This window comes from Chiroxiphia lanceolata, chromosome 9, assembly GCF_009829145.1.
Source record: "Chiroxiphia lanceolata isolate bChiLan1 chromosome 9, bChiLan1.pri, whole genome shotgun sequence".
NCBI classification, from domain to species: Eukaryota; Metazoa; Chordata; class Aves; order Passeriformes; family Pipridae; genus Chiroxiphia; species Chiroxiphia lanceolata.
This window is the reverse complement of record NC_045645.1, coordinates 13,430,759-13,501,424: the sequence shown is the minus strand read 5'-3', so window position 1 is coordinate 13,501,424 and position 70,666 is coordinate 13,430,759. Positions and strand designations below refer to the sequence as shown.

At 44.7% G+C, this 70,666-nt stretch overlaps 2 protein-coding genes and 2 long non-coding RNA genes across 8 annotated transcripts; 3 read left to right on the top strand and 1 right to left on the bottom strand.

The window, feature by feature from the left end:
• Nucleotides 1-25,007: 25,007 nt before the first annotated feature.
• Nucleotides 25,008-45,773, top strand: LOC116790895 (retinoid isomerohydrolase). 5 transcript variants are annotated; one of them, XM_032696403.1, is made up of 25 exons: nt 25,008-25,087; nt 25,603-25,868; nt 26,577-26,721; nt 27,328-27,446; nt 27,836-27,966; nt 28,588-28,635; nt 28,767-28,907; nt 29,400-30,266; nt 30,863-31,035; nt 31,775-31,951; nt 32,167-32,352; nt 34,049-34,182; nt 38,545-38,627; nt 38,980-39,130; nt 39,423-39,530; nt 39,620-39,761; nt 40,419-40,566; nt 40,838-40,919; nt 41,115-41,247; nt 41,370-41,509; nt 42,401-42,530; nt 43,378-43,492; nt 43,589-43,683; nt 43,772-43,883; nt 44,582-45,526. In XM_032696403.1, the coding sequence occupies exons 2-25, from the start codon at nt 25,636-25,638 to the stop codon at nt 44,731-44,733; spliced, it is 3,945 nt and encodes a 1,314-aa protein (XP_032552294.1). In that variant the 5' UTR covers nt 25,008-25,087; nt 25,603-25,635; the 3' UTR covers nt 44,734-45,526. The 5 variants fall into 5 exon arrangements, with proteins under 5 accessions (XP_032552294.1, XP_032552293.1, XP_032552292.1 ...); XM_032696402.1 differs by having other exon boundaries at nt 29,427-30,266; nt 43,378-43,683; XM_032696401.1 differs by having other exon boundaries at nt 43,378-43,683.
• LOC116790896 (methylcrotonoyl-CoA carboxylase beta chain, mitochondrial-like) lies at nt 45,533-57,083 on the bottom strand. Its single transcript, XM_032696406.1, has 13 exons — nt 56,870-57,083; nt 56,024-56,303; nt 53,812-54,008; nt 52,747-52,925; nt 51,951-52,031; nt 50,823-51,001; nt 49,904-50,096; nt 48,820-48,911; nt 48,476-48,632; nt 47,601-47,723; nt 47,052-47,197; nt 46,673-46,754; nt 45,533-45,738 (listed from the first exon to the last, which is right to left on the bottom strand). Exons 1-13 carry the CDS (start codon nt 57,042-57,044, stop codon nt 45,655-45,657), a joined length of 1,968 nt encoding a protein of 655 aa, XP_032552297.1. The 5' UTR covers nt 57,045-57,083; the 3' UTR covers nt 45,533-45,654.
• LOC116790897 lies at nt 56,202-61,122 on the top strand. The gene is made up of 3 exons (XR_004358528.1): nt 56,202-56,589; nt 60,362-60,453; nt 61,036-61,122. It is a non-coding gene; the product is annotated as an uncharacterized LOC116790897 (long non-coding RNA).
• Nucleotides 61,123-62,118: 996 nt separating this feature from the next.
• On the top strand, nt 62,119-67,231 carry LOC116790898. Its single transcript, XR_004358529.1, has 3 exons — nt 62,119-62,356; nt 65,183-65,445; nt 66,877-67,231. It is a non-coding gene; the product is annotated as an uncharacterized LOC116790898 (long non-coding RNA).
• Nucleotides 67,232-70,666: the final 3,435 nt, after the last annotated feature.

Genomic DNA, 70,666 nt, shown 5'->3' with positions numbered 1-70,666 from the left:
TTTATACATCAAAATCTGTTTGTTTCAGTCCTCACTGTAAGACAGGAAGGTGCAGCTCTGATGGCATCTTCAATTCCCAAATATTTCCCCTGGACACATCATCTCTCAGGCTCAACCCTTATTCAGCCAAAAACTCTTGCCCCAGCTTACTCTCTGCCCCTGCTCCACCATCTCTGGGCTTCCCTTTATATTTTCTCATAACCTGGGGGGTTTAAATGATTTTCTCCCACCCCCGAGTTCCTCGTCCAAGCCCAGGCAGCCTCTGATAACCCCCAATCATCTCTGGGAGAAGGTGGTGCTGGGGATGATACACTTCAGTTTAAGCACATCATCAGTCCAGAGGTTCTTTAATTACATCTCTCTAAATATTCTTCTGCAGCACACAAAGAACCACTCCCAAGGAAGTTCATCAGGATTAGGTATGAAAGCAGCAGCAACAGCTCTTTGCTAAAGGGGCTCTTGCAGCCTACCCTGCCCTGGGGTGGAAAAGGGTCTCTCCAGTGGCTCAGGCTCTGCCAAGCATCAGGAAAGCAAAACCTAAACACTGAGACATTAAGCTGGGAACCTTGAACAGGCACAGCAGAGTATTTTTCCTTTAATTAGATTTTCTACAGCTCCAAGGACACTGGGGAGCCATTACCATCTCTGCTACAACACAAGAAAAACAAAGGTTGCAGTTTCATACTCACATCTCAATAATATAAGTGTAACAGCTTACAAACAGCAATTCACCCAAACACCGTCCACAGTCTGTGTGATACACTGGAGAAACGGACTGTTAAGCAGGAAGGGATATTGGCAATCCTAAACTGCCCCAATTCCAGATGCTCTAAAGCTTCATGGAAATTCCACACTGTACAAGCACCCAGGCACTGGCTTTTCATCACAGAAGTATTTAAAGGACACTTCAAATGGGTGCTGCTGATGTCTGAGCGAAAAAAAACTAGGTATCACAGAATCCTTGAGGTTGGAAAAGTCCTCCCAGACCATCGAGTCCAGCCTGTGCCCAATCCCCACCTTGTCACCCAGCCCAGAGCACTGAGTGCCACATTCAGTCATTCCTTGGACACCTCCAGGATGGGGACTCCACCACCCCCTGGGCAGCCCCTTCCAATGCCTGAACACCCTTTCCACAGAGAAATTCTTCCTGCAGCCACCAGGGAAACAAAACACCAAACACCTGGAAGAGATGGAAATGAGGCCTTCCAGGGGGCTCAGGTGCCCATGGGTGCCTAAAGGGAATCATAGAACTGAGTTGGAAGGGACCTTTTAAAGGTCATCTAGCCCAGTCTCCCTGCAATGAGCAGGGACACCTTCCACTATCCCAGGTTGCTCCAAGCGCCATCCAGCCTGGCCATGAACACTTCCAGGGATGGGGCAGCCACAGCTGCTCTGGGCAAGAGTAGCTCCCACCAGACCCCATTTGATGGCTGTGGGGGTGAGCACAGGGGTCTGAGAAGGTGCCACAGGCAGGGCCCCCTCAGGTGCTTCCTGAGCTCTGCTGTATCCAACAGCACCAAGTCCTTCAGGATGGCCCTTCAATTCCCAGAGCAATGTGGTGCCTTCAGATGGAGCTAAAGCCTCTGAGAAGGGAAGTGGTGAAGGTTGTCGCTATGAGAACGTTATTTATTCTGCTGCTCATTGCTAAGCAACCCTGTCTCTCACAGCCACAATGATGTTACAAGTGCTGGCAGCACTTCCCTTCTCCATTCCCTGGGCTGCCTCTTTGGAATGCTGCAGGTTAACTCCTGCAGGTCCAGCTCCCTGTTTTTCTTCTTCCACTACTTCCTGACCCTCACTGTGGAGCTCCTCTCAGGGGACTCCCTGGAGCTGAAATCCTCATGGCATTGTCTGGATTCTTTAGGGGTAGGGGTGGATGATTGTTTGTTAAGCTGAATCCATCTGTTGTGCCACTTGGTTTGGGGTCAGGGAAGCACAGGAACAAGCAGGGAAGGGCCAGGAGTGCCCAAGCCCAACACTCTGCAGCAACAGCCCTGGGCTCAAGAAAACCCCCAAGGATGACACACAGCATCACCTGCCATTTCAAACACCAACCAGGCCCCCTCAATGCCCTGTGCTCCTTCCAGAGAGCTTCCATGTTCCTGCAGAGCTGTTGACAGAGTGGATGTGGAAAGCCCTTTGATGCTGCTCCTCTTCACTGCCTTTTATCTGAATCTGCCCTCAAGTTCTCTTTTGATGCTAAACCTAAAACCATTTCAGTCCAGATGACCTACAGTCTCCTCATCCAAGTGCTTCACAGCTTCATTTCCCTGGGCTGGCAAAAGTGTCTGTAGTGCTTGAGTCAGACTTCCAACACTTCATTTCCTTATCAGTGTCCTCCTCCTCACTCACTACACTCTAAATTCAACTATAGGAAAAGGGATCACAGAATCCCAGAATAGTTTGGGTTGGGAGGGACCTCAAAGCCTGCCACAGGCAGGGACACCTTCCACTATTCCAGGTTGTTCCAAGCCCCATCCAACCTGGTCTTGGACACTTCCAGGGATGGGGCAGCCACAGCTCCTCTGGGCAACCTGTGCCAGGACCTCACCACGCTCTTGGCCAAGAACTCCTTCCCAATATCCCACCTAATGCTGCCCTCTGGCAGTGGGAAGCCATTCCCCCTGTGTCCTGTCCCTTCAGGCCCTTGTCCAAAGTCTCTCTTCATCTCTATAGGTTCCCTCCAGGTCCTGGAAGGCCACAATTATGTCACCCCAAAGCTTCTCTTCTCCAACACCAACCCTCCCAGCAGTATGCATCTCCTCACACCACACACCATACGGGCCTTTCCCAAGGAATGCAGCAGTTTGGAAGGCAGCAGCTCTCCCCTGCACTCAAACAGCTTCCAAAAATCATTCTGGCTCTTGCATTTTTGCCTCTCGTCATGCTGGGAGTCCCATCACATTTCATTTCTGTCTTTCTACTGCATATTTTCTTCTGGTTGAATTTCACCCTGAAGTTTGGATGTTCATGAACTCTTGTATCTTTTCAAAACACACTTTTTCCTCTGAGAAGTGATTTTGTACAGAGGCTGTACCTGACTCAGCAGGTCTGCTCCCTGCACACCTTCAAAGTGCTCTCTGCTGACACCAGTGACAAAAATAAGTTCCACTGAGTTTTATTTCCCCAAACTCTGTGGTTTTCACAGAGTCAAGGCTGAAAGGTCTGCTCTGCCTAGAGGTCACCACAAAACCACTGCTGCTGAATTAAACAGCGCCACAGGTTTTATTAATGGCTCGAGGCAGAGTTTGCTCCCAGACCTCAGGGGGGTATTCCGAGAGATAGCAGTAAGGAAAATATTCCTGCTGAAAGCCACTGATACACCACCTCAAACCCCACTCAATTTTAAAAATACAACTTAAACACAGTGAATTCCCAATATTCCCCTAACCTAGAACTAGCTCACTCTGCACTTGTACATGTTATTGACCACTTGATACTTTTTCTTCTCATGAAGTGATTTGTCTTTAAGACAAAATCATGACTATTTATGGCATGATGCCTTTTTTATGGCACTGCCGTAAATCTTATATTAGCAAGTGTTTCTTCTTGAGACTTTCCTTTTCTGTTCTCCTAATTATTTTTGTCTTCTTACATATTCTTACCTTCTCAATTGTCTCTCATTTTCACCTAGTCCTAATTACAATCGTAACAATGTCAAAATGGTTTGCAAAGCATTCAAATACAATAATATCAATGCAATAATGTTGGTTGTAAGAAAAATAACTTTCCCTACTACAGACTTCAGAGACTGTTTTGATTCCCACCATCAACAGGTTTACGCATTTAAAGCATTAATAGTGGGTTGGATTACACCAACTCAGGGTCAAGCATGGACAGGTGATCACACGAGGCATCACAGTGCAGCCTTTCTGCACAAACATGACAGGAAATATTTCACTGACACAGAAGGGGGTCACCACCTCTGGCTTCACCTTTGTGGGGAGCTTCCAGACACTGAGGACCTGGTGAAAATGCTTGAGATCCAAGTCTTGAGACTCCAGTTACCCAAATCTTTCCAGGGAAGTGGCCACAGCACCAAGTCTGAGCTTAAGAAGCATTTGGACAACACTCTCAGGGACACGATGGGATTGTTGGGGTGTCCCGTGCAGGGCCAGGAGTTGGACTTGATGATCCTTGTGGGTCCCTCCTACCTCAAGGTATTACATGATTCTGTGAGTAAATGTCTCAACTTAAAGAAACCTAAGCCTTAGAAATACAGAGGAAACTGAAAGGCTACAGAGAACCTTGTGTTTCTCCACAGCCAGCAAGAAAACCTCCCTGTTCCTCCAGGGATTCCTCAGCCAAGCGTGTGTTTTACTAAAAGATATAGGAAATTCTACAAAAACACATTTCCTGATCTGGTTACGGGGAGGAGGCAACAGGATTTGGCTTTTCCTGTCCTTGACCTCCTGGGCTGTCAGAGCATCCCTGTGGATCCCAAACCAAGGCTCACTATGTGCATCCCCTGCCCAGCACATGCAGTCTCCCAAATCCCTCCCAGAGCCTGTTCAGACACAGAGCTGCTTCTCACATCCCAACAGCACCACATCCAGCAGCACTTGCCTATACAGGAGGGAAGAAATCTAGGAAGAACAGGAAGGGGAGGCAACAAGCTGCCCTACTTTAATGCTATTTTTGAGAGCTTTCTCTAAAATCTGAGACTATGACACAGCACATCAGGCTCCCCCACATCCAACATACCACTAGCAGAGTTAGTGACCCTCAATAGTGCTGTCTTGCTTTTAAAACTACAAAAAACTACCTAATTTTAATATATTCAATGAGATACACAACTAAATTTCCAGAGCTCCCACATACAAATATGCCAATTGAAGTGATACAAAAAGTTTTGCAATTCAAAAAGCATTTCTTCCCCAAATTCACTCTGGATATATTAACTATAAAACACAGCGGCCTCATCTATACAACACTGCATTTCAGTGGATGAAGACAGTCCATTTTGAGTTAAATCAGTTACACGCTAAGTCTTGATATTTTATCAACACATCCATTGAAAGGCAGCATCCAAATTAAACAAATTTGCTTCAGAATCATTATGAACAAACTCAAAGTGTGGTAAGGTTTGTTTCCTTTCAGGAGGCAGCATATCCAGTCAGTACCTGAATGGCAAACGAAGAGCATAACCTTGTTTCAGCAGGCTCCTTCTGCAGGTTTTAAATAGCCTGGCAGGAATGCAGCCCTGCAGCTCCTGCATACCAATGTACAGCTCTGTGCTCTTCCTCAGAGCTGGGGAAACACTCAGGACCTCAACTTCTCATCAAAACTAAAATCAGATTTAAAGGAAAAGTCACAGACCACTCAGATTTACCCATATTAATAAAATTTTTTGCCCGTTTTCTATCAGGTTTCAAAATTAAAGAAATCTATAGTTGCCCATAGTGATCCCAAGGAAGAGGCAGCCATACAGCAGAGCAACCACCTCTTTGTAGCATATTTGCTTTCCCAGTGTTACTATTTTCCTTGGTATAACTGAAAGATGGAATCCTGAAATGGTTTGGGTTGGGAGGGACCTTAAGGTTCATCCCATTCCACTCTCTGCCATGGGCAGGGACACCTTCCACAAGACCAGGTTGCTCCAAGCCCCATCCAATCTGGCCTTGGTCCCTTCCAATTCAGAATATTCTGCAAATTCTGAACTTCCAGGGATGGGACAGCCACAGCTTCTCTGTGAAAGCTGCTTTGAACAGAGGTGTGTTAGTGCTTGGGTTTGATTGATGCAGAACAAGACAACCCTTTACTGGGCAATTACAATTCAGTGTCCCTCTTTGTTCTGGGTTTTATTTTAAAGATTTCCTTTTACTCCATGATTTTTCTCTGAAAAATAAGAAAACCACAACTTTGTTATAGATGTCCAGATGTCCTCATCAATCCAGCCTCCAAGAGTACACTCTGCTCACTCTGCCAGGGAGAGCAGGAGTGGGAGCTCAGCACCCAAACCCCACTACTGGGGTCCCTGAACAACAACTGTAGCACTTCTGGCAAGGAAAGAAACTAAGGATCTTGAAATCCAGGAGTAAAGCAGAGAAACATCCTTCCAGGATGCAAATTCCTCTACTTCAGGAACCAGCCACCCACAACAGACTTTCAGGTGCATACAGTGTTCCTGGACCAAGGCCAGGGACATGATCGCTTCTTTTTGTGCTGATAAATAACATCTTGATGTATTTCGCATGATTCAGGTGTGCTTAATACCTGCTTCTTAAATAAATGAAGCCTTTCAGTTCTAAGTAAACACCACAGCCCCGCAAACACATTCAAACACACCTGTAAATACAGCCCGGAGGAAATAAATCTTGTTCCTTTTAGCAGCGTCACAAAGTTTTAAAAATACAATTTATAATCTCCTTGAAAGCCCAGCAGCATTTAGGAGACACTGACCAACACCCACCATGTTAATCAAATAAAACCACACCATTTTACCAGTGAAAAATGGTCAGACTCAGAATGGGAAAACCCCTAGCCAGCCAAACCCTCCAGATCTATTGCTTGGGAGATAAACAAAATAATAATAATAATCTAAAGCAACAATTCAATTTTACATTTAATCTGCCCAGTCTTGCTCGCTCCAAGCCAGCCCTCAGTGCCTCCCCAGACAAACCATACTTTTAATGGATGCTTAATATGTCAAAAGCATGGATTTTTAATTAAAACACAGAGTTTGACATCATGGGGAATTCGCAACCCCCACATCTGACTAATACACTGTCTCCAGACCAGCTGAAGAGATAAAACTCACAAAAATAATAAAAGCAGCTTGGTTTTTTTAAATCCACACACAAAAGAGCTTTAGATAAAGCTGGACACTAAGCACCCATTATTGGTGTCTCCCACTGGGGCTTTTCTCATTAGCAAGGTGGCCTTTCCCAACCACAGATTGGAGAATAAAGAGATTTACAGAAACCAAGAGCATTAGAGTTGCCAGGCAGGGAAATCAGAGTTTGTGCTTCTCTCAGTACCTTCATGGCATAGGCACCACTTGAAATACAACATCGACCTTCTGCCTGTAAAACTGGGGGAACTCAAGCCCAGTTTGTTTTCTCTTCTCACAGTCTGAGCTTTTCAAACCAGAATATAAGGCACAGATTAGGTGAGAAGATTCCTATTGAACCACCAAACCCACCCCTTCTGACCCAGCAAGAGCCACACAGTTTGTGTTAAGTTTTGCTCCTGTCTCAGGGCTACACTTTGGAATCTGGAGAAATATAACTTGGTCCCATTTTTCCTCTGTATGTGCACAGGGAGAAGCTTCAGTACTTCCTCCAACACATTCATGAGCTACAGAAAATGAAACCTGTGGCCAGGGGTAGGACAAAGGTGGGCAGGGAGCACCAAGGCTGTGGTGGGGCTCTTCCCACAGGAGACCCTCTGGCTGGGCCATTTACCATGTTCCCACTGGAAGTCTCCACAGAGCTGAGGTCAAGGAGAATGAAGGCCTGGGTTTTGCTAAAGCAAAAAAAAGAGTGTAATGAGTTAATTTTTTGTGGGGCTGGAGACAGGCATGGGCTGTAGGGCTGGTTTGCTAGGAGGGCAGAGGTTTGGATGCAGGCATTCAGAGCAGGAGCATCCAAACCCACAGAGGATGGAGGTCTAACCCTAGAGGGATAAAAGGCACAACAAATTTAGATCCAAACTGGGAGGGATGAGAGAAGGAAGATAGACAGATACATAGGAGAATTTCCATTGAAAGCATGACAAGGAAGGCTTAATAATCCATTTTTCTCAATTAATCAATGAGGTGGGCTGGACCTCTCAGCCAGCAGGACAGTCTATGCTCCATTTCATCTGTAAAGTATTACCTGTGTTGTATTTACATCATAATATATGGCAGTTCAGATTGTTTCCCTGACCTCTTTGATGTTCTATTCAATATCGTATTACACTGTCCTGCATATACAGGCAAAAATACACCCTAGACCAGCAGGAAAAAGGAATATATGCTCTTTAAACAGGTTTTTCTTTATTCAAATTCTGTTAAGGGCTATGAATTGAACTTAAACATCTGCGTAAGTAATTCTGTAAACACAGAATTCTGTAAATACAGAATTAATACACCTAATTAAGAGCCAGGAGAGTATGTTAATGGATGAGCCTGGGCACAACAGAAGCAGTGAAAATAAAACCAGAGAAATACAAGATGCAAAAGGTCTAGTGGGAATTGCAAAGGACATGAGATGTGGCTGCTCATTCCCACCACCCCTTGGTACTGAAGAAACTTAGGGAAGGAACCCATGGGCTGGAGACACACCCAGGGCAGGACTGTCAGTGGGCAGCATTAGCAAGAGGAGGACACTTTATATCATCTGATTCCACACATTGCAAACATCTTTAAAGATCACAGAATCACTGAGGTTGGAAAAGCCCTCCCAGACCACTGAGTCCAACCTGTGCCCAATCCCCACCTTGTCACCCAGCCCAGAGCACTGAGTGCCACGTCCAGTCATTCCTTGGACACCTCCAGGGATGGGGACTCCACCACCTCCCTGGGCAGCCCCTTCCAATGCCTGAACACCCTTTCCCGGAAGAAATTCTTCCTGACATCCAACCTGAACCTCTCCTGGTACAGCTTGAGGTTGTTTCCTCTTGTCCTGATGCATCAGTTTACTCCAAAATTGTCTTTAAACTATCCCAAAGAGCTCATGATGGGTTTGAAGGCTTCCAGCTCTTACTCAAGAGTTGTAGCCCCATTCCATGCCTGAACAGAAGCACAGAGGGAAGGAAAACCATAGCTACAAATGCAAAAAGCCCAGAGAGCAGTCACCCCTTCCAGGGCAAGGGTTGGTGGGCACAGCCAGACTGTGCCCTGCAGGAGCCTCTCTCCTTCACAGACATCCCATTGCAGGGAGTACTGGTGTGATACATCAGAAATTATTTACTAACAGAAAAGAAGTCAGGGACAGATTTCTGCCAAAAGCTGCTGGGGAGGACATTTAAAACAAATTCTGCTCAGTACAAATGCATGGAGACAAAACACTCCCATCCCCACCAGGTGAGGTGAGGTGAGGTTCACCCTAACTTCACTGCAGTGAGCAGGAGAGGCTCCAGAGATAACAAGAAGCAACATATAAATATTAAATGCAGGCTTCCTGTTCCAATCCTATTAACTGAGAGACACTGTGGGAGCCTCACACAAGTAGGTGGCCTTTGGATGTGACCCATGGCTTCTCCATGATGAGGCAGCAAAAGGAGACAGATGGAGTGAGGAAACAGAAGCAAAGCAGAAAAATAGCACAGAAAGGGCTGAATGGTTGAAATCCAGAGAGTATTTGGGTTAAGTGGGGTCAGGACATCAGGAATGATCCCAGACTCAGCACTGCTTTTAGGAGTTCATTTGAACTTTACAAAAAGACACTCAATTCCGCTCTTTCCTTAGGAGTGGATTAGTGGGGAAAACAAAACTCAAAGCCATAGGTGAGTTCCTATGGCTAAGCCAGCACACACAGCTTTCAATATAAAGTCCTTTATCCATCAGTGATTTCACCATCAGAACCACAGGTAATCCTCATCTTGGTATTCCAGCTGCACCATGGCCTCCAAGAGCTTGGCCAAGACAGAGGCTCCTCCAAAGCCAGGTTTCCCTCTGTGCACCCCCACACCCTGGCCAAGCAGCACAGAGCTACAGCAGGAGCAAAAAAAAAAAAAAAAAGAGGTTTTCCCTTGGCAGAAAGAGAAGGCAAAATTAAAATGTCTGTAAAGAAAGCTGGAAGCCAGAAATAGAGGACCAAAAATCATACTTTGACAACTAGGAAACAGAATTTTTCCCTCAATAGAAAATTGAGGGAATAGAAAAATGCCTTTTGTTTCAGCAGCAAAATACTTTTCAAACCCCATCTGGAAAAATATCGGGAGATACAATAAGAAGCAAAAAGACATGCCCAGAAGATGGAAATCCAGAACACACTCATGGATCTCTGTGCTGTCACAAGCAAAATTAATTTAGTGTCACTTTAGAAGTTCACTCCCAGCTGCCACATTAACATATGAGTGAAAGTTTGAAAGGTCTTAGGGGTGAAATACCTTATTGGCTAAAAGGGAAAAACATTCTGCAGATAAGTGGTGATAAATGATTTCTGAAGAGTTTCACATAAATAAGGTTCAAGTGGCAATTTTTCAGCAGTGCTGTCCATCTCATACCAAAGGATGCCACTGGATGTGGGATTTGTCTTCTGCAGGATTTTCATTGGAGATTTGTTTTGTTTTAGCAGCGAGACACAATGCAAAAAATAACTCTTGGGAAGATTACAGTGCCCAACTTAACAAAAAAATGTTCTCACTAAAGCAAGGAAAGTGGGAAAACCATTAGTTAATTTTTTTCGAGACAATTCCTTTAGTCATTAAACAAAATAACTACTATTTCTGTGTCATACCACAAGAAAATAAATAAAGACTGATAAATTATCTAGAAAGATTTTTACTGATGACTAAACCAAGCAAATGTGATCTGGACAACAACAGAGTAGCTGATTTTTCTGCTGAAAACCATTTTAGCACCATGAAGATGCTCCAAGGGCTGGAGCCCCTCTGCTCTGGAGACAGGCTGGGAGAGGTGGGGGGTGTTCACCTGGAGAAGAGAAGGCTCCAGGGAGATCTTAGAGCCCCTTCCAATGCCTAAAGGGGCTCCAAGAGAGTTGGAGAAGGACTTGGGGCAAGGGCCTGGAGGGACAGGACACAGGGGGAATGGCTTCCCACTGCCAGAGGGTAGGGTTAGATGGGATATTGGGAAGGAATTGTTCCCTGTGAGGGTGGTGAGGCCCTGGCACAGGTTGCCCAGAGAAGCTGTGGCTGCCCCATCCCTGGAAGTGTCCAAGGCCAGATTGGACAAGCCCAAGCACCAGAAAGCTGGTTTCTTTTCCTAAATCAGACTTGGAGATGGTAGATTGCCCTCAGTAATTCCCAGATCCAAGGCCCAGGTTCTGCTCTGAGCCTGACCAATTTCATTCCATCTTCTGCCTGCAGACCTGCACCCACCACATCCTGGTTTTTGTAGTCACCAGCTCATTGCAAAGGGACAAACTGTGGGTTCAGATGCAATAAGCTGAAGTTTAACATAGTCCGTGTATTAAAGAATTCACTACTTTGAGCTGCCACTATTGTGTGCAGCAACTTGTGTGACCAGCAACGGGGGAAGTCACTCCATAAATAACTGAATGGACCAACTACCCAGGACATCTCATTCAGAAAAATAAGGGAAAAGGACTGAAAGATGAGCTGTTAAGCCTTTTAAAAACACTTTTGCCTGAATCTGTTTCTTTATGTGGGGTTGAAAGACTGTCTAGAATGGCTTTGCTTGATTTGTTCTTTGTTTTGACCTTAAAATATTTGGAATGCCAATATTAGCTTGTTTTTTGAGACTATTCTTGAATTCCTTTTAAGGCAAGCCTTAAGGAAAGATGTTGGATTTTTAGCAAAGACTTCCTTTCTCTGAAATGTTAATTAGCATCTGAAGTGGAAAAATTAGGAAAAAAGGCAAAAAGCAGAAAACCTTGATATTCCTCTCAACTTTTCCCTTTCAAGCAGAGTTTTCACTCCCTTTCTTCTTGAAACTTTATCTGCACATATTTTCTCAGGTTTTTGTAGATCAGACACCTAAGAAGTTTAAAATAAATACAGATCAGCCAGCCCCTTAAAGCCTTTTTCCAGCTGCCAATATCTAATCCATTACCTGGTCTAACTTAAGGGGGCAAACGGAGCCCTATTTAGGATATTTAGAAATTGAGCAAGAGACTATAATTCTCAATTTTCCTATGATTTGTCAGGATAAACATCCATTCTCACAACCCTTTGCTTGTGTTAGAAATCTCATCAACTCTTGGAAAACCACCTTGGACTGACAACATTTCGGGCTGTGATCTGTCCTTTCTAGTGCAAGGCAAGTGATAAGCTATTCAGCTAATTGGACAATTGGATTCTAAGAACTCGTTGTGTGACTGTCCCTTCACAACTTCCAGCCCTTCTCCCTTCCCAACAACAACATGAACAACAAAAACCAGCATCATGTTATAAAGAAGAGATGAAAGGAAGACAGAGGGGCTGACACAGCCCTTTCATCTGGAGGTCTTAAAAATATCTCTAGGACAAATAATTCTGATTCCTCCCAAAGCCTCCATAGCAGCTCCAGGCTGCAGCAGAGACCTGAAGGTACTTTAGGCTGAAGCTGGGAACAAGTTGCATCACCCTTGAAGACCTTTCTCTAGAGAAAGTTTTCTTCTGAAAAGCTTAAGTCAGGATGGGATTTACTTTGAGAGAGAAGATGCTGCTCTGGCGTAACTAACTCCAGCTAATCCAGGTTTATCCCAACTGTTCCTGCACATCGTGCTGCCTGCCGAAAGGAAATGGCAAAGTGACAACTGGGCAGGCAGGACCCACCCAGAAATGAGAAAATAAAAGCCTGGCTGGAGCCCTCCCCATCCCCTAGCTCTGGACTCAGCTCTGCAGGGCTCATCCCTGGTTGTATCCCACAGGAATTTGAAACCACGATTTCACTACAACTTTGTGTCACAGAATCACAGAGTAGTAAGGGTTGGAAGTGGCCTCTGGAAATCATCTGTCCACATGGGAACAGCTGGCAGGCCCCCAACCCTATATGAGTGTCAAGTCCATAATTAGAAGACACTACTACCAGACATAACTTCTCCCTGTGCCCTTAGTAAAGTCCATTGGGCATTCCCAAGCATCAGGAAATGTTTCTTTTAACTTCAAGCACAAGTCCAGCAAACAGGCAAGTGGAGAGGATTGTGCTGCGTGGGATGAGCACTGGTGCTGATGGAGGAGGCATAGCTTCCCCCACAATCCACTCTGCAACACACAATTCCTTGCAACAGACACAGAGACCAGTTCCATTTGGGATCTACCTGTCCTCCTTCAGCTTCAGTGTCAGGATAAGAGGGAATGGCTTCCCACTGCCAGAGGGCAGCGTTAGATGGGATATTGGGAAAGAATTCCTCCCTGTGAGGGTGGTGAGGGACTGGGATGGAATTCCAGGAGAAGCTCTAACTGCCCCACCCCAGAAGTGTTCAAAGGCCAGGTTGAATGGGGCTTGGAGCAACCTGGGATAGTGGAAGGTGTCCCTGTCCATGGCAGCAGGTAGAACTGGATGAGCTTCGAGGTCCCTTCAAACCCAAACCCTTCCACAATTTCTACGATTCCACGATCTCAGAGCCATGGATCAAGTTCATCATTCTCTGCTTGATGCAGCATTTCAAACTCCCTTTTCTTCTGGACTTCATCTCCAAGTTATGCTTGGTAGTAACATCTTCTAACTACAGTCTTAACATTCCTGTGGGGTTTGGGGAACTGTCAGCTATTGCTTGTGGGCAGATGATCTGCAGAGGTCCCTTCCAACCCTGACTAACCTTAAAACCTGAGCTTTCCACACTCACCTGGGCTGGAGCTGCTCAGCCTGAGTCATGCCCCAGCAGCCACAAAATCTGCACTGCTCACATAAAACCACCACTTTCACATCCCCACCCTAATTCCCCAATAAATAGGCCCTTTTTTGCAAATAAAGTCATTGCCAAGTAGGATCCTATCTGGCTCTGCTCTGTTTAACTGAATAATTTGCTGGGACTGAATTACTAGAGCCTGTATTAAATGTTGAGATTATTGAACATGTGCTTGTACTGAATTAATATTTCATGGCTCCTGGGGCCCGTGTGGGCTGGCTGTTCTCCTGGAGTGCTTCAGCACCATGGAAACCTTGGGAGATATTTTCTCTTAATTGCATGAATGGTTGACAGATACCAGTACAGTACCATGGAATTAAGCCCTGAGTGCTGAGGAATTCGGATGAGCTGCTGCACTGCTGCTGTTGTTTTAATTTTATTTTTAAACCTGGCAACATCTGCCCTTGTCCATTTTAATTTCAGAAGACTTTAATGTCAGCAGGTAATGTATCTGTGTGACAGGTAGTATAAATTACCATAACTACAATTCCCAAGGGGAATCCTTTAAACTTAGGGAGAATTTAGGGAGTCAAGAAAGAAAATAAGAAATAAAAAAAAAAAAACAACTCGAGTGATCAAAAACTAATGAAGTGTTTCTTTTAATTTAATTTGTACTTTTATGCCAAGTTTAATTCTCTAAATAACCACCCCTTGGCTTTAGAATTGTCAAGAAAAGTGTGTTTGAGCACTATTATCTAAAACTGTCAGCAAATACAGGCTGCTCATTATAAATCAGCTTTTTGTATTTCTCAAGTTAAAATTGTTCAATATCTTGTAGGACAGGGCCCTAGGAATCCCTGAGCATTATTAGATAATGAAGCAGGTTTGCAGAATGCCCTTTTTTAAGCCTGGTTTGTGCTGCATGATTCACCCCACGGTAAGTGATTATGGGATGCAGATTATACCTGTTCCTTGAGACATCAGAAATCACGTCATGAATTTCACTGAACTGCAAAATGTTTTTCCCATTTTATAAGAGCAGAGAATTAAATGTTATATCCCCAAAGCTGTAGCTGAGTCTTAGCCCCAAATTAAACACCAGCTTAAACCCATACTCTGAATCTAATCCGTACCCACAGCTCCTCTAAAATTTTCTGGACACTTTAAACATCAGTAAAATACTGTCAAAATACTTCCCTGATTTTAATTAGAGAACATATGGAGAAACTGAACTCTGTCTATAGGCGACAGACAGGTAAGTCTGGCAGGGACCCATGGATTTTTTATTCATCCTGTCCATATCAGAGCAGAGAAATAGCACAGATGATAAAGGAGCAGGTTGGAGAGCTGGGAGTGCCCAGCACAGGGACAGGCACTGCCCTGGGCCTGTGCCCACACTATGGCTGATCCAAGCCAGGTGCCATTGGCTTCTTGCCCACCTGGGCTCACATTCAGTCACTGTCACCAGCACTCCCAAGGCCTTTTTCAGCCCCTCTGGTCTAGCCTGGAGCATCCCATGGGGTTGTTGTGACCCAAGTGCAAGACCCAGCACTTGGCCTTGTTGATCCTCACCCTGTTGGTCTCAGCCCATGGATCCAGCCTGCAGAGCTTTCTGCCCTCCAGCAGACCAACATTCCCACCCAAAACATGACCAAACTGCTGCCCAAATTGAGAACTGGCCCCATTGGGTGAAAGCAGAGCTCAGTGCCATGAGCAGCCCCTGGACACCTGTGACAGACATAGGGGCTGAAAATCCACCTAACTGGCAGTGCCAACCCACCACTCCCCCAGATTTCGCTGCGGCTCTCCAAGTGTGGGTAGTTGGGCATGTTTCCATCAGCATCAGTCACGTTTCCATCAAATCAGTCCTCAGCACATTACTACACTCTTGGCACTCCTCAATCTCCATACACAGACCCAGTCTAAAATTAGAGGTGTTGGAAGTGTGGTATTGAGGGGGGGTGGAAACTGGCTGAAAAGAATGGATGCCAAGCTAATTACAGATGGGGCTGGTTGGATTTCCTCTTGGTGAGATTGCTCAGCACTGGCTCTTTCGGAGGAGTCTCTCAGGAGAAAACCTTTGGTATTTCATTACTTCCCATTCTACTACAGGTAGAAAAGAGATTGCCTATAATTCTTAAATACAAGCCCAGAGGGGGAAAAAAAAAGCTTCACTTTCCTGAAGCAGCATTTAACCTGGAGTTCAGGCACTTGGATGAGATGGCTGAGAGCTCCTGGGTAGAGCGAGGACATGACCTCCCTCTACCATGATCCCTCTGCTATTAGCTATTCTGGACAGGATGTTTTATTGCTCATAAATATTCACCAGCCCAGAAACAGAAGCTGAAGAGAAGCCAGGGCATGAATCTCTCAGCCTGGATGAACACAGAGGGTGAACAACAGAATTGTGAAAGGAAAAGATGCATTTGAGGCACATATCTAAGGTGAGAGGAACCAGACTTCAGAGACAGACACAAAGGTTGGTATTAGGAAACACCATCAGGTGTGGTCCAACACAAGAGTATGAGTTCTCTTGTTCTCTGGAGCAGTTCCCAGCTCCATCATTTTGGTCACTTTGATCTCTCCTTCTTCCATCCTTCCCTGGCTCTCTACTTACTCACAAGATTCTCCCCAACCCAATTATTCACACAGAAAGGACCAAGCCCTTTGCCTCCTTCTTGGCTGCCCCAACAAATGGCACTAAACCTGGAGCAGTCCTGGAATTCCTTCCTGTTCCCAAGCTCACCAGCTCAGTAAATGGTCAAGTGATTCTCTCAGTCTCTCAAAATCTGCTCTGCTGAAATGAAGAACTTATTTTTAAGCCTTCTATTTAAATAAAATAACCTACTATTGCACGAAGGTCATTTTTAACAACAAGCTCTAACAATTTTAGAATATCATCCCTTTCTCACTCGGTGAATATTTATTTTAAAAAACTGTTGGGTAGAAACTGAATTGTTGCAATCTGATAGAAAGGAGACCAGCTCATAATAGTGTATGGTGACCTAGAAAAAAAATTAAAGTTATGACATTTTTGTCCATACCTTACAAAAAAAAATTAAGTACGAAAACTGGAGAAAGTTTAACTCCACACAATGAATTCAAAGCCTATTCATAGTAAAATCCACTGTAGCATTGCTATGAGCCTGTGGTAAATACGCAAGAGTTGCACTGACAGAAGGCTCATGGAAAAGTAGTGTCAGAAGTAGAGTGTGCACTGAAAGCAGTGCTGCCCCTGACCCCAAACACTGAAGTTCCACAGAATGGCCCTTTTTTTAATGCATATTGAAATTAAATTTCACATTAATGTCACAGAGTGCACATCAACAGCAGCATCAATTGCACAGTGCTTCATTCCAGCACAACAACTAGCACATATGTCAGGAAGATCATGGAATGGGTTGGGATGGGAGGGACCTTAAAGGTCCTCCAGTCCCATACCCTGCCATGGGCAGAGACACCTTCCTCTAGACTACATTACAGGAAAATTCTGGGGAAAATATTAGCTGCAATGCCTAGGAAGCTGGCAACAGTAGCCTTGCTGCTCTACACAAATATTGATGCCATGATATCATTACATCCTGACATGAAAATTGCATGAACATTTATCACAATCAACATGTTGTCATTCAGCTGCATTTAACAAATCAAGCTGTTCTTGTTTCTCCAGCTGGTCCTGGAAATAACTTCTCGGGATAACTTCTAGGAAAAAAGCAACACCGCCATCGCGTGGAGGGATCAGCCACATGGCAGGGAGGGGAAACAAGAGGTCAGAACTTGAATCCAGGAAAGCAAAGGCCTGTTTTTTATGACATCCTGCAGTGGATTCCCAAATTCCCCCTTGTCCTGTCACTGTCTGCCTGTACAAAAAGTCCCTTTCCCTCCTTTTTATAAGCCCCCAGGTGGTTTTGATATTGATCCCATTATTCCAAGCAGCCAGGTAGAAACAGGCTATTTTTAAAGCTTTCCTTCAAACAACATTCCATGAACAGGGTGGAAGCCACAGCTCCCACCCAGGGAATAAGGAAACAGTTAGGAAATTACCTTCCCAGAAACCTTTGCAGAAACTTGTAGTATTTGAAAAGACCACGGACTATTCCCAACAATTTGTGCTTTGTATTTTCTTGATATATATTTCTCTTACTGTTTTTTTTTTTAAGCTGTTTGGGTCTTCCAAGCCTTTTTAGTAGGTCAGGAGAGAACTGTATTTAACATTTTTAGTTTAAACAGTGCAGCCTCAGCTGAAGGAAGCAGGACAGCAAACAGCAGCAATAACAACCAGAACATGCAAAACCTGCTCAGTCTGGCTGGAGTCATTTAGGCAATACAGAATATCCAGGAAAATCCTGGAACTATATCTTTGTAAATGTTTAGTTGTATTTCCTAGTGAAAAAAAATCAGCTTTTTCCTTGGTTCCTGCAAACATTCCCAGTTTCCCAGGCCTACAGCTGCCACCTTCTATTGGAGGACCATCTGCATTTCAGAGACTTTCAGAGAACAAGTGAAGCACCAAGATAAATGCCTCAAATATGGACAATATTCACATTCCCTCACTGCTCCCAAGTAACACCACAATGAAAACCCTCCTCTGGGCATTCTCTCCTTTTAATTCCCTTTTCCTAACAGCCACGAGTTCAGAACACACACGGTAAGAGCTCCATCCTCCAATGTATTCCATCCTTTGAGCAAGTGCCTTCCAAATTACTGCACTCAAAGCATTTTAATGGATTTTGTACAGATGGTTACAACCAAATGAATGATTTAGTTACAAAATGTTTGGAGCAAACCAATTGAGTAAAGCTGGAAGGGCAAGTGAAATCAGGCTGGATTTGAGCAGCAGCTGCTCCACATTTGTGGAATGGAGCTGGTGGACTCATTTGTGAGGTAACTGGGCACAGCTGTGCTCAGCTCACACTGAAAAGCAACACATTGGGAGCAACTGCACAAAAAGGATCATTTTTCAGCCCAGCTCCACTAAAACTGCATATAGGTGGGTCTGGGTTGTTTTTTTTTTTTAAATAACTAGTTTGGTGGACAAGGGAACCAGACAGAAAACACCTACATCTGAAGTAACTGCTTGTTAAAGGTTTGTGTTACAGTCAGAAAATTAATTTTCTTTCATAGTACAGGAGTAATTCAATCAGGTTCAGTCAAAACTATGTGAACAAGTAGACACATGGAAGGCAAATTTCACATTTTTTTCCAAAGAAATACCATAGTTCTAAACTCTTACATAGTAAGTACAGATATTAAATTACCACAGAAAGCTTTATTTTCCTGTTACACCCAATAGGAACCCACGCTTTGCATCTTTCCTTCTAAAAACCATCTCAAGAGTGGAAGTCACAGAATACAGGAATCACAGGTCACACATTCTATTCATCCTAATTCCCTCCCAGAAAGAAAATCTGATTAAATCCCCAGGGAATTAGCTGGTTTCCCTCCATTTTCATCTATTTTACTTCACTCAGAAAGTAAAAGGTTGTCCACCCTTCCTGGATGAAGCTGTTGGATAATTTGAGGCACTGACAGTTTCCATCACATATTTTCCAAGACTTCTTAGATTAGCACAAGCAAGAACAATAGGCACTGATAAGTCCATAAAACACCTAAATAACTGTTTTTATTATTGTAGCTGTAACCAAAATTATTTAATAATTTTTTCCAGAGATAAGCTAAATCTCCAGAGGAATTTTCTCCTGTTTCAGGCTGGATCCCACACCGTGGAAGGAAGTAGTACCACAGAGTGAGTGACTTCAGAATTCAGCCAAACCAGCAAGAAGCAAACTCAGCTGTTTCCCTTTACTAAATTATACTTAACATCAACTATTTAATTAAATCTTAAGCCAAATGACTTGGGGAGAAAAAGCACAAGTTAATTAACATATCATGACACAGGATATAAAAACCCTTTGACAGGCTAATAAATAATATACCAAAGGCAAAGTAAAAGGACTCTAATTTAGGATTGGCCCAAAAATACCTCCAGCTCACTCTGGCTATATTAATTCAGTGTGTTTGAAGCTAGGACAGCTCATGTCTATACATGCAAAGGCTTTCCCTAAAGCCAGAGCTTCATAGACTGTGTTAATATCAATACTTAATCTCAGGTATAGCAGCTGAAATCAGTATTTCCATGGCATTTTTGTACTTGGCATCTTTGAATCCCATTAAAAATAAAGCAGGTTTTCATTAAAGGCACAGCCTTCATCCACCAAGACTGTTTCAAGCACTAGTTTTTAATTATAGATTAAACATTCCTCCAAGACTTTGAAACTATGCTTGAAACTAACCCAAATAAACTAAGCTCAGTATTCCTGAATACTTATGGATCACACAACTTCACCCACATTTTAATTGTTTGAATATATTTAACATCACAGGAATTTTCTCTTCCAAAATGCTCTTTGTGCACATCACCCTGTAGCAGGATAACATTCATGTTACAACTATTCCTGCTACAGCTACATCTAGTTACACACCATCCTCTCATCCACTTGATATTTTCTCCCTCTTGTAACTGTTAATAAGTAGAATGTTGTGATTTCTCCACTAACTGTTCCAAACATTCCTTCTTGACATATTTATTCAGCTCAAAGTTTAGAGCTATTTACACCCTTGAAGTAATAATATACAAATTAAACCCCTACAAGGTTAAGGGATTGTGCAGCCATAAAAAAAAATTATATTATTCAAGACTTCAAGGTTTTCCTTTATGGCTTCTACAAAACTTCAGCACATTCACACATTTTTATAAGCTACTGGAAAAGAGCCACTCAGAACCTCATATTGGAGAAACAGGACTAAGAACAGCGAGGGAATAAAGCAACATTTTCCTACCAGATTTCAGGATAGATTCTCAGCTCAAAGACCACTCCCAGACCTCCAGATAGAAGAATTCTGTCGGGAGCACCCCAAGATGTCTGGGATAGAAAACATACATCATACCCTGGGGGTTACTTATATCAACCAACACCCTGGGGGGGAAGCGACCTCACCCCTCAGCAGGTGGATCCAAACTAATCAGCAGAGGATGGGGCTGAAGGGCAGATCCTGAGCAGCTCAGGCCGTTCTTGTTAACTCATTAAGGCAGGAGGAGGTGGGAGCTGGGTAAATACATTGATTTACATAAAAACTGAGTAAGGAAAGGAGCAGGGTGTTCCTCACTGTGCTGGGTGCAGCAGGACAAGGTACTGATGCATCATCGCTCCGAACGGAAAAAAAATAAAGCAGTGCTCAGGTTGCTTGAGTTTAAAGGAGGAAGATGTACAGAACTCCTTAACTTTTGTGGGAGAAAGGAAAGTGCTTGGGGATCCTGAGTTACCGAGGAGGAGAGCAGATCTCAGGTAATCATTCAAGGCTGAATGACAACAGAGAATCATAGAATATCCTGAGTTGGAAGGACCCACAAAGATCATGAGTCCAGCTCCTGGCCCTGGCCAGGACACCCCAACAATCCCCCCCTGTTCCTGAGGGCATTGTCCAAATGCACTTTGAGCTCTGTCAGCCTTGATGCTGTGACCACTGCCTTGGGGAGCCTGTTCAGTGCCCAACCACCCTCTGGGGGAGAATTTTTTCCTGAAATCCAACCTAAACCTGCCCCAACAGCTCCAGGTGTTCCCTCAGGTCCTACAGGATTTATCTTACTTATTTCATTTGGTTTTTCTACACCATTGCATAAAATCTCCCCTCTAAGTGGCTTTTTGTACAAACTACTGATTCTACAGGGGGTAAAGTTCAGCAGGAATAGAAAAATATATGGTTCCAAACCAAGATTCTTCTTTTTTCTTAAGTTCCCACACAATTTTCATGATCACCTTCATAGGCATTCGCCTCAGTTTTTGTTCCCACACCAATCCTTCTGAAAAGTGCTTGTGGAATGACGAGTACAGTCATTCCATCTCCAGAAAGCAGCAAATCAGCTGAAATGTTGAGAGCTGGAAGCTGTGAAATTCCACAGAATTGCTTTTCTAAGAAAAAAACTTCATTGCAATGAAATGGTGGCAATTGCTGCAGTTTGTCTCCAACGCACATTTTCCCCCAATCACATCCAGCCCAGAATAGGTTCTTTGTCTACAAAATGTTGCTCTTTTACAGTCTGTATCAAAAAATCGAAAAAAGTAAAATCCAGTTCTCAGTTTTTAATATCCTCAAAAAATGATGCATAATGTTCTCAGGGGCAAAGAATTGCTTAAATGTTTCATCAATGTACATCTGAGTTCCTACCTGGTTATCTCAATGAGAACTTTGCATTAAGGACTCACATATCTTTCAGCTGTTACGCATTTTTATGCTGTTTCTTTCATTGCACCAAATATCAGGCAATTTGTTTTGCCTACTCTGAATATAGAAGCAATGCCCCCAGTCATAACTTAGAGATGTGCATAAAAGAGTAGCAGCAGCACAGTAACAAAGCCTGAAACCTCCATAGCACTTCACAGCACTGCTGGGTCCCACTCTCAGCTTTCCTACTCACTGTGCTTACACCAAAAATCCAAATATTTCAGTTTTCCATCACTGCTCCTGGTTGTCCCAGCAGCAGAACTGTCATAGCTGTCACTACAGCTGTATGTGCTTGGCCTTACTAGAGATCAAACCCAACACTTGGTTGTTGTAAAGAAACACAAAATCACAAAATCCCAGACTGGTTTGGGTTGGGAGAGATCTTAAAGCCCATCCAGTTCCACTCCTGGCATGGGTAGGGACACCTTCCACTGTCCCAGGTTGCTCCAAGCCCCATCCAACCCGGTCTTGGACACTTCCAGGGATGGGGCAGCCACAGCTTCCCCAGGGAACAGTCCATGATCTAAATTCCTTTATGTTTTTAAATCACTCCCTATTTGAACTTAAGGCCAAGGATGTTAATTCAGCTGCACTAAACATCAGGAGATCAATATTAAGTGTTTCCAATTAGCTTTATTCCTATGTCTAAGGCCCACTAGAACAAAGACCTACAGCATGTTCAGCTCACAGAGTGAAAAACAATCCAGAGGCACGGCCATAACCTTGATATTCCAAATGAACTCTATTAATCTCTCTTTATTTGCCCTTCCACTGTTGCTGATAGTAGACGCCATTAAATAATTATAAATGAGAAGCAGAAAATAAAGCTTTACTCTTCCCATTACTTCCGCTTCTGTGTTTTGCTGACCTTTGTATGGGAAGAGTCCCATTGATGCTCTCAGTGTGGATTGATACCTGGGTAGGTATTTGTAATTCTCTAATGAGAATAAAGGAAAGAAAAAGACTGAAACGTAAGGAAATCTCATTGTAAAGCCATAAAAACTGGCTCTAGGAATATTTTTAGTGACCTGAAGGTGCCCTCCAATCATTTTTAAGGCTGACTATATTTCCAGTTGATTGCATCTATTCGTGAGTGTGGGGGGATAAAAATACACAACACTTTTACAGACATGTCCCTAAAATCTCTTTACTTGCTCTAAGAGATGAAGGTTTACAAAATGTATTACATCATTTGTAAGCAGGAGGTTGGATGTAAATACATCAAGCATTACATTTTTAAATGACCTGAGAGAAGGAGTATGGGAAGTAATCCATTTAATCCATTGTAAAACAGTTGGAGTCATCACTTTCTGCAGGCTTTACTCATGGGGGGATTTCCCTAAGATAATCACTAAATTGATTTATACCCTTGCATAGGTTCAGAGCCTGGGTTAGTGGGAAAATCAGCATTTGTGTCTTGGTTTGTTCTCAGTTTAATGAGAAAGGAAAACAGGAGGTGAGTGGTTGTAAAGTAAGTGATGAAAAAGATCCCTGAAGTTTTTGAATTCAATAAGAGAATACACATCTTTCTTATTCTAATCAGTAATTAATACATCTTCACTGAGTTTTGAATGGTCTCCAGCAGGTGCCACAGCTCAAACACCTGACAGAAGTTACCAGAAACCAGCTTTGAGTGGCACCTGCAAATCCTTTTGCAAGCACATAAAAGCAGCACAGCCAGTCCTCCTCTACACTGGTTATATAGTTGGGAAACCAGTTTTCCCAGGGGTGTTTGAGCCCTGGTTATGCTGGGAGACACCACTTAGATGTCTGTGTGTTTTGGATTTTTATTTCTATTATTTTCCCTGGGCTGTACCTTTGAGTCTGATACAGCCATCCATTGCTTCAGTCTATTTGTTATGCTGGTGTGTTTTCTCACTGCAGTGATGGTTTTATTCTTTCTTATAAAAGTGCCTGAGGTATTTGTGTGTCTTTATGGACTATAAAAGAAGTTTAAGTGGTGTGACTAAAGCATCTGAGCAATGGATGGCTGCATCAAGGTGAGATAAAACATTGGTTACAAATATACTTGGTCTAGAGGATCTGAGATTAAAAGCCAAATGATGAAAGCCATGCTGTTGTAACATTTGTTGGGGTTGGTTTGGGGGTTTTTTGGTGAGAGTGGTCTCTAGAGTATCTGTATCTGTAGGAAATGCCCAGGATGAAGAGGGGAGCTGAAAGGGCACATTTTTTAGAGCAGTTAATGTTGCATGTAAGCTCTGTACTGATCCCATGGGATCTAAGAGGTGTGTCAGCCCCACCTGCCTCTCTGAGTGTTGTCTGGGAAGATGCTCTGAATCCTGGGCTGCATCCAAAGGAGTGTGCCACTAGTTTGGAGATGATTCTCCCCCTCTGCTCTTGTGAGACCTGACCTGGGTCACTGGGTACAGTTTTGGTGTCCCCGACATGGGAAGGATATGGAACTGTTGGCACAAGTCCAGAGGAGGCCATGAAGTTGATAAGAGGAGTGGAGCACCTTCCCTATGGAGAGAGTCTGGGAGAGCTGGGGCTGGTCAGCCTGGAGAGGAGCTGTGTAGAGACCTTGGAGCCCCTTCCAGTGTCTAAAGGGGCTACAGGGAACTGGAGAGAGACTGTTCATCAGGAGCTGGAGTGTCAGGACAAGGAGTAATGTGTTCAAACTGGGAGAGGGGAAATTTAGTCTGGATATTAGGAAAAAATTCTTGGCTGTGAGGGTGGTGAGGCCCTGGCACAGGTTGTCCAGAGAAGCTGTGGCTGCCCCATCCCTGGGAGTGTCCAAGGCCAGTTTGGACGGGGCTTGGAGCAACCTGGGATAGTGCCCATGGCAGGGGGATTGGATGAGCTTTAAAGGCCTTCCCAACCTGAATAATTCTGGGATTCTATGCAAAAGGTAACATTTCATGTAGGTTTTTCTCATTCTCCCCCGACAATGAGGTCAAAGTTTCACAAACAGAACGAGTTTTATTGACATCCACTTGCCCTCCTGAGGTGCTGCCAAGCCACATCTTCACCTCTGGAGCGGCTCGGACATGAGGTGGGGCCAGGTGTCACAGCACGGTAATTAATGTTAAGTAATTAGCTGGGATTAATTGATTACTGCTCATCGCTGTTAGGTAATTAGCGCCTGTAACGCTGCTCAGGACCCGCTCGGGGCGGGAACCGAACCCGCGGCCACACAGTCCCTCGGGCCGGCCCGCCCTGACGTCACGCATCACGTGCCCCATGTATCGCCCAATCCGCGGCCGCCGGCGGATTCGAACGGCGGTGGCCGTTGGTGGCGTGTGGGCCGACAGGGGGCGCTGTGTCCGCCCTGGGCCGGCGGAGGGGCCGCGATGGCGGGGCCGGGGCCGGGGCCGGGGCCGGGGCCGGGGCCGGGGCCGGGGCCGGGGCCGGGGCCGGGGCCGTACCGCGCCACCCGCCTGGTGAGCACCGGGGAGCGGGGCGCGGCGGGGGCTGCGCCAGGGGAGCGGGCGGCTGCCGGGGGAGCGGGCTGCCAGTGTCAGCCGTGGAAGCGCTGTTGGACAGGAGGCGGCTCTGCCCCTCCTAGGTGCTGTCGTGACACGTGGGTGCCCTGGGACCCCCTGCCCTTGTCGCGACATGTGGGTGCCCTGGGACACCCCCTGCCACGGCATGTGGGTGCCCTGGTGTCTCATGCCCACTGTCACGACAAGTGGGTGCCCAGGGACACTCTCCCCGTGCCTGCTATCGCGATATATGGGTACCTTGCTATCTCCCATCCTGTGACTCCTTGTCACGACATATGGGTGCCTTAGGGCCACCCACCTGCTGTCGTGACATGTAGGTGCCCTGGAACAGCCCCTGCCCACTGTCACGATATGCGGGTGCGCTGGGCCCCCCTACGCCGTGCCACTGATATTCGCAATGCTCAGCCTGAGGCTTTAATTTTCCAGTTTTGGCTGTTTTGTTTCCCGTGCAGTGGAACGAGATCACCAAGTACTTCCGAGCGGGAATGCCCCTGAGGAAACACAGGCAGCACTTCAGGAAGCACGGGAGCTGTTTCACTGCCTCGGAAGCTGTGGATTGGCTCCATGAGGTCCTCAGGAATAACAGCAACTTCGGCCCCGAGGTGACCAGGCAGCAAACGGTGCAGTTACTGAGGAAATTCCTCAAGAACCACGTCATTGAGGATATAAAAGGGAGGTGGGGAGCTGAAAACCTGGAAGACAATGGTGCCTTGTACAGGTATTGAGATGAAAATTATTTAACGGCTCTTCAGGTTGAGAATTTGATTTTAAAATACTCAGATTTAGGCTGAGCAGTTGGGCCAAAAATTTAATTATTAGCATTGTTTTGCTCCTCTCAGTGTTTTACTTTGTTCTGATCCTCAGTATAGACCATACATCTTGTCTGCTCTGGGTTGTTTCCGTGCTCTTGTCTATCCAAGCTTTTAATTGGAATACATTCTGCACTCCAGTACTTTGAAGGGGAGCCAAGGAGTGGTTTGTAGTAGCTCCCTGATGCGCTTATTTCTCTTGTACCTTTTACAGAAAGTCTAAATGGGAAACGGAGCCAAACAGCTCTAAAATTAAAGGTGTTAATGGCCTTCACTTCTCAAATTCTGGGCTCAGTGCTCTGTAAACATCTGAGCATCTTCAGTGTGACTTTGGCATCACGAAAAATAGCCCAAAGTTAATTTATCACATGATAAAGAAAAATCAGTGTTTTCCTTCTTATTTTCCTGAATCTCTTCAGAATCTTAGAGTCACACTGGTATGGAGTCACAGGGTATTGTTTTGCTTAAGGAACTTATTTTATTTCTAATTTTAGCCACCAGCGCTCTTGTGACAAACGTGGGTAGAGACCTTTCCCAAATCTTCGTTTGCGAAGCCCAGCCATGACATTTCTAATCTATTCTGAATCTGTTTCACTCATCTCTCCCACCTGTTACAGATTTCCTTCAACATCTCCAGTTAAACCTCTACCAAGCCCACCAAGAGAGAACTTGGAAAACTTCCCTACAGACAAAGAAAAACTTTTTAAACTGCCCCATTTATCCAAGAGGACTTTGAAAAAACACGAGTTACTGCAGTCCCTGGTAATAACTTCTGTTTCTTACGTCGTTGCAGTTGTCTTGTATTGCCTTTATTCTTCAAAAACATAAAACTAGAAGCAATCACTTTTTGGTGTCACTGTTCTGTTGTGGCATCTCCCCTTTCAGCTTGAGAAGTAATTTGGTAGTTAAGAAATTGAGAAGTATTAAGAAATAAATTGGTATGGGAGGATTTTTGTTTTCTTCGGGAAGTATTGGGAGGGACAAATAAAAGACACAAATTATTTAACTGGTCAGCTTTTTGGAAAAGGTTGAATGTTTGTCCCTTTATTCATTTGGAATTTGTGTATGTGCATAAATTCTGAATTTAGATTCCAATCCTAAAGGAGGATAAATAATTTACAAATACATTTGGATGTGAGATATTTTTACCTTTTAAATTGCTGTTTTGGGGATTGACCAGGTCTTTTTTCAGTATCCTCTTTTGCTTTTTAGTTGTGTGTGCTTACATTTCAGTGCTAAAGCTGAAATACCACGTGGAATTTATTGTTCCACAGAATTCCCTACACTTCTGATTCCAGTTTTTGAGTTACTTAATTTTGAATTATCTTGAGTCCCGTTTATCTTACATTATAAACCTCTCATTTTCAGGAAAACCTAGAAAAAACAAAACCTGATGTGATAAAAGAGAACAAGGAAGACACACTACAAAGGAAGGAAATAAACCAGCAATATGTGCAAGAAACTTGGAGAAATATCATTCTGATACAGTAAGTAATAAATCATAAATAGCACCTTCTCATACAAGTGCTTTGGGTGTGAAATAGCCCATCAACCTTTTTAAGTTGAAGATTTTTACTGACTATTCTCTACATAGGCTTCCTAGTGTGTTTATTAACATTGAATTGTTGCATTTAAGGAATTCTTGATTATTTGCTGTTGCTGAAGTATATTTGAGTACCACAGATGCTCTTCCTTACTGATTGTTGCTGTTTGTCCCAGAGAAGAGCATGTCCTCAAATTGTTCTCCTGAAAGTGAGAATTTATTAAACAGCAGATGAGCTTTTTAAGCACCTGGTTTTGAATAGATAGGGAAAGAACTGGTTTTTCCTTCATTATTACAAACCTTCTAGACACTCCATGCTCTTGCTCCCCACAGTTTGCAGACCATCCTGGGCCTCCCGTCGCTGGAGGAGGTTCTGCAGCCAGCACAGGTGGTCCCTGAGCACGTCATGTACAACATGAGCAACACCAGCAAACACGGGGTGGTGATTCTGCAGAACAAGTCAGGTAAGATTGATTTCCCTGGTTTTGCTTCAAGATTCTATGTGATGTAATTACAACAGTAATTAATATATTTCGTGGCCTGTCTTTTACAGTTTTTTCCCAAACCACAGTACAGTTCAGTATATTTGTCTAGAAGATTTGTAGGTATATTGCATTCACTCTTTATACAACAAGATAGTCACAGAATCTTGGAATATTTTGGGTTAGGAGGAACCTTAAAGCTCATCCAGTCCCACCCTCTGCCTTGGTTTGTAACCCTCCCTGGGTGGGAAACAGAGCTAGGATAGCAGGACACTTTCCACTATCCCAAGTTGCTCCAAGCCCTGTCCAACCTGGCCTTCCATGCTTCCAGGGATGGGGCAACCACAGGTTCTCTGGGCAATCTGTGCCAGGGCCTCACAGCCAAGAATTTCTCCCTAATATCTAATCTAAACCTGCCTTCCTTCAACTGAAAGCCAGCCATTCCCCCTTATCCTGTCAAAATTACATGTGTAGCAATATTTAAAATTAATTTAAAATCTGATATTTTGTAATTGAGGTGTTATTTAATATGTGTGCCATTGTTTGTATTAGTCATTAAATCTTTGGGCTTATGTACAAATAATGTCATTGTTTATATTTTAGAAGACCTCCCTCACTGGGTGCTGTCAGCTATGAAGTGCCTCGCATACTGTAAGTCACTGAGGAGCTTTTAAGTTACAGAAACCTATTCTGAGTGTTGAAAGTAAATATTCATTATTATTTGTTCTATAATGCAGTTGTGAAATTTTTTGTGTGAATTTTCTTTCTTCACCTCTTTTCAGGGCCCAGAAACAATGACATGATCCAAGCAACTTACAGTGGGTTTGAACGGGACGTGTTCAGAACAGTTGCTGATTACTTTCTCAGTCTCCCTGAGCCATTACTTACTTTTGAATACTATGAACTTTTTGTTAATATTTTAGGTAAGTATGAATTTAGAAAGGATTGGTGAAACTGTAAATTCATATCAGCTGGGGAACAAATCTGTAAATCAAAGCAGACCTTGGTCCCTAATCTGTGTGGCAGCTTGAATCTGAGGAGGATCATCACTGCTCTCACTCTGTATTACAGTAGTAATGTAATTCTGTAGTACAGTAGTAATGTAGTTCTGTCTCATGATTTCCTATTTAAATTGCTGTCTGAGCACACATTCTGAATATTCAGTAACTTAAAAATACAGCTCATTCTGTCTGTCCTCACTATTGCAGTGTGTTACCTTTTTTATTTTTGCATGTTGGTTGCAATTATCTTGTTAAATTGCTTTTGGACTGAGCTAAATTCTTCTTAGGTTTTACTAACAGTCAACTGTAAATTAATATCTTCCCTTTGTTGTCTTCTCTGCTCAGGTAGCAGCTTTCAGAGCTGTTCCATTTTCATACCACTTGCATCTTAACTTCTATTTCATTTTCTGATAGTTATGTGTGGCTACATCACAATTCCAGATCTGTGCAGTGGAAAACGTTCTGTCCAAGATGAGAAATGTGACCCACAGCCTTCAAAAACTCTTCACTTGAACTCTTTCAAGTCAACTGAGTGTCTTCTCCTAAGTCTGATCCACAAAGAGCCTGACAAGAAAAAGAAAGATGAAGCTTCCAGGAGGTTTTCTTCAGAAGAGCTGACTGTCCAAAACCAACATACAAAGAAATGGCAGCAATATAAACTGAGACATCAGCAAGGTAGTGCTGGTAATCCGATAGGAGGAAGCTGTCAGAATCTTTTAGGTGTCAGGAACAAACAAGCTCCACCTGGAGCATTTAGGACAAGATGTTACTCCTTGGAAAGAATCGGAGCTCCTCCTTCAAGTGAGTGTAGTAAAGGAGGATGTGATTCCCTCAGGGAAGGTGGTGTGAACACTGTCACAAGAAATGGAGACCAGTCACTGCTGTGTGAGCACAAAGCTAAATCTGTGTTAGAGGTGGGCTGTGATAACATCTGTCAAACACAAACCCAGGGCATCAAGAGAGTGTCTGCCTCAGCTCTGCAGGATGAGCTGGTGGATGACACTCACGAGTCGAAGCAGATGCGCCACTCTCTGAGTTCACTGGGCAAGAGGAACTGCAGAAGCTGCACAGTCATTAACAGACCAGTTGCTGAAATCACAGTAATGCCAAGGGCTCAGCTCTGGGGGCAAGGAAAACCAAATCCCCCTGGGGTGGCTGCTTCAGTGGACATCAGGACTGAGGATTCCAAAATCACCATCAAAAAGAGACTCTGCAGAAGCAGCACAGAACTCTCAGAAAGCTCTTTCACCCCCTCCCCTTGTGTGTTGACTGGCACGCAAAGTAAGATGGCTTTCTACAGCATGTTGTACTGCTTGTTGTATGGCCTGACTAATCTCTGCTTCCTCCACCTCTGGCACTGTTGCTAGGTTTGTTGAAATGCATAGAACATGGATTTGTGAGGTTTTTTAAAAAAATCTGGTTGCTGAATAGCATTTTTTAAATTGCTGTAGCTCTGCTAACAAATAGTAACATGTAGTGTCTTTTGAGTAAGAATTGATGTGTTGGTAACTGACCTTTCTGCTCAGGTAAGTGATAAGAGATCCTGCCCCAGACACTGAGAATGAGAATTTGCACAGACCTGTCTGTTGGAGATGATGTATTTTTATGTTCTTTGAATAACATTTTTTGGGAATAACATTAGTGTCATTCTTTAAACGTATTACGATCTTAATTGCCCCAGCAATTTCTCCTAATGAAGCAAGTTGAAGATGACCACACCAACAAAGGTCCTTACCTTATCTACTGCATTACAGCAGATTTCTCTGAAACATTGATAATCACCTTGGTAAAATAGGAGATTTCTGGCACTGTTGTAAAAAATACACTGAGAGTTGATTCAAATCTTAATGCCAGCTGTCTTTGCAATTGACTTGCAGATCTCCTGCAGCCTCACTTGGAAAGGATTGCTGTGGAAGCTCTGCAGATCTGCTGTTTGCTGCTCCCACCCCCAAACCGTAGGAGGCTCCAGCTCCTGATGCGGATGATCACCCGGATCAGTGGGAATGTTGACATGCCACGGCTGCACAATGCCATGGGCAACAGGTCCTTGGTAAGAGAGCCACAAGGGCAGTATGCCTGTTACTGTAAGAGTATCACTGAAGTAATGCTCAGAATCGCTGTTTAAAACAGTGAGACAAGAATCTTGAGTTCAGCATGCTGCAAGTATTAACAGGCAGATTTTTCACCTCCAGAATACGCACAAAAATCTGACTTGAACAAGCACTTTCTTGTCTCCATCCTAAGAGACTTCAGATATTCACATTGCTTTTGTTTATGTTGGAGGGAGAAGAGAAATCACTTCTTAAAAGAATACTTTAGTCTGATTTCTCACCCGAGTGCCATTTAGAATTATAACATCGAAGAGAAGCTGTGGCTGCCAGGTTGGATGGGGCGTGGAGCAACCTGGTCTAGTGGAAGGTGTCCCTGCTCATGGCAGGGGGTAGAACTGGATGGGCTTTGAGGTCCCTCCCAACCCAAACCAGTCTGTGATTCTATTCTGTGATTCTGTGAAGATGTACATTTTTCTGTAGGTTTCTGTAGGTTCTTTATGATGTGTATTTCTTAATTGAAGGTGCTGTTCAGTTCAAGAGAAGTGGAAGTCTTAGGTTATAAGAAGTTACTTTAAAAAACCCTAAAATCAGTTTCCTTCCTTGCTTGACCAGTGGTGCAGGCAAGAAAAATTGCAGTGAAAATTGGTGTGCAGAATTTATTGTGCCGCTGTGTAGAGTGGAGAGAAGGCAAATAAATCCACAACTGTGTGTACTTACTGATGTACTGGACTCTCTCAGCTGATCCAGACATTTTCCCGCTGTGTGCTGCGCTGTGCAGAGGAAGTGGACCTGGATGAACTGCTTTCTACACGACTGGTTTCATTTCTGATGGACCATCAGCAGGAAATATTCCAGGTCCCAACTCACCTGCAGGTTGCTGTGCGAGACCACCTTGAATACGCGAGGGTGGCTCAGGTTGGTGGTACTAGGGGAGTTTAAATTCATTTGCTAATTGTTCTGAAGGTGGGATGGGAAAATGCAAATAAAACCAGTATGGTTTCAGTGTATAGATATTAATTATAATGTTTTGCAGCTGTGATGCCACTAAGTTAGTGGGTGTGGATGTTTGTGAGTTCTTACTGAAATAGTACAGAATCAGTTGAGTATTTACAGACCTCTTTTTCTTCCAGTGCAAATGTCCCAAGGAAGAAATTTGTGCCATATTGCCAACGTATTCCTACTGCAAACAAATCACTCCTCAGGAGTTCGAGGAACAAAAGGTTTCTACCTCTCAAGCTGCAGTGACAGAGCTCTTGGAGAACATTATCAAGGATAAAAACTTGTCTGTGAAGGACAAAAAGAAAAAGTTAAAGCAGGTGAGGAACTTTCACCTGCTTCTGAAATGCCTTTGTGAGGGAAGGGCTCAGTCAACAGAGCCTGGTGCAGAAGAGGGGGGGGAAGAGAGTGTTTGGTGAGAAATACTTGCTCAGAAGAGCTGATGGATGTTTTGTGTGCTCTGGTTGGGATTTTAAAGACAGTGTCTGATACCGGGGGGAATGGCTTCCCACTATCAGAGGGCAGGGATAGATGGGATATTGGGAAGGAATTCTTCCCTGTGAGGGTGGTGAGGCCCTGGCACAGGTTACCCAGAGCAGCTGTGGCTGCCCCATCCTGGGAAGTGTCCAAGACCAGGTTGGACAGAGCTTGGAGCAACCTGGGATAGTAGAAGGTGTCCCTGTCTGTGGCAGGGGGTGGAACAAGGTCAGCTTTAAGGTCCTTCCCAACCCAAACCTTCCATGATAACATACAGCATTTGACACTGGCTGTAGGGGTGTTCAAATAATGGCTTAAAACCAGTATGAAGTTACTCTGAGATCCTGCTCCCCATTAAATAATACCTGATGGAATTATAGCCTGGTTTCCTGTGGTGCACTGGCCAACAAGTCATCATTAACATGCCATAAGTGGGCTTAAAACCAATAGGTGTTAAAAGCAGTAATTTTTTACTTTAGGAGACCAACCTCTTATCTGTTCACAATCCTGAATCGTTCTTTTTGTGGCCTTGGCTTTGTGTTTTGTAACGTTTATATTCCTCAAGATTATCTTACACTTCTCTGGCCTACTAATATCTTGCCTAATACTAAAGCTAAAACACAGCAGTTCTGGCAGGATTTAATCCTGGAGGGGTTTTTCTTTTGTGGAAAAACCTTTGGCAAGTTCTTCTGCCCAATGGAATAGCTTTGTACTTGTCCTGGAATCTCCTAAGCAAATCTTGTGACTCAAATTTGAACAAGCAGCTTTTCAGAGCAGGAACTCTTTGGTGCCCCTCCTCCAGCTCCTGCCACACTGAGTTTCATGTGTGTTGTGGAAACTTTCTTGGACTGTAAAAGTGAGGCTGGACTTTGGTTCAAGATCATTAAAACTTCCTGCCTGTAAAAAAGAGTTAATTAGAGTTGATTAAAATTTGGAATAAGTGAGCACTAAGATGTGATTCACAGCAACAGGTGAAAGAGGAGGAAGAAAATAAACTAAAATCTTTTAATAGTAAAACTTAAAGTAAATACTTAAATTTCTGATGAATTCTCACAAAGCAGATTGTACTGTGAGAGCCAGAAGTGAGCAAAGCCGACTTTTAAATTTCACAGAACCATATAATTAGAGTCCTGCCATTTGAGCTGGGATAGCCATGGTGTGATAAATCACAACTTTTGCAATGATTGTTCAGCTTTGGGTACTTGGGGTAGGTTGAATCCAGCAGTAGAAAGGTTTGGCTGATGTTCAGGTGTATTTACTGTATAGATTATTTACAGTTAGTCATCTCTTCCCAAGGCCTGACACAGGGAACAGACCAAATGTCACAAATATGCCTCTGATTCCAGGTATTTTCCTTTAGCTGTGTATCTGCAGGAATTGAAATGAGATGGAATCAGAATCGTAAGTAAGGTTTTCTGGGAGAACCGCTCCAGAGCAGGTGAATCTTGGCTCCCAGTTGGGTAAAACAGACTTTTTTTGAGCTGGAGGTTTTTGGTGGAGTGTGGGATTTTATTGTGATTGCTGCTTGTGTATGCTCAGTTCCAGAGGGAATACCCCCAGATCTACCAGAACAGGTTTCCAAGGACGGAGAGCGAAGCGATGCTGCTGGAGAGCAAACCCACCATCAAGCAGCCCATGCTCAGCCTGAGGAAGCCCAGGTTTCGGAGCCTGAGGTATTAATGTCACCACACTTGAGGCATTTATCTCCTGGATGTGAGTCTGAATGATTCACCAGAGGAATTGCTGCAGGAATTTGATGCTGGCTCTGTGTAGAAGGAAGAAATGTTTACATGGATACGGTGCTGAAAGGTGCCAAAATACCCTTTTTTTTTTTTATGCAGATACTTTTGAATAACTTTTAAGAGAGAAATATTTATCTGTTTACAAATTATTACAACATAATGTACGTAGGAAAATGTGAAAATAAGCACAAAGCTGTTGTTAACCAAAAATTTATATGTGGTTTTCTATGGGAAACTAATGACCTGCCTCTTGTAACCTTTTAATGTCTGGTCAGGAATTTGTGCCATTTATTGTAGTTTGTGTAGGTTTTAATGTCTGCATATTGTGACTAAGTGCCTTCTCTATTCTCAAAATATTTGTCTTTAAACAAAAGAAGTTCTGTGAGTTCAGGACTGGGAGAGCCAAAAGTTCACCATGAATTATTATCTGCCTCCCTAAAATGCTTGTGTTTATCTCATCTGTAAAACTCTCATTAACTTTTCTATATTTATTTATATTAAAAGTCTTTAAGTATATTTCTGACATTTTCATGGAAAATTTATTTTGGATCTATTGGTGTGATTCTCAAAATAATAGGAGTGATGGATGATACAGCAAGTGGGTACAAAGGAACCAGAAAACACTAAATTCCTGTATTTCCAGAGTTAGGGATTTGATATTAATTCTGGTAAAACCAAAGCTCCACCCCCACAGGAGTATTTCTGGGAGAGAATAATTAATAATAATTAATCTACTGCATGGCTTTGAGATCCCAGACTAGTTTGGGTTGGGAGGGACCTTAAAACCCATCTTGTTCCACCTTCCAGCAGACCAGGTTGCTCCTTCCAGGGATGGGGCAGCCACACCTGCTCTGGGCAACATCTGGAACCAGCTGCTTTAGAGGGATGGGTGCTTTCCTTGGTGTGTTTAGCTGGTACCTGGTTCAGGTACCTCACCCAGTTCACAGCTGTGCATTGGAGGTGCATCCCTGGTGCTCTGTCATGTCTTACCCCTTCCTAGGACAAGAACCTGAATTGTCCTTGTACCTGCACATGGAGAATTACAGTCATTGCCAAAAAACCACTCATCAAAATAAAGTAAATCTCAATTTTTCATCTTTTTACTTGCTTTGGGTTTGTTTGGGTGTTTTGGTGTCTTGTGGGGAGGCTCTGTAAGACTCTTGTGCAAGGTCCCAGGCTGGGTCAGACACGTATTCCAGATGAGGGTCTTGGTTGAGGATTGTCACTTCTACATCTGTGACCATGAGGCTGGGCTTCAGTTTTCTCCCAAAATATATCCTTTTGCTCTTTTTTTGAAGGTTTTGTAAGTGAGAAACCCAAATTAGCCCCATTTAACCTATTTTAATGCTTCAATGTCCTGTAGATAACTTTCCACTTCCAGGGCAGATGCAAGATGTTTCTCCCTTGTAACACCTGCAGTTGACTCCTTTTAACACTCCAGTACCTGCCTGAACTTGATTCCAACACTTCCCAACCTGTTCCCTGTTGTGTAAATGCTTTGTTTATGTGTTCCAGTTAAGTAACTGATTAGGTGAGCAGCTCACATTTTGCAGGATTTGGCTTTTAAAGGCCTGCCCTCATTTCTCCCGGTTCTTGATCCAGGTTATTTAATGTTCCCTTCTAAGTTTTTGACAGAGCTTAACAAAAATGGGAATAAATAGACAAATTGACTCACTGTGAGACAATAAAACATTACAAATCAATGACAAAAATTCCATATATGGAACTTAAGGCTACTCACACCTTCCTTTTTACAGCCTTTGAGTATTTTAATCCATTTGAAATGGACAGAGGTCAATAACTGTTCCCTCCTTTTCCTGCAGAGAAAAGCAGGCGGAGTTGCTGGTACTTGTGCCTCAGAGCACATTTTTTGCTAATTAGCACCAATAACTCCTTTCTAATGGTATTAATTGCAAAGAAGAGCAGCTCTGTAATGAGTTTGTAGGTTGTCTGCTGTCCTGTGCTGTTCTGGTGTTGGTGTCACGCCAGAAGAGTTGTCTGGTCAGGTAAGATTCAGGAGGAGAACTTGGCTGCTGGTGTGTGGGACCAGAGATGTTTTGGGATCTCTGCCTGGAGGAGGATGGGGCCTGGGAAGATGCTGTCACCATGGAAACATGGAATTTTCATGGCATCAAACATTAAGATGCTGTTTTGGGTCCTGGAATTAATTTAAAATCTCCACACGACTAGCAATGCTGAGAGGCCTTGAGTTTGCACTCAAGTTTATATTATTTATTGCCAGGAGACTTCCACTGAGAAATTACCGTATAATTATGGTTATTAATCCAAAGAGTTAATGGGAGGCCTCAGTCACAGCTCCTGAAGGCTCAGTGCCTTCAGTGAGAAGCCTTAGATGAACCCTCAATCCAAATGGGAACACTGCCTTGAAAAGAGGGAGCAAACAAACAAAACCAGGGAAGGAAGCCAAGCTTCACGTGATGGTTGTGGCAGCAGATCAAACAGAGGGATGTTTAAAGTCTATTTTTCTCCTTTCACCCCACCTTTGATCGCTGTTTCCATCCATATGGGAGCAGCACCCAAATGTACATGGTATTATGGAACATCTTCATCCTCTGCCATGAGCTGCCTGTGAGGGGACAGCACTAAACTCTGATTTCTTTAATCTTTGAAATCACTCTTTACAGCACTGTTGTTTTCATAAATGTTGACTCTTGCTACAGGTGCTTCCTGATGACGAGCCTGGAGAATGAGGCTGAGAGACACCTCGGGGTCTGCAGCTCCTCCTGAGGGGCAGCTCCAATCTCTGCTCTGGTGACCAGAGACAGGACGGCTGGAGCTATGCCAGGGATATATAGTTTGAATATCACAAAAAGGTTCTTCCTGCAGAGGGTGGTCAGGCACTGAACAGGCTCCCCAGGGCAGTGATCATGGCCCTAAGGCTGCCAGAGCTCAAGCAGCATTTGGACAATGCTCTCAGGGACTGGGGGATTGTTGGGGTGTCCTGGCAGGTCCAGAGATTGGACTCAATGATCCCTGTGGGACCCTTCCAACTCAGGATATTCCAGGATGTTTGACACTGGCATCTCCTTATCTCTGGATGTCTCTATGTCCTGTCACTCCAAGGGGAGGCTCTGGAAGAGCTGTTCCCTGCTGCCCTGGGTCCATGTTGGATCCAGGCAGGTCTCCTGTGCCCTGTGGTGCCAGAGCAGGGCCCAGTGCCAGTGCCAATGCCTGGCATGGCTCCAGCACGCTCCATTTCACTCCTTGGGATTTTTTTCCTTTGTAATCACTTCTGCTTGGGAAGAATTTAGGTCTCACAAGAGCAGTCAAAGCCCTTTTTTGTGTGGAGGGCAGGACAAAAGCTCCCAAACCCGGGAGGATTTGGGTGGTGAAAGCCGGCTCTGTTCTCAGGGGGCTCTCACTGGCAGGGACTTCCCTGGGCAGGGCTCAGCACCCCATAAATACCCTGCACAAAGCTCTGCTCTGAGCTTGGCTGCTGGAGGCTCAGACCCTTCATCGGGGAGAGGATGTACAGCCAGTGAGTATTCCTGAAGCTCCTCTCTATGGGAGAGGATCGTGGATCACCATGTTGATGGAGCATTGGCTGGGGCAGCTGTGAGGTCGGGGGTCAGTGTGGTTCAGGGGGCAGGAGGAGGAGGGGGACGATCTCCATGTGTCAGTGTCCATGCTGGTACTTCCCATTCCAAGGTGTGGTTCTGATCCAGGAGGATAAGCGCACCTCTGGGTTTCAGGGGATAGTCCAGAATTTGGAGTAGAATCATAGAATCCCAAATGGGTTTGGGTTGGAAGGGACTTTAAATCCCATCTCATTCCACTCCCTTTCCACTAGACCAGGTTGCTCCAAGCCCCGTTCCAACTGGCCTTGGACACTTCCAGGGATGGGGCAGCCACAGCTGCTCTGGGTAGAGCACAGTGGTCTGTCTGCTGTGTCTTCATGGGCTTTGCAGTGATAAAATTGGAACCCAACAATTAATTCTTTGCTTAAAGAAAAAGAAAGAAAAAAGGCAAAAAAATGCTTCTCCAAGACCTGGGAGATAAAAGCTGGATTCTGCTTCCTAATGATCTGGACTATCCTGGATTTATCAGTGGATGGGTGTGTTTGCTGCAGGGCTGTGGTGTGGGCTTTCCCCTCAGTGTTCCCTCTCCCTCCACACACTCAGCCTTTTCCCCCATGAAGTTCTAGTGCTCTTCCCTCCTGATGCCTCAAGTTCTTTGCAAGTCATGGCTCAGTGTGTCCAGAAGAACTGATCCTCCCTGGCAGGGGGTTCCCAGCAATGCCCACCTCGGGCTAACCCAGCTTTGCCCTTCCAGAGTGGAGCATCCAGCCGGGGGCTACAAGAAGCTCTTTGAGACGGTGGAGGAACTGTCCTCTCCAGTGACCACCCACGTCACAGGTTGGTCTGGTCCCTGATCTCCTCCTGCCTGGCTTTGTTCTCAGAGCTCAGGGGCCTCCAGGGCTCAGAGACTTTACAAGGGCTGGAAGTAAAGGACCTCACAGGGCTAGGGATTTGGGGTGGAGGAAGGACAGATTGGATGTGAGAACATTTAGATAATTCAGTACTGAATGTCTTGGTCTACAGCAGGTGTGGAGGGGAAGAAAACAGTTTCAAGACCTCATGTGTGTTTAAATAAGAAGTTGCATAAGCCTTAAAAAAAATTAGTTTGAAGTTTTGTTCTTTTTGTTGTCACCATAAAAATTCCTTGGTCTGATTTGCTGTGTGCATCCCAACGCTGCCTCTCCCACAGGCAGGATTCCCACCTGGCTGCGAGGAAGCCTCCTGAGGTGTGGTCCTGGCTTGTTTGAGGTGGGCTCGGAGCCCTATTACCACCTCTTCGATGGCCAGGCATTGCTCCACAAGTTTGACTTCAAGGAGGGGCACGTCACCTACCACAGAAGGTATGTGGTGGTTTTCCAAGAAACGAATAAATCAGGAAGCAGTTGCTTGACTGTGAGTGCTGAGGACAGGCTCTGGAAGGCACTGGTTATTTTTAGTCCATGGGATTATTGAAAGAGCTGTATCAGTGATATCATTAAACCAGCTCCAGATGAAACATGAGGCTGTGGGGTCCCGGGGCTCTCATGAGCTTTATCACAGGAATATTCATATTTATTTGTATTTATTCATATTTAACTGCACAGCCTGTTGTGGTTTTACGTGTAAGGGGATTTCTCCTCCTCACCCTCCCAGGTTTATCAGGACTGACTGTTATGTGCGAGCAATGACGGAGAAAAGGATTGTCATAACGGAGTTTGGCACCTACGCGTACCCAGACCCCTGCAAGAACATCTTCTCCAGGTACTGGGGTCCTGCAGCCACTGCTGCCATGTCCCACAGAGCTCCTGCTTCCCAGAGGCCCTGACTGCCTGTCCATTCTCTCTGCTCAGGTTCTTCTCCTACTTCAAAGGTGTGGAGGTCACGGACAATGCCCTGGTTAATGTCTACCCTGTGGGTGAGGATTACTATGCCTGCACTGAGACCAACTTCATAACCAGGATTAACCCAGACACCTTAGAGACAATTAAGCAGGTGGGTTTTTGTCCTGGGCTGAAAAAGTTATGGAGCAGTAAACCTAAAATGAAAATCATGTAATCACACACTGGTTTGGGTTGAAAGGGACCTTAAAGCTCATCTCGTTCCACCCCCTGCCATGGGCAGGGACACCTTCCACTAGCCCAGGTTGCTCCAAGCCCCGTCCAACCTGGCCTTGGACACTTCCAGGGATGGGGCAGCCACAGCTTCTCTGGACAACCTGTGCCAGGGCCTCACCACCCTCACAGGGAAGAATTCCTTCCCAGTATCCCATCTGACCCTGCCCTCTGGCAGTGGGAAGCCATTCCCCCTTGTCCTGTCCCTCCAGATCCTTGTCCCAAGTCCCTCTCCAGCTCTCTTGGAGCCCCTTTAGGCACCGGAAGGGCTCTAAGGTCTCCCTGGAGCCTTCACTTCTCCAATTGAACACCCCCAGCTCTCCCAGCCTGTCTCCAGAGCAGAAAAACTCCAGCCCTTGGAGCTCCAGCTCCATGTTCGTGCTTGGCTGGAGTTTGCAAATTGGAGCTCAATTGCTGCCTTAGAAAAGAACTTCTCACATCCAATGCAAGAATGTGTTGACTCATGACAACTTGCAGAGCCAGTGACTCCCCATCTCCTGCCAAGGAAGCTCCTGATTGTCTCCATTTTGTTCTCCAGGTGGATCTCTGTAAATATGTGTCCATTAACGGGGTAACGGCTCATCCCCACATTGAGAATGATGGGACAGTTTACAACATTGGTAATTGCTTTGGAAAAAACTTTGCCCTGGCCTACAACATCATCCGGATTCCTCCACTGCAGGCAGGTCAGTCAATTCCCACCTCTGAGCCACCTGGGAAAATCTTAGGAATCACCTCTTTATCCTTTAAATGAGTTTTGACACTGAGGGTTGTTTTGTTGGTTTTTTTTTTTCAAGCTTCCTTAGATTTTATTTACTTTTTGATTGTTGTATTTGAAACACTTTCAAGTGGTTTCTAAGCCATGAATTTCCTTTGTGTTGAAGGCAGACATTTACTGGGTAAATAAGCACAGACTATGTGAGATCTTCTGTTAACCCCTCACCTGTCCCATTCCAGATAAGGAGGACCCGATCAACAAGTCACAGGTGGTGGTGCAGTTCCCCTGCAGTGACAGGTTTAAGCCGTCCTATGTCCACAGGTAACATTCCATGGGGTCAGCAGGTCAGCTTGAACCAGGGACTTATTCTCACACATAATCAGCAACAAAAACTAGGTGATTTACCAAAATCAGGGTAATTGTAGGGGATGATCCATGTGATAAGATGAAGCACTTTGTGGTTGTTGTCCAAACTAAGCCGGTGAGCCTGATGTGCCCCCCTGCATTTCTAAACAGCTTTGGGCTGACCCCAAACTACATCGTGTTTGTGGAAACACCAGTGAAAATCAACCTCCTCAAGTTCCTCTCCTCCTGGAGCCTCTGGGGAGCCAACTACATGGACTGCTTTGAGTCCAACGAAACAATGGGGGTAAGCAGAGGGTTGTCCCCAAATGGGTTGGCCTGGGCAGCCAGCCCGACATTGGGAGGTCCATGGTATTGGTTTCACCTTCATTTCCCTGAGCCTAAGCAAAGCTGCTGGTTGGTCCTCAGGTGTGGATCCACGTGGCTGAGAAGAAGAAGGGCCGGCTCCTCAACCTCAAGTACCGCACCTCGGCCTTCAACCTCTTCCACCACATCAACACCTACGAGGACAACGGGTTCCTGATCGTCGACCTCTGCACGTGGAAGGGGTGAGTCTGAGGGGCCCTGGGCACCACAACTCCCCCTGCACGAGCTGGGGGGGCCAGTGGAGACCTGCGCCAGACACTCTTGGAATCACCTCTGGCACTTGGCACCAACCCATCTAAACACTAACACATGGGGACATGCAGACTACACAGCATGGAGTTATCCAGAGGTGCAAGGAGCCTATTTAACATTCATTTTCCAAGAGAAAAAATATTTCTATCTTTTATTTACTTTAACAAATGTCAGTGACTGCTGAAGGCTGATGCTATTTTGGCTGGGGCTGCACTGAGCAGGGTCTGGGTGAGATTTGAATGCTGCTCTTTGTGTAAACACAGAAATGTGGCACTGAAATGATGATGCCCAACCCTGTGTTGGCTGCATACCCAGGACACCTTGAGTTGAGCTGATCCTGGCATAAAATCAAAGGATCTCAGAGTAGTTTGGGTTGGGAGGGACCTTAAAGTTCATCTCGTTCCACCCCCTGCCATGGACAGAGACACCTTCCACTAGACCAGGTTGCTCCAAGCCCCATGCTGTGCTTGTGCTGAGCACCAGAAATTGCTGGTTTTCCTCCCAGGGGAAATGGTGCACACACAGTTCAGCTCTGCCAAGGAGCTGGACTGGGACTCGTGTTACTCTGTGTGCCCAGAGAAGCTGTGGCTGGCCCGTCCCTGGAAGTGTCCAAGGCCAGGTTGGACAGGGCTTAGAGCAACCTGGGCTAGTGGAAGGTGTCCCTGCCCATGGCAGGGGGTGGAACTGGATGAGCTTTTTAAGGTCCCTTCCAACCCAAACCAATCTATGAATCTACTGAATTTTAGGAAAAAAACATCTGCGCTTCAACTCCCACTTGCAAACCCATCTCTGTTTCTCTCTGTGATGCTGTTTCCCTGCAGGTTTGAGTTTATTTACAATTACCTGTACTTGGTCAACCTCCGGGCAAACTGGGACGAGGTGAAGCGCCATGCAGAGAAGGCCCCACAGCCCGAGGCCCGCAGATATGTCCTGCCCCTCAACATCGACAAGGTACCCGCTCTGGGCCAGCACGGGGCTCTGCCTGGTTCAAATTCAACATTTTCATGAGAAGAGGAAACTTAAAGTAGGGGTCCTCAGAGAAACTTTATTTTTGCTTTAGCTCATGAGTGTTGTTCTGGTTTATTCTCCATACAACTGCTGAGAGCGGTTGTGGCTGCCCCAGCCCTGCAAGTGTTCAAGTCCAGTTTGGATGGGGCTTGGAGCAACCCAGTCTAGTGGAAGGTGTCCCTGCCCATGGCAGGGGATGGAAAGAGATGGACTTTGAGGTCCCTTCTAAACCAAACCCTTTGATGATTCCATATATTTCTGTTCATAGCAGAGGCTGTGGGGCAGCAGTTAATCCTGGAAGGTACTGCTCCTGGAAGCAGAGAAGGGAGCAGCCACATGTGTGGTTCAGTCCTCTAGCTCTCGGTGTGAGGTCCCTGGAGCTGCCAGCCTGGCACAGAGCTCACTGGCTGGCAGCTGTTGTGTTCCTTTCCAGCTCTCTTGGTCCCTGGTGGGTGGGCCAGGGGCTGCCAGGGCTGTGCTCAGCTGAGCCGCCTATGGAGCTCATTGGGCTGCAGATCAAGTGAGAAGGGCAAGCCCACGTGGCAGTGCTTAATGAAAACCTCTGAATGCCCCAAGGAGGGGAAGAAAGTTGTGTTTACGAGCACAGTGATGGCTGAGGAGCAAGACAGTTCTGCACCACTGCCAAGAACATGGCAGCGGTTGCCTCCCTGCAGCTCCTGAGGCTCTGCTATATCCTGCCGCCTTCCCTGGTCGATGTTTGCAACAGATCTGTGCAAAGAGACTCACAAATGTGTTCCTCCAATCTCCTGGGTGTTTCTCTTTGTGCCAGGCTGACACAGGGAAGAATCTGGTCACCCTGCCCTACACAACAGCCACAGCAACGCTGCACAGCGACGAGACAATCTGGCTGGAGCCTGAAGTGATTTTCTCGGGGCCACGTCACGGTACAAATGAGACCCCAAATCCCAACAGCACAAGTACTGCCTGCACTCCCTGTCCCACTGATTCTCATGCTTTTATATATTTATTTTTTATTGTAGCCTTTGAGTTCCCACAGATCAACTACAAGAAATACAGTGGGAAGCCTTACACGTACACGTATGGGCTGGGGCTGAATCACTTTGTCCCAGACAGGGTAACTGTCAAAGAATGGGTGATGGGTTCAGTTTGAGGACAACAAAGAATATTTCTGAGCTGGGGTTTTTGGTTTTCCCCTCCTTTAGCTTTGCAAGCTGAACGTTAAGACCAAGGAGACCTGGGTGTGGCAGGAGCCGGATTCGTACCCGTCGGAGCCCATCTTTGTTTCACATCCAGATGCTCTGGAGGAAGATGATGGTAAGGCTCATGGGGTTTGGGTCCATGGCATTGGGAGTGGGAAGGTTTGTGTCAGCTGGCACCAAGCTGGCTGCAGGGCTGGGCCAGAGGTGGGCAGGGGCAGAGCCTGCAGGCAGCTCCTGGACCAGATGTGCCAGGTACTAACAGTGGTGGGAAGTTTCTGAGGAAATACAGGAAAATTAAGACTGAATGAAAACAGAGGAGAAAGACCTCGAGGTCTAGGTGAACTGTTGTCTTAATTTTTTAGCTTTTTGGCAATTTTCTCACAGTTTTAAAAAGAATTATAGAAGTTGCTGTGCCACAGCACCACAGGCTGGCAAAGCCAGCAGTGGCAAGAGCCCAAATAGTATGAGAAATAAATATACAATCATAGAATCATGGAATGGTTTGGGTTGGAAGGGATCTTAATGATCATTTCATTCCAGCCCCCTGCCGTGGACAGGGACACCTTCTAGTATCCCAGGTTGCTCCAAGCCCCGTCCAACCTGGCCTTGAACACTTCCAGGGACAGGGCAGCCACAACTTCTCTGGACAGCCTGAGCCAGTGTCACTCACCACCTCCCTCAGCACCATTGATCACACAATTCCAATGGGATTTACAGTGTTCTGAGTGCAAGTGGCTGCTCTCCCATGCCCAGCCCCAGGGACAGACACTTCCCACACTCACCTGGGACATCCCCTTTGTGTTTTCACTGCAGGGGTTGTGCTGAGCATTGTGGTCAGCCCAGGCACGGGGCCCAAGCCCGCCTACCTGCTCATCCTCAGTGCCAAGGACATGAGCGAGGTGGCCCGGGCCGAGGTGGAGGTGAACATCCCTGTGACCTTCCATGGGTGCTTCAAGAGAGCATGACCCTGCCAGCCATGCCTCACGTGGGTCTGTTCCAGCTCCCAAAGGGGCAGTCTCTGTTTACAGCCACTCCAGTGACCTACAATCCTTCGACATCCCCTTTAGTTTCTGTGGCTGCTTCATTCACATTGAGCACTTCAATTTTGGCCATGATTCTTCAATACGCTTGATCAGGTATTTTTTAAATACAACCTTTGCTATGATTTCCAGTTAAAACACCACAAGCTTGGTGTGGTGGTGGTTCCATTTTTATAAATTTAATCCTTGTAGCTGCAGCAGAGTGAAAGATGCCTGAAAGAGCAGAGTGTAACCTCAGCACTTGTACACGTGGTAACATTATGTATAACAGTCTCTGCTCCATTACATGTTTGAGAATTTTTAGCCTATACTGAAGCATTATGGATTTAAATCCCCTCCTGGTCACTGCTTTAGTATCCTCAGAGCAATCCAAGTGGAGCCTTTCCACAGCTGCTTTGGGAACCTGAACTGGATGGCCCAGGGCTGGTGGCAGGTAGAGTTTTGTTCTTCAGTAAGGCTGCAGACTGCACACACTCCCTTGTGTGTTTGCTCTTTCTCCTTTCTTTTGCCAAAGCACATTTTCTTGATTTCTGTATTTCATGCTAAAACATGGACATGAAAAAATCAAGCAATTGTTATCCCTTGGGCTGATTTTGTTTCCTTAGAGTGCTACAGATGCTCAGCTTTATCCTTCCTTCTCACAAAATAAACTTTCGGCTGATGTTAAAAGAGGCTCTAGTTGAAAATAAAAACTTCCTGCTAATAGACTTAAAATCCGGCCTTCTTGTTTGTCTTCAATTGTTCAACATTTTTATTAATAGTATCAAAGAATTAGAAAATCCTTTACACTTAAGAGTTCTGGCAGGTGGTGCTGGCTTTGCAGGGCTGCTGGTTTGAGGGTGAAGATTACATCCTGATGATGGGATAGCGACATGGAGACACGGCCTGGTACTTCTGCTGTTCCATGATGTCCAAGCACTGGGCAATCACCTAATTAAAAACAAACAAAAAAAACCCAATATAAGCAATGAGCCTTAAAAAAAAAAAAAATCAGTAAAACTTACCAGTTCTGCACTTATTTGTTCCTTCTTTTTGTGAAACACTGAACATGCTAAAATGAACAGTTCAACTCTCACATATTTTCTTTTCATGTGTAGCTCCCGGAGAAGGGAATTTCAGGGCTCTAGGACTAAAAAACACTTCTTGGTGCTCCCCCATTATCAAAGTTCCCATAAACTCCACAAAAAATATTTTAAATCCACATAGTTCCATAAATATGTTCCATACTTAGAAGGGTTGTGTTGTGGTTTAACCCCAGCTGAAAGCAGGAGGGATTGAGATCCTCAAGTATTTGTGATATTCATGTGAACAAACTTCAGAAGTGCAAAGAACATTTTTATTGCTAATGAAGGAAAAACAGAAGAACAAAGGCAGTGGCTTTTAGAAAGAATGGAGAGATGTCTGCCAGCTTCAAATAAATACAAAGCCAGGGGGGTATCCCAAATGGACACAGCAAATTACAAGCAAGAAGAGAAAGTTGCAAAAAGCAACATCCTAGGACAAAAGAATGGAAACAATGGGGATGGTGAGGAATCTGAACTTCAGAGAGTTGAAGATATGGGTGATTATACGAAAAAAAAAGGATTCAGATACAGAATCAAAGGGTAAACTCAATGGAGATGCTCAGTGAGGAAATGTACTGGTCAAGTAACCAGAATTCAACAGAAACTTTGTGGATAAACTAATGGGGGAAAAAGAAAGGATGAGAATTACAGAGCTAAATTCCACAATAACAGGAGTGAGCAGTGGAAGCCCCAGGTCTGGAATCAACATGCTGCTGATCTTGAGTGAGTCATGGGCTTATACACTTGCTGCCAGATCCTTGTGAGATCTGGGAAAAAGATGTACTAAAAGGAAAACCCACCTTTCTAGTGTTTTGAGGTAGAATGATTCCATCATCCCAGAGTCTGGCAGAGGAGTAAAATGCACTGCTTTCTTCCTCGAGCCTGGAGAGTACAGAACAGGCTTAAAAGCATGATGAAAACATCAGGGCAGTGAAAAAGTCATAGGTGAAACAAGCAAATAGTTCCATGCAGTACTGCTGTTAAAATGAATCTGAATGCAGAAAATAACACAACAGATCTGACCATTCTGCAGCACAGACCAGCTTGAGAAGATCCTAACAGAGAGATATAAAATTACATGGAAATTTAAAATATTTTTCAGTAGGTTCAGGTTTGCTTTATTAGCTTGGGATATGGTGCTCTGTAAGATGAACAACAGTAGGCAATTAATGTCCTTACTTTGTCTTCAGCTGCTTCAGCTCTGATTCATCTGTAGAGTCACTGTCCCCAGCTTGTGGGACTGTGGAGAAATGTCTTGAATCCACAAGAGCAACTCTTGCATTAGGCCACAGGAACAGAAAGTTTGGACTGAACGATCTCCCACACTACAAAATAAACAAAAGCACAGTGAAACTCACTGAAGTCAATCACAAAAGGTATCTGTGGGATGGCACAATGAAGATCAAGGCAGAACGGAACACACTTGGATTTGTAAAGCATTAATGACACAGCTCCTGTATCAGCACAGACACCCAGTGGTAGGAACCACCAACAACCATCCCCACTGCCTTCAATATTGCTATTTTGGTATTTGAGTTTTAACTCCAAGGACTTACATGTTTCATTCCTACATGTTTAATTTTCAGTATTCATGTCCTGTGCTGCATTTCTTACTTAAAAAGCAGTTGACAGATCGAGGTAACTGACTGTTTTAAAACTGCAAGGCTGTGAAGTTTTAGCACAGTGTGAAAGGTGTGTCCCAAGCCTTTGGGCTGATCCCACCCCTACCATGACGTAGCTGTCGCTCCCGTAACAGCCCCCGATGACGATGGTGATTTTGGGAACAGCAGCACAAGCAACAGCAGCCATCATGGAGGCCTGGGCTTTCAGCCTGTTGGAATGAGCCTCTGCCTGGAATAAAAAGAGACATTTTAGATCCTTAAAGACTTTATTCTTTGCTCCCACCAAACTCGTATTTCTAAACATTTATTTATTATTTACAATTCTGTGTGATCATTTCTTCCACACCAGAAATGCAGCATCATTAACTGACTGGTATCATTAACTCATACATATCATAAATAACTCATATCATTAACTCATAAGCCCATTATGCACTTATTTTAATACTTAAATCAGTACAACAATTACAACCAGGTGCAAATGCCTCCAACACTGAGTAACTCATTTGTGCCAGGCTTTGTCTAAGCGCTGGTGACCTTGGGAGGAACAAGACTGCAGAAACAGATCTGGGAATCTAGCAGAGGTTTTACTACGAGGCTTCCCCCAGCTCAGGACAAAACCTACTGTACTTTAATGTCTACACTTTTCTGAAAGAGAAATAGCTAATTTTCTGGAGTGCAGTGGTGTCAGAAGAATCAATAAACTGTATTTCAATGTAAAAAGTGCTTTAAATGATAGGTTTTACAGCCTGCATTGCCAGCTGACCGCTATAATTTTATATAGGCATGCAGGCCTGCTTAAAACTCAAGAGAGAATGGAGAGATTTAAGAATAAAGTCATTATGAAGCTTCATAATTTAAACCATCAAGAGTGGTTTAAAAAAACCCAATTTTCCTAACAATTAATAACTGTGAAAAGGTAACTTCAGGCACAAGACGAACTAGGAATTGCTTAAGTATATGGAAGCAGACCTGCCATACCTGTGAGATGCTTGTTGGCCCTGCTGGCTGTGGAGCAGTATTTTGGAGGAAGAGGATGGGAATTCCCCGCTGGCCACAGAGCTGGACGAAGTGGCTGCCCTTGAGAGCAGCATCGTGAGCCAGCTCCCCGTTGTTGGCCACAATCCCCACCAAGTGCCTACAGAACAAGACACATGGACAGTTGGACTCGATCAGCTTAGAGGTCTTTTCCAATCTTAACCATTCCATGACTTTCACTTTTGAACCCTAGGAATTATTGAAATAGTGTAAAACCTGATGGTGATCCAAAAGCTGTTCAGACACATGCGTCCATCCATTTTGATAGTGAATATTCACAGCCTTACCCTTCCACATGGCCAAATCCTGTTACTAATGTTGTTCCAAAATTAGCCTTGAATTCCTGGAATCTGCTTCCATCCACCAAACGGCTCAGAATCTGCAAAGAAACACAAAGATTTTACTTTACTACAGAAATTGAAGTGAAATAGGATAATTCTGCTAAAAGAAATGCTCTGTTCAAATAGTAGGAGACCTGTGTTGTGCAAGAAATCCACCTCAATGAACACAGAAGGTCTTTTGGTGTCTTGCTAAATACTCAATATGCACAAAACATCCAATTTGTGTTTAGTTTAATTACCAACCATGTATTTTGAGCCAAGTCCAACTCAAAAATTATTTCAGTGTTTCAAAGCACAGTTGTTCATGTGCATAAAAATGTAAAAAACCCCAGCACGTGCAGTTACAGATTTTGTGCATAAGAAACACTCTGTTGCCTATTGCTCAGGCTTTTTTCCAATACAATTAAAAGCCATTTCCAAAGCTACTCTGCTTTCTACAGTCAATCCCCTTAACTGCAAGAATTTACCACTGGAAAAGATACTGGATTCACATCCTTGGAGACTAAATCTCATCTAGAACACAATGAAAATAGCGTGGGCAGCTCTGCATTGTCTCTGCTTAAGTATTAGTGTCTGTCCCAACCTCAAACAAGTTTAATTTGAGCTGTGTTGTTTTTTCAGTCAGGCATTTCTGTTGCATGACATTCTTGATTGCCTGGGGTAAAAAAAACCAAAAAACAGGAGGAGGGGAAAACCAGACTTTAAAGGGGTGCATGTTCTCAAGGCAGCCAACACAGTACAAGCCATGCTGACCCAACAGCATCTCAACAGTGCATGGAAACAGATGGGGATCAGCTGGCATAATCTAGAATTATCTAGAATGTATCTTATCTCCAGCAGGATTTCAATTTAAGTATTTTCTATAATTCTACAGAACTGTTGCCATCCTGCTTTGTTGCAGACTCAAGACAGGCTGGCAATGGATGAGGTAAAAATACGTATTTTTCAAGAGAGAACAAGAGTCTGTTAATCTGGAGCTATGAGACAGAGCAGACAGAGGGATGAAGGAATGCAGTCCCTGTCCCCTTACCAGTTTGACAGGAAGAGTACACCTATAGTCCTGTGGTGCCAGTCCCAAGAGCTCCTCAGAGCTGTACAGGGGACTGTCGTGCTCTGTGCCCTCCTCTGGCACTGGGTCATAGTTTAACGTAGAGACAACATTGCGAATACATTCATAGGCCTCCTTTTCTGAAGGTGCAAAATGGTCAGTACAGCCACTGACTCTAGGACAGAGAGCAACATTGATTAGCATTGAATGCATGAAATGTAAACTCTGATAGAAAGCCCAAACCAGAGCTAAAAACCTTAATCTGTACTGTGGCTCTCCAAACTCCCTGCAAATACTGTGTGATTTTGTTCTGGATGAATGAGTTGAAAGCAGTAGCTCAAGGAAATTTCTATGCAATCTAACCCAAATTCACAGTAAGGAGAAGTTCTTCCCTGTGACTTTTGTGTTTATCTGGATTAAAGAAAGACCTTTGAATGTATTTTCATGAGGCTGTTGTTACAAACAATACTGAAAAGGGAAAATGGAAAACAAACATTAGGAATTGTTTCAAAATAAGCGGTTCCAGCCTGGATAAAAAGTACATAAGACATGTAGTTAATTAAATATATGTATCCTGGAAAACACTATGAAAACAGGTGATAGCATCTCTCTTCTGAGCTGGTCCCTCTGAGGCACAGAGGAAGTGACTTGCCTGAAGTTGTTCAGGAAGTATGCGGAACAATGGGAATCCAAATCCAATTGGTCCAGTCTCTGCCTTACCCCATAACAACATGTAATTTTACTTCCATTTGGCTGATTTAACCAAAACCCCTGAATCTGAGAAGGAAAACCAGTGTAATCACAGGTTCCCCTTTTGGCCCTGCTCTGAAACGACAATGCCATGTTCCTGTAAAGCTGAGTATGCTGAATTCTCTACTATTTTTGAGAATATTCCACATACTGTGAGTGAAGTTTGGCTCCTCCAAGGTCTTCGGGAGACACATATTCTCCTGTAGCAGCTTTTACAAGTGGTGGGCCAGCCAGGAACAGTGTCCCAATTTTATCTATGATCACAGCTTCCTCAGCCATGGTGGGCACATAGGCACCTCCAGCAACACAGGAGCCACACACCACAGCCACCTGAGGGCACAGAAACCACAACAGACAGTGCTGGAGAGGGGAGAGGAAAAGCCAAAGCCCGAAGTTGTTCCAGAAATGCTCAAGGTGCTAAACCACAGCTTGGGGAACAATGAACTGGAGATATAAAACCAGCAGGAATAACAATGCTGGTTTGGAAAGTTCAATGTTTACCCTGAAATAACCCAGTGATTTGCTGCTTTTTCATCACAGTCAGTCAGGAAACAGAAGATCCTTAAGGCTGAAATGTTCCCTTGTGTGAGACAATGTACCTGGCACTGGGGAGGCCCCACCTCCAGTCCTGTGTCCAGTTCTGAGCCCTTCTCACCAAGAAAGACATTGAGGGGCTGGAGCGTGTCCAGGGAAGGGAACAGAGCTGGGGAAGGGTCTGGAGCACCAGAAGCAGCTGAGGGAGCTGGGGGAGCTCAGCCTGGAGAAAAAGAAGGCTCAGGAAGGACCTTCTTGGTCTCTGCAACCCCCTGACAGGAGGGTGGAGCCAGGTGGGGGTCGGGCTCTGCTGCCAGGGAACAAGGGACAGGACAAGAGGAAACGGCCTTAAGCTGCACCAGGGGAGGTTTAGATTGGATACTGGTGAAATGTTTTTCACAGACAGGGTTTAAAGCATTGGAACAGACTTCTCAGGAAAGTGGTGGAGCCACCATCACTGGAAGTTTTCAAAAATCGTGGATATGACACTTGGGATCATGGTTTAGTGGTGAACATGGTGGTGGTGCTGGATTGATGGTTAGTCTTGGTGATCTTAGAGATCTTTTCCAACCTAAACAATTCCATGATTTGATACTATTTGAGTTTCCCTTCCCCACAAATAAATTTAGGAATTTTTCTGCACATTTGAGAGTTGTTCCTAGAAATTGTATTGGAACAAATATTTTTTTCAGAACTCAATTGATCACACAGACCACCCTCTCTTGCCCTCCCCATGACATTGTACCTGAGGGATTCCCATGGCAGACATGACTGCTTCATTGTAGAAAATCCTGCCACCGTGCAGCTTGTCAGGAAACAGCTCTGACTGACGTACAGAGAAAAGAAAAAATGAATTTTAATATTAACTATAAAAGCTGGTGCCTCCTCTTCACTCCATTCATTCCCAAATATGTTGTAACTGAACCTGGGAAGGTCCTCACTCACAATCACACCTGAACCTTTCATATACAGCATGCACTATGGTACTTTTTCCATTGTAAAATCCCAAAAAAACACCCATGTCTTTCAAAAGAGGTTTCATGATTTTTTGTGAAACTAATTTATTCTAAACAAACTGAAACTGTAAATATGGAGAAGTGGAGGATCGTGTTCCTACTTTATCTGTAAAATGCCTTCAGCAGTTTCCCTTTTTATTCAGTTTTTGATACCACTCCTTAAGTCAGGTAAAAGCTTTTGCTGTGTGCTTGCTTTCAGTGTGGAGAGGGAACAACCACGATCTCTGTGATAGGATGACCTTTTCCATTGGAAAGGAACCTGTGCAAATTCTCCTTTTGTATTAAGAATTGCAAAAATTGCACTTTTAAAGGCCATGGACATTGGTGCATTGCTAGCACAAACAAGGCAATAAAACAGAGAAAACTATAGATTCTGAAGCCTCTCACACTAGGTACTGGTTTATTAAAGACAAAAAAGCAGCTCTGCACACTCATTCAAGTTTCTAAACTGTGAGTAGATGCAAGATTAGCCAAAGGGATGAAATAACACAGATGTTTTCTCCTCTGCAGTGATGCCAGCATTACCTGTAGTGGTAGGAATGCTCCCCCGCTGTCCACAAGGTGCACAGACAGCAGCCTGTTCTCCATGGCAATTTCTTGGGCTCTTAACTGTTTTTTCACTCCAATTGGGTAAATAGTTCCTCCTTTCACAGTGGCATCACTTGCCACAAAGACACACCAGATTCCACAGACTTTGCCAATTCCTGTAATTCAATTCAAATCAGTTCCACAGTTACTTATCGTGACTCTTTAAAATAACACACAAAACAAGGCGGCCAAATTATAGCCAAGAGGTTTTTTTCAGTAATACTGTCTCAAGAAGATCCAAATCAACTTGAAAATACCACAAAGGAAAGAAATCTATCCCTCTTCTCTGGAATAACCAGGACACTTAAGAAAGTAATCCAAATGACAGAAGACAGAACTTCAAATAAACTTACGTACTCCTGGTGACAATGAAAGAGAAAAACTTACATACTTTGACTCCCAAACCTTGAGATAAAAAAGGGGAGGCAATTAAAAATTACACCTATAAAACCGAAAAAGGTAACAATCTGTGATAAAAGAAGGATTTCATACTCTGTTCTTTTAAGTTCTTTTTAAAAAGGAATTTTGAAGAGTGGTTTTTTTATTTTAAAATGAATTTTGAAGAGTGGTTCCAGTTTAAAAAGACAATGTTTGCACAGACAATCCAATTGTCTACAATTTGAAAAACACTACAAAATAAACACCACAGCTCCTGTGTCTCACAGTTACTTTGTACCCTCTCCTTCAACAGGCAACAGCTGATTTGATACATCACTCTAAATTTTTTGAGACAAAAATCAATAACTGGTAAGTAGAATAAATTATTAAAACTGGAAGAAAAAAAAGACTTTTTTAAAAAAGGTTTCTCTCAGATTTCCCCCCAAAAAATCACATCATAATAATAATACAGCAGTGCTGAACTCTTCCCTGTTGGGAGCTGCTCCTGGATAGAACTGATGTTCACCTTTCCTAGGAACGCGCAGATACTAAAATATTCCATAAACCTTATGACATGCATCCTTTTTCCTTTCCTTTTTCCTTTGCCATTCCATTTTCCATTACCAGTGAGGCATCCAGCAGCAGGGACATCCCCATAGGGCATGTTGAGCCCTGCCAGAGGGGACAGCTCCAGGAAAGACTCATCATCCAGCAGCAGCTTCAGGCGCTCCCGAACAAACAGCTTCTTATTGCGCTGAGTGTGGCGCAGGATGGCGTTTTCTCCCCCTCCTTTCCTCACCCTCTCCAACAATTCCAAGTATCTAATGGAAAAAACAAAGTTTCAGTTAATGGAAACAAAGCTGTGTGGTGTGGTCACGCTGGAGGGGAGGGATGGCATCCAGAGGTATCTCAACAAGGCTGCAGACCTGGGCCTGGGAGAACTTCAACAAGGCCAAGTGCAGGTGCTGCCCCGGGTCTGGGCAATACTGAGCACAAATCCAGGCTTGGTGAGGAATGGATTGGGAGCAGCCCTGGGGAGAAGGACTTGGGGTGTTGGTGGATGAGAAGCTCAACGTGTCCCATCTAGAGAAGGCCACGGAGATGCTTCCAGGGCTGGAGCCCTTCTGCTCTGGAGACAGGCAGGGAGAGCTGGGGGTGTTCACCTGGAGAAGAGAAGGCTCCAATGAGAACTTAGAGCACCTTCCAGTGCCTAAAGGGGCTCCAAGAGAGCTGGAGAGGGACTTGGGACAACGGCCTGGAGGGACAGGACAAGGGAGAATGGCTTCCCACTGACAAAGGGCAGGCTTAGATGGGATATTGGGAAGGAATTCTTGGCTGTGAGGGTGGTGAGGCCCTGGCACAGGTTGCCCAGAGAAGCTGTGGCTGCCCCATCCCTGGAAGTGTCCAAGGCCAGGTTGGACGGGGCTTGGAGCAACATGGGATAGTGCAAGGAGTCCCTGCCCATGGCAGGGAGTGGAAGGAGATGGGATTTAAGATCCCTCCCAACCCAAACCATTTGATGACTCTGTGATTTCATTATAAGTTACCTTTTAGTAGATTGAACATAGTAAAATATATTGCACAGTTTTCATATAAATGGCAGGAGAAAGAAGATGAACTCACATTTTTGGATTATTTTTTCTTACAAAGTGTAATAAAAAGCGAAGATCTGTTATGTAAAGCAAGCATTTTACTTTCCTTATTCAAAAACTGTCCAATAAAGGCAATAATATAATATATAAAAATAAATCTAACTATGTGCTCACCCTATCTCAGCATGAATCTCCATTTCAAACTACTCTAGGGAAGAAGCCAAACAAAGGCTTTCTCTGTCAGCTCCCTTTAACAAGTTTATCTGACAAAAATCAGTAACTGATAAGTAGAATAAATTACTAAATCTAGAAGAAAAGCACACTCTACTGCATGTAAGATACACTAACAGTAGTGAAGGTTGCAGTGGGAGGAAGTGATTACCAAATGTTATTGTCAGGGAAGCCTCAAGTTTAGATAAAGAATTGAATAAACTGTAAACAAATGTGGTATCTCAAATCATTTTGGTCTTAAATAAACCAGGTTTTTCCTTTATTTCAAGCACAACGTTTTCCCCCCAGATGCATCATCTTTAACTATAAATGCTGTTTGGCACAACTACTCACACAGCACTCCGTGTGTGACTCCATTATCTTAGTGTGGCTCCCTGCAGACCGTGGAGGTCGGAAAAGCTCTGAAGGAAAAAGCTAAGGATTTTGTTAAAGTCCTAAATGCCACCACAGGAGGGCACAGTGTGTTTTCTGTAGCTTTGCTTCCAGCTCACGGATCACTCCCTGAACAAAGGCCTTTGCGTTTTTGCCATCTGATCTTTCAGGACTAATACATAAAATGCATTTTCCTGCTTTTATCACTGAATCACGACTGACTGCAGTAACTGTCTCCTACTCTGTCAGGAGCGTGTGAGTCACCATTTATGTCTTTGCATTCAAAATCCAACACGAAACAAATGTTATGAAGGTCTAAAAAAAATACTTCTTAGCAATATATGCAAAACAACACATGGCACTATGTTAAATACAGTTTGCACTTCGATTTGGGTATTTCAGTCAACATTTCACAAAAGGGTTAGGTTAGGAAGGACCTTAAAGATCATCCCATTCTAACCCTTGCCATGGGCAGGGACACCTTCCACTACCCCAGGTTGCTCCAAGCCCTGTCCAACCAGGCCTTGAACACTCCCAAGGATGGGGCAACCACTGTCCATATGTTGAAGCGCCTGTCAGTAATTCTCACACAGTGCTACAAGCAGCAACACTTTTAAACCCCCACAAAACCGGTTTATTACCTTTTAACCACAGCCTCACTGTTCCTTAAATTCTGTTCGAACACATGTCGGTGCACAGCGAGGACACGTCCGTCCAGAACTGGGTACGTTCGGAGGTGCCGCCTGTATTTTGACTTATTACTCACAAATCGGCGTGGGGGCAGGTGGTGTGCCCTTCCCCAGCTCTGGCCATGCAACAGGAGCTCCCTATATTCCCACTGGAGCAGGCGGGTCAGAGAGGGCCCGGGGCGGCTCCTGCCCAGGGCGCATAGAGGGGCCGTGCTCCACATGGTCCCGAGAGCTGGGAGACAACAAACAGCGCTTAGTGACGGGAATTACAGCGCGGATTCTCTCGGCTGAGGGGGAACGCGGCCCCCTCGCCTCGGGCGGGGGCCGTGAGGGGACAGCCCCGGTGCCTGCCCTGCCATGTGGGCCCTGCGGGGACACCCCCTGATAGACGGGGATCGTGAAGGGACAGCCACTGTCCCCTCCCTTCTCCGAGGGTCGTGAGGGGACATCCTGACTCCAGTCGGTCGTGAGGGGACACCCCTCTTTCCGCCCTTCCACGGGGGTCGTGAGGAGACACCGTAAGTTCCTGCCCCGCCAGGGGGGACGTAAGGGGACACCTCCTGTTCCCACGGAGGCCGTGAGGGGATGCCGCGGCTCCCCCTGCGCCCCCGGGCCGGGCGGGCCCCGCCGGGCCTGCGGAGCGCGGCGGGGCCGGGGCCGTGCCGGGCAGGGAGCGCGGGGCTGCGGCCCCTCCGGCGGGGCCCCCCGGCCCGGCCCGGCCTGGCCCTCCGCCCGCCGCTGGCTCCGCTCCGCGCCCGCCGCGGCCCACCCGTATGCGTCCCACCGTCCCTGACTTACCCCGTCCTGTCCGGGCCCGCCTCACGGGGCGGCTCCGCGGAGCGACCCGCCCCGGTGTCCCGTGCCCCGGGTGTCCTGTGCCCTGTGTGCCCTGTGCCCTTGGTATCCTCAGCCTCGAGTGTCCCGTGTCCCGTGTGTCCTGTGCCACATGTGTCCTGACCCCTGGTTGTCCCATTCCTTAGGTGTCCTGTCCCCTAGGTGTCCTGTGTCCCAAGAATCTTGTTCCCTGGGTTTCCTGTGCCATGTATGTCGTGTGCCCTGTGTCTCAGGTGTCCTGTACTCAGGTGTCCTGTGCCATGTGTGTCCTTTGCCCCCAGTGTCCTGTTCCCTGGGTGTCCTCTCTCCAATTAAATTTATCGTTAAAATATTAAAACTAGTTCGTTTTATTTTTCTCCTTCCATACCCCATCCCATCCCTGGGCTGCTTCAGTTTGCTACTGTCAGTCATGTCATAACCTTCTAGAAATTACTGTGTGTTGCTTTTCAGCGCCTTCATTAAAATGCATCCCTGCCAGAGAGCTCTTTATCCATATTATACATATTAATAAGGCTGGGTTGTGATAATTAAGTGATGACTAATATGTTCGTGAGTGAAAGTATCCAGCATAGCCTGGAATTTGTAGGTAAATAAGTTATATATATTATTAAAAAATCTTGAGGATAATAATTAAGATTTGCTGAGCTATTCTAATTAAGAATATATTTTTTTGTCCTTCCACAGTTAGAGCAGACAGGACAGTCTGGTGTTGTGCTCCCTCATATCAGAAACTCGATGCAGGTGGAGCTGTGGGAAGTGACATCACTGCCTTGGGTGGCTTCAGCTGTCCCTTGGGAAGTGCCAGAGTCCCTCCTGCTGTCCCAAACCCTGTGACAGGGAGATGAAGGTCTGTGCTGAACCTAAGGAGAGCCCAGGGAGCATGAGGCAGAGATCCTCTGTCAGAGAAAATGTAGCACTCAAGGATAACATAGACAGTGCAGAGGGTCAGGCTAAGTCTGGGGTGGCATGTCTGCACATGTAAATAATCTCTTTAAAAAAATAGGGTCCCAGATCTGATTTACATTTTCCTAAAATGCTCATTAATTCTGGACCAGTCAAAACGAGGCAAGTGGTGGGCATTTGTTACTGGTAATCACAGACTGGTTTGTGTTGGAAGGGACCAGCGCACCTCATTCCATTCCCTGCCATGGGCAGGGACACCTTCCACTGGACCAGGTTGCTCCAAGCCCCGTCCAACCTGGCCTTGAACACTTCCAAGGATAGGGCAGCCACAGCTTCTCTGGGCAACCCGAGCCAGGGCCTCACCACCCTCACAGCCAAGAATTCCTTCCCAATATCCCATCTAAGCCCTCTTGCAGTGGGAAGCCATTCCCCCTTGTCCTGTCCCTCCAGGCCGTTGTCCCAAGTCCCTCTCCAGCTCTCTTGGAGCCCCTTTAGGCACTGGAAGGTGCTCTAAGGTCCCCCTGGAGCCTTCTCTTCTCCAAGTGAACACCCCCAGCTCTCCCTGCCTGTCTCCAGAGCAGAGGGGCTCCAGCCCTGGGAACATCTGCATGGCCTCCTCTCAACTGAATAATGAAACTATTAACAAACACACTAATCTGGACATGTGTTGTGGCACTGATGCAGCCATGAGAAGTTCCTGATGGAACCCATGGATGAATTCAGCAGCTGCTGCATCATTTGGGCTGGTTTGGGGCATTTGTGCCTTGGGTTGTTGCTCATTTCAGTTCACATCTTCCCTCCTTCCCTGGTGTAGTCAGGACTCTTTTCTCTCAACAGTTTGAGAAACTTGTGAACAGCTGAAGAGGAGAGACAGAAGTAATTATGCAGATTTGCATAGATCTTGCATTTCCCATGGGATTTAATGTGAATTTTTGTGCTCTGTGTGGTGCAGGTGATAATGGGGAAGGAAAGAATGGTGACAGAAATCCATGTAAAGCAGTAGAATACATTTGAGGAGGTGTGAATTTCAAAGAGGTGTTGGTAGCAGTGAAAACGCCACATGCTCGTGTTTGGCTTGCTGGAGAAGGAATTGCAGGTGCAAATGCTTGGATATGTATTCCAAGAGAGATTTGGGCTTCCTGTTATTTCTGGGCTTTTTTTTAAAGCTGACCCATATATCATTTCATGAATTAGGAAGATTTTTTCCTACTCAGTTCTGTGAATGTATCAGTGACTCCTGTTCCATTATAATTTTCACAGTTCTTATTTCATTTTCCGTAATTAAGTATGTGGCTTCCATAAGAGACACTATCTCTAAACTGCTAGTATTGTGTGGCAATTCCATCTCATGTGATTTCAATTTGAAGATTTTTTTTTAAATACCTCTTGCAGTTAATTTTTTATTGCTTATATTGTGGTGGCCTTGGCAGTGCTGGGTTAACAGTTAGACTCGATGATCTCAAAGCTCTTTTCCAGCCTAAATGATTCTGTGATTCTTTATTATTGTACAGGTTTTCCAGTAGATAGAATCAGTGTTCACAGGCAGGATTTGCTGTATTTAACTCAGGTGCCTTTTACTCAGGCTTAAATGAGTAATTTAATTTCATTCTCATGAAAGCTGGATGCTGTTTGCACAGATTAAAGGATAAAGAAACACTTTTCCCTGCATTTCAGCCCCCATATATATGTGAGTGGATGCTTATCACAGACAGAAGGTATCAGCCACCAGTTTGTACTGGGAGACAGCTTGGTATAAATAACAAATCCTTTAATTAAAAGCCAACAGATCCTAATTGACTTATTCTAGTCCTTAAACTGGGATCAGCCTTTCTCTCTTGCTATGGTATGGAGCATCCTTTGTTTAACAAACACCAAGGGGGAATCGAGTGAGGGAGGAAAAAACAGCCATTCTGAGAGGCTGCAGCCATGTGCAAGTGTTTGAAGTTGTTATTTTAGGAGCTTATTTTAGCGACTTTTGAGCTGAGCATTGAGAATATATAGAGCAGCATTTAGGGAAAATGCTAATGTGGTGGTGGCTTCCTTTACCATGAGCTGCAGCTCTGCCAGCAAAGCTGAAATGTGCCATTTAAGGAACACCGAAGCTTTGAGGGAAGTTTGAACTCAGCTGGATTTAGAAACTTGCTGGAGTGCACCGGATGCTGGGGGAAACCAGAACACACTTTCTGGATTGTCAGACCAAAGGCAGGAAGGTTCCCACAAAGCCCTCCTCCTTATGGAGCTTCTGTTTCTTATTTAGATTTTGTTTTTTAATACCCAAAAAGCTTTTAGTGGTGTTCTGACAATGGGGGCCTGGAAATTGGGCTAAATTAAAACAGGTTTTGTTTGTTTACTTAGAAGTGCTAACAGACTCAGACAGTCCCACTGCATTTTCAGGGCTTACATCATTCTAAAATAGATTTAATAGATTCAAAACAAATTTGATAATGAAGTAACTTCCACTTGGTGCGTTTGCATCTATTCCAAAGGAAAAGCTCAGCCTTGTGAGGTGTGCTGAACTGCATTTGATATGAAATAGTAAGAAGTTTATGTTAGTTGCAGGAAAATTTAAGAGAACGCGAGGAACTAAATGAACCAGTTGGAAGATGGGAGACTAAATGCAAGAGAAGTTGGGAGCCTGATCCTCAGTAAGTAAATTTAATTTCCACTGAGGATGTATCAGATGCTCCCATACCATTTAGTTTCTTATTTTGGATGTCTTGAAGTTTTATAAATCCTCACACAGAGAGCTGTGCAGAGCCAGGTAGGCCTTTGCAAACTGTGCCAAAAGATGAGGGTGAGCAGCTGAGTCATGGAAGTTTTCTGCACATTTCTTCAAGTACAGCTGTATGAGACAGCAGATGTATTACAACACCTATAAAAATACCTATTAGCATCAAACCCTTATCCACATTTATTTTTCACATCATTTAGCATAGTATCACAGTATTTTTGTACTGTAGTTTAGCCTTCCCAGGTTCCCAGTCTGTTGCCACAAAGACCTGAAAAACCCATGTATAATTGCATAATAATTCCAATTGTGGAAACACAGCTGATTTGGAGAAGACAAAGAGTTTGTACACTTGCTTACATTACTGAAAAATGGGAGTTTCTGGTTTGTCTTACTCCTGCAAAAAATGCACAGAACAAAAAGAGCAGAACTATCTTCTGGTTAAGAGATAATTAATAGTGCATACATAATTAATAGTGTGTACAATTCCCTGTTGCAGGGCCAGAGCCTGTCCTGAATTGCACTGCTACAAGCTGAAGAGAACAGAATTCCATTCTAAGAATGCAGATAACTGGTGATACCCAAATGAGAAAAAAAATAACTTTGGCTTTCCTGGGTTGAAGTGGCAGAGCCAGATCACCTGTTGGTTTTACCTGTACAGGTAGGTGCAATCACTGAGTGGCTGCTGAAAAACTTGTACAGCTGCGATATGCAACAACTGTGTGAAGATCTGTTTCTTCCTCTGTTTAAAAGGCCTGATGTCATCAGAAAGCTTTTTGTAGGTTAGAGGAGCTGCAGATTCAGTTGCAAACCCTGGTGGATGATTCTAGGAAAGTGCTGATGGATTTATTCCCCTGTGCGAGCGCTTTGCACTGAGTGGTGACACCAAAGCCTCAGCCTGTGTCCGACTGTTTGGAGTGCCTTGAACATGGTTTTGTAAGGCCATTGCTAGCTAGTAATTGGGGAGTGGATGTGGTCAGGGCAGTCAGATAAACACATGGAGGGAGGGGATGAATCACTGAGTAAATACACTATCGATGCTGTAGGAGCTGCTGTTACGCACAGCACATTGGGGGGATGTGACGTGTTTGTTTCCTGCTCTCAGGAAAATGTTACTTGAAAGAGGAATTGAGGCTAAATGTGTATTTCCAAATTTGCAGCTCCACACCTTCCTCATGCCTATCTTGTCTCCTTTAGACTCTCAACCAGTTGCTAGTTTAACATACTCCCCTTCTTCTTACATATCCCCTTAGAATTGGATCTCCCACTCTGAGGTCATACCAGAAAATTTTCCTTTGCTGTAAGCATCAGTGTAGTTGCATCATCAAAAGCCCCTAAAGCAGATGGTCTGGGTTAAAGCAAAAATACATTTATGCCAGTGAAACAGTATTATAGTTATTAGTGCAGTGTGTTGGCAGTTTCTGTCAGCAATTTTTGCAACCACGTAATATATGAAAGGATAAAACCACTATTTATTGTGATTTGCTTGCCACATAAAGATGCCAGAGTGATATAGTACCAAAAACAGGAAGAAAGGCCCTGCGAGTAGTCTTTTGTCCTGCCTTTTGCACTTTTCCAGGTTCTTGGTGGATACACTAAATCTACTTGAAGAACCTTATGCTCCTTGTGGGGACTCGGACACCTCCTTACCCAGCAGCCTCCAGGCAGCCTGAGCCATCCTGGATGATGATTATGATCTTCAAGATTCCTTCCAACCCAAACCATCTTTGTGATCCTTGGGCATACGGAACCATCAGCTTTGTAAGAAGCAAAGAGGAACCACAGCAGGATGCTGGATGCCAACGGTTGTGTGCATCCAGGTAAAGGTCTATTCATTCCTGTTTACAGTGTTGAAGATTTAACCATTAAAAAGGCCTAATTAGAAGACAAATTAGATCTTTAATCACCCTGTTGTAAGATAAAAAGCATGGAGATACATATATATATATATATGATGTGTATATATATGTCTACGTGCTGAAATGAATTCTCCAATCCTCTAGTCGTTTTTTTATTTATAATAAAAACATCTTTGTTCAGAAGAAGGAAAGATCAACATTTGTTTCAGCAGTGGTCAGTACATTCTCTTCACGTACCCTGTGCACCTAATTCACCATTTCCAGCCCCCAGTTCCCAAATGCTTGGTCCCTCTCTGCCATGGCAGAGTCCTCAGACGTGGATTGTTTTGAGATTATGGAACACATTTTGATCTCAAAATCATGGAACACATGGAACACATTTTTGAAGACAAAAACCTCATTTCTGAGCTTGGAACTACATGAAATCTGCCATGTTTTGTAGAATATCTCTACCTTGAGTTTTGGTGCCAAGTTTCAGCAAGGAACTGAGTATTAAGCAACAATACATAGGAAATCACAGACGAGATGCTGCAGTGATACCATAAAATCCTTCTCCAGTTCCTGCTTTCCTGATCCACTTGGCATAAAATGTCTTCTTGACTTCTACTTACTATTCTCATAAAAACCACAGGGGTTTCTTCTCGCTGCTACTTGTTGTGTCAAAGATCCAGTAATTGGTACCATGTGAATTAACACTTTGCAGTGACAGAACAGAGTGCACAAACCACACTGAGAAATAGGGTTCTGGGAAATCACTTCAGCATTTCAATCTCTGGCAAACATCAGGGCTGGAAACCCACATCTAACAACCCCATATGTTAGTCCTGCCAGTAACCACCTATATGAGTATTTACAGCTCAGATGTAATCATGATAAAAAATTAATAATTGTTATATTTTTGTGAAAATTCTGTCATATCTTCATACTGGAATTGTTTTATCCTTGGTTTGCATGTACTCCCTTGCAATATTATACACTTGTTATAATTTTAGTTATTGGTAACATGTTTAGCTTAGTTTGGTGCACTAAAAATTAAGTCTGTGGTTCATGATATTGACTGTGAAACACAGTGAACAATTAGTGACAGCAGAAAAAGAATGAAAAAGAAAAATCAGAGTCACAACACCCTGCAAAGTCTTAAGGTATATTTTAAGAGATTGATTGAAGGGCTTGAATTCTCCAGCCTCCTGTGGGTTACCTCTACTCTCCAGGCTACTTGGATCATCTTCTCCCTGATATCCTTGACTTAATTGAGCTGTAGTGTGAGAAACACTTGTTCAACAACTGCAGGCGCCGGCGCCGCAGGGGAGCCCTTCAGCTGGGCTGGAGAGGGAGGGCTCTGGGATTCTCCAGGCTGCTCAATCCAGCCCTCAACACACAGAGCTGGATAAAGCCTTCTTGAAACCCCTCAGGCACTGGGTAGGTCTTTTGATTCAAAATCTTTTTGAACTAGAGTCACCTATTGCAGCTCTCAGCCTCGCTGTTGCATAAAGGAGGCCTTCGAATTTCTCCCCTTCTGTCTAACAGGATCCTTTTTTCAGCAGTCAGCCTACATGGCCACAATTTAATCATTTAACGTGACAAAAAGACCTGACAACGGGTTCTCAATTCTAATGGAGTCATTTTTAGCTGGTATTGTTAGAAATGAAGTAAAAAAAAAATGAACACAGGCTTTCAAACTGGAAGCAACCGGGTACTTTTAAGAAGCTGTTCTGGAAAACTGGCTGAGCAGTGCTAAAGAAAGGGAAGGAAATTTCAGTGTTGTCATGACAAGTTACTTTAATCCAATAAAATCAGGACTGTGAGAGCAAGAACTCTGTAGCTGGAGATGGCAACTTGTTGTTTCCAGACCTGGCCCATCACTTAATCACCTTGTCTTGGTTTCTGCTGGTTTTGGTGCTGGATGAGGAATATCTATGAGTAAGGCTGAATATATCCATGATATGGGAAAAACAAGATGGAGCAACAGTTTTGCTGCTGGCAGGTGTCACTGAGAGCTTCCCATGGCACTTGAGGCTGGGGCACTGACTGTGCAGTTCTCTTTGCCCTCCCAGTAAATCCAGCCCAAACTGGTGACCCAGGGAACAAACAGGGAACTTTGGAACATTCAAAGAGAGATGTTATAGAAAGCCCAGAAACCATGGCTGAGATAAGAATTTAGCAGAGGGAATTTTTCCGCTAAAACCTCCAAGAGATTTCCAGTTGTCATGTTTTTAGCTTGGAAAATATAATCTATTTTCAGGTCTCTGACCATTATCCTCTGGTCTCAGTAGAAGAGCAGAGGTGTAATTAACAGGTTCATTAATGCCAGAGTAATAATTATGAACTGCAGGAGTGGCAGGAATGCTCATTGTAGAACTGAATCCTGATTTTTCAGAACTCAGAAGGAACGTATGGAAAGGTAAAAAAATAGTGAAAATATTATTTAATCTGAATCTAAAAATACCATTATGTTTAAAAAAGAGGAAATGTAGCAGGTAGCTTACACAGTGTGTCTCTACATAAATTTCAGTTATAACAGTACTTAAAATGATGCATTTTTATTTCTTTCCTTGCCACACCGTGATCAGAACCTGTCTGCTACGAAGGGCACCAGGGCAGAGGGTTTGGGGTGGCACCAGGGCTGCAGCTGGAAGAGCCCGTGGCCCTTCCTGTCCCTCCTGAGCTCACCTGTGTGAGAACAGCCCCGGGCAGCGGGTGGGACAGACGGGAGGGCTCCGTGCCTGGCCCATCGCCTCACTGCGGCACTGCCGCTGCTTATTTGCTCTCTGTATCACTTCTCCCCAGGAGCTCAGAGGAATCAGCAAACCTCCTCCAGCAGAGCTACGAATCCCCAGTCCAGTTCATTCAGGCGCAGCGGGACCGCCGGGAATTAATCCGAGGGGGAATGCTGTGAATTCCTGCGCTCTCTTTCTTTGCTGGGCGCAGCTGGTGGCGGGGCCACTGCCAGATGAAAGCAGGGCTGTCAGCTCCCAGCAGCCTGGCTCCAGCTGCATTCCAGGGCACGGACTGGCCTCAGCTGGTCCTCGGGTGCCGCTTCCCTCTGCCAGGTTAGACACAGGAGGAGTCCAAATTCCATACACCTCACTTTTCTAACTTTCAATCTGTATTTTGGAGTTACCAAATTCTCTGAGACAGAGCTAGAATTGAGCTGGTTTTGAATGCTAGGCCACAGCATCACAGACCCCAGGGATGGGAGTATTTATTGTCAGCCCATCATCTTGCCACTTTGGAGTTGTTCTTTTTCTGATCTTCAGTTTTCTAACTGAGATTTCCATGATGTAACAGGGAAGCTATTCTTAAAGGGCTTTTCATAGGGAATTCTGTTTTCTTTAGGATGTCAGTGCTCAGTTACTGGAACGCTGGCACGGGTTGCCCAGAGAAGCTGTGGCTGCTCCATCCCTGGAAGTGTTCAAGGCCAGGTTGGACGGGGCTTGGAGCAGCCTGGGATAGTGGGAGGTGTCCCTGCCCATGGCAGGGGGTGGAACTGGACGGGCTTTAAGGTCCCTCCCTACCCAAACCATTCTATGAGTCTACAATTCTATACATTTGGGATTTGAAGATTTGTTTACATTTTAACATATATAATTCCAAAATTATATTTCATTGCTATTTTGTCACTCTGCAGCTATTTTTTCTTTCTGTCTTTGATTTAAAAGGCCATTTCATGGCCCCTTCAGCACCAGTCTTTGCAGAACAGAACATTTACCACCCGTCCCCTTGTGCCAGGGTGGCACAAAGCCGGAGACGAGCAGCTGGAGATGTAAAGGTGTGTACCCACTGCTGCCGTTGAAAACTGTCTCATGAAACACAATCTGGGGGGAGGGAAAAATGAGCATTGGGATGAGATGAATGACATGGGGGAAGAGATTTTTGAATCAGCATTGCCACTGGAAAAATCCTGGTTTTGTGCATTTCTGCTGTATCCTCAGCGTTCTCAGGCTTCTGAACTTTTTGGCTGGGAAGAACGGAACAGGCCTGTTTGCTATTCACTATCTTTTTGTGCTTTCTTGGGCGTTCCTGAATTTATCTCGTACATGCATATGTAAAAACTTCTTATTCTAGTTATTTTTTACTTTCTGTCCTAAGGCTTGTGCTCCTACTAGTGAGGACATGCTGGAGACTAAGCAGGCATTGTTTAAACACTTCCCGTCTTGCTCCACGGGGACACTTCAATCTGTCTTGCTAAAGAGAAAAAAAGATTAATCATTCTTGGGTTTTGTTTTTTTAGAATACTTGATTCTGACAGTGAAACAAATTTGTGTGGCTTAACTGTGTTGCAGACACTGTTGTTTGAGTCATACCATCTTATTTTATCCAAGTTCTTCGAAATAACTCTCTGAAAGGTCAATCTTACTTTAGTAATTGGGATTTTGGGGGTTTGGTAGGAACAATCTAGTTTCAAATAATTAACCTGGACAACATGTTGTTCAAGGAAGGAAAAATACCTCCCCCATTTCTCTGCTTTCCTCTATGCACAGGTTACCAAGCCCTGGGGTCTCGGGGTGCAGGTGAACACTGCTCACCTGTTTACTCCTCTGGAGAGGTGAGGAATGATCAGAACATGCAACTCCTTCTGCACAGTGGAGGAATTATTTACTGCAGATACAGACTGACAATAAATTAGTACACCCCCAAGAGTCTGGAAGGAACAGAGGAGGAGCAGTGAGTCACTCCTGAGTCATAGAGCCTCCCCGGATTTATCCTGGGATGATGTACTGCACGCACCACTCCTTGATCTGGTCTGTCTCGAAAGGACAACCCTGAATATAATTGTGGAAAAATAAATGCTAGCAGCAATCATTCCTTGGCAGCAGCAGACTTTATTATGTTTTGTAAGAGCCTCCCTGTATCAGGTCAGTATTTTGATAAGAAATGGTGAAAAAAAAACCAGAGCAGGTTGGTTTGGCTGCTCAGCCAGTCTGCAGTCAGGGGCTGTCAGATCACCCCTCTGCAGCCCTTGGCATGAGTCTAGGGGGGCTGTTTGTGATGGTTTTGAGAAACAATCAGAGATCCCTGCATCGTTAAAACCACGGGCAGAGGCAACACTTATTGTGCTTTTTCTTTCTCCTCCATTCCCCTAAAGGCTCTGCCTGCTGGGAGCATTTTCCCTAGTCAGCACTGCTTGATGCCTGAGGCCACATGGATCTCCCAGCCCGTGGTGTGCTGGGGACCTGCCCTGCTCAGGTCCCATTCCTGAGGGCAGGGGATGGAGGTTCCAGACCTCTGGCACAAACAAGGCGTCCTGTAATCGAAACCATCTGGGTTTTGCATTGGGTGGGAACCACCACTGGAGAATACCAATTGTGCCAGAAGCTTTCTCAGTCCAACAAAGCTCATGTAAGGCATTTGTGACAGTCCTGCACTGCTGGTTACAGGAGCAGAGGTATCCAGAAAACCCTGCAGTCTCTTGTGCCTCACGCTGAAGTGTAATTCCAGCAGCCTCACACCCTTGTATGGCACAGCACATAGGAATAGAAAAGCTGCTTTAAAGTCACGTTCCTGTTCTTTGCCAAAGCACAGGAACAGAGGGGCTGAAAATGTGGAGTTTAGACTTTGTGATGTGTTCTGAGGTGGGAGCAGTACAAATTCCTCATAACCTCATCAGGACTGCTCACAGCATGTTCCCATCCTAGAGCTATGTCTATGTCTGTCTTACAAGGAAACAAAATCAGGATTTGAACCTCTGTTTAAAGTATTTTGGTTGAAGGTGTTTTAAACTCTTTGCAGCACTGACTACCCTTAGCTGGCAGGAGAGCTGCATGTTGGATTAGATATTAGAAAAAAATCTTTCCCTGCGAGGGTGGTGAGGCCCTGGCACAGGTTGCCCAGAGAAGCTGTGGCTGCCCCATCCCTGGAAGTGTCCAAGGCCAGGTTGGACAGGGCTTGAGGAGCCTAATCTGGTGGAAGGTGGCAAGGAGCTATTAGCTGTGTGAGATAAATGTGTGTTTTCTGCTTGGTTTGCAGCTGAAGGGGCCCAACAAGCATCAGAGCCAGCACATGATAAGCTTCAGGAATGTGTGGAGGAGGAGAAGCAATGGTTCCTTTCCCTGTAAGGATCAGACATGTATCAGATCAGCTCCTGTAACTTCACCCTGAACCTCCCACCATGTTCCAAAATTGAACAGGCAGCAGGTCAGTTAAAACTGAACAGGCTTTCAAACTCAGGTGCTGGTGCAGGGTGAGGGATCAGCAAGCTGTAACAACCCCAGAAACATAACTGAGGGTACAAATGGGCCAGGAGGTTCTGATTTCTCCTTGTCTGACAGACCTCTTATCGTATCTCTTTCCTTATGAAAGTTTTATGAATCTTAAGTACATTAAATGTCAGCTATCTTGGCAGGGGTCTGTCTTAATGTCAGTTCTCTTTTAAAGATGATGAATGTCCACTGTAGACATTCATTTTCCTTCTTCCTGTTGACCGAGAGGGGTACTGAAGACAGTCTCAGGAGAAGAAGCCTATGACTAAATGTCATAGCATTAAAAATGTATCTAAAGAAACAAATACCCTTATTCCTATTTCTTTTGCACACATCACATGTGGTATAAATCAGAAGTTTGGATTAAAGATTAGTGCTGAGTTTGATTTGAGAAGATTTAATGACACTGTGCTGAACCCTACAGTGTCACCAGGAGTGAATATAGCTGGACAGAAAAGCAAAATTCATTAGAACTGTCACTGCACAAGAAGGGACATTTTTTTCTGTAAATTTTCTATCATATGGAGTCCTGGTCCATGACCAGTTCTTGCTTCCTGCTGCATGAACAGCAGTTGTCAAAGAATCACAGAATCCTGGAATGGTTTGGGTTGGGAGGGACTTTAAAGCCCATCCAGTTCCACCCCCTGCCATTGGCAGGGACACCTTCCACTAGACCAGGTTGCTCCAAGCCCCATCCAAGCTGGCCTCGGTCACTTCTCAATGCACATTCTAATCAACTGATCACTCTGAGGCAGTAACAAACTCTCAGAAACCATACAGTGATGTAACTTGACTTTATATATACATATTCAAATAATTCGATTAAGCATGCGTAGGAAGTTTGGCTGCTGTTTTTCAAAATAACTGAATCCAAAATAAGTTGCTACACCTATAAAAATAGCAGTTCCAGACACACTCCAGATCAGAATGTTATTCACAACATTAGACTTGTGATCAATAGCTGGGAGAGTGTTGCTAGAAATAGTCCTGCCATGGGAAATGTACACGGCATTCGCTTCCTGCTGGCTCAGAACAGGTCATGCCCCAGTCCTTCTGCAAAATTTCTGCTGGATTTATCTTCAAGTACACACAGAATAAGCAAAGCTTCTTGACTCAGTGGAGAACTCTGTCTGAGTCCATCTGCCGTACTGTCTGCAGGGCCGCTGAGGAGGAACCTGGAGGGTGCAAGTCCTCAGCAATAGCTCTGGGAGAGGGGGACTGGGATTATTCTGTCTGGAGCAAACTGGCAAATTCTCACTTCACCTTCATCTTCTCAGCAGCAGTGAGCCCCTTGAGGCAGGATGATCCCCACAGAAGGGTCACAGAATCATGGAATTGTTTAGGTTGGAAAAACCCTCCCAGACCATTGAGTCCAACTGTTCCTCAGCGCTGCCAAGGCCACTGACCCGTGTCCCCAAGTGCCACATCCACACTGCTTTTAAATCCCTCCAGTGATGGGGACTCCACCACTGCCCTGGGCAGCCTGTTCCAATGCTTCACAACCCTTTCCAGGAAGAAATTTTCCCAATATCCAACCTGAACCTTCCCTGGCACAATGTTTCCTCCTGTCCTGTCCCATGTTCCTGTATCAGTAAAACTGTTTGTATAGCCGAGCTGTGAATCAGGTCAGAAGCACTAAAATCACTAACACCCTCTGTTTATTTTGAACAGGGATGAATTCCTCATCCAGTTCACCCCATTTGTACAAGAATTTGCACAGCCTCTTGATGAACCGGATGGGAGATCAATCCAGCTGGAAAAGCAAAAACCTACATCCCTATTCCTACAAAAAAAAAGGATCTCCCAGCCAGATGATTCCTCAGTCTGTACTGTACCGTGTGGAGACAGGACAAAGTGCTGTCTGAGTTATGCCTGAAGCAACCCAGCCTGGGAATGCGAGACAGTCTGAGGCTACACCTGGAAACAATTTGCTCTCCATCCCTTTTTCCCTTCCCTCTCTCCCTGCAGCTGCCTTTTGCTTGGTTTCCCTATACAGCAAAACAAGCACGGAGCAGGGATAATTCCTGTGCCCAGGGCTGGGGAGAGCCGGGGCTGCTGCCAAGGAAATGTC

Bases quoted from the DNA above. Each gene is read 5' to 3' on its own strand.
- LOC116790895 (XM_032696401.1), top strand. From the start codon at position 25,636: ATGCCCCTGAGGAAACACAGGCAGCACTTCAGGAAGCACGGGAGCTGT. The intron at 31,036-31,774 runs GTAAGAGAGCCA...GGACTCTCTCAG, and splicing joins CCATGGGCAACAGGTCCTTG to CTGATCCAGACATTTTCCCG. The intron at 41,510-42,400 runs GTGAGTCTGAGG...GTTTCCCTGCAG, and splicing joins GACCTCTGCACGTGGAAGGG to GTTTGAGTTTATTTACAATT.
- LOC116790896 (XM_032696406.1), bottom strand. From the start codon at position 57,044: ATGGGACAACCAGGGGTCAGGACACATGTGGCACAGGACACACGGGAC. The intron at 56,304-56,869 runs GTAAGTCAGGGA...GTTGTCTCCCAG, and splicing joins GCGGGCCCGGACAGGACGGG to CTCTCGGGACCATGTGGAGC. The intron at 47,724-48,475 runs GTATGGCAGGTC...TTTTTATTCCAG, and splicing joins GGCCAACAAGCATCTCACAG to GCAGAGGCTCATTCCAACAG.